The following is a 72,089-nucleotide window of genomic DNA, read 5'->3' on the forward strand; positions in this document are numbered from 1 at the left end:
TGTCTAACATGATTAGTGAGTTGAGCGCATGTGGGCACCAAAAGACTGATGAGGAGCAAGTCTCTGCAGTCCTCAGGTCACTGCCAAAGACTTGGGAGCATATGAAGATCTTCTTGACTCATGTTGATGATGTCAAGACTTTTGATCAAGCTGCCAAGCACCTTGAGCTAGAGGAGGATCGTATGTTGGCCGATGCCCCTCAAACTGAAGTACTTGCTGCTGAATCTAGCACTAGTAAGGGTGCAGGCTACAAGCGCAAGAGAGAGAAAGCTCAACCTCAGCGGTCCAAGCAAAGTAACTAGGTGGGAACAGAAACAAGAGCGGCCCCAAGCGTTTAAGGGGGACTAGAGCTAGCAAGAAGAAATCACCTTTGATTTGCTTCATGTGCCGAAAGCCTGGTCATTTTGCTCGTGATTGCACTGAGTAGGAGGTATGTACTGTGTGTTATACCTCCTCTTGCTATGTAACAAGTTCTACTATGCTTGTTGAACTAAATCCTTTGTGGATTGTTGATTCAGGTGCGACAGAACATATAACAAGGGAACGCTTGAGCTTCATAGAATATCGTCGTATTCCAAGAGAAAGCAGGAGAATAACGATGGGGAACAGCTCAAGTGTGGGGGTTCATGGCATAGGCATATGCAGATTAGTTTTGCAAGGTGGCACGATGCTGTTACTCCATGATGTGTTGTATGCTCAAGACATTCGGCGGAATCTTGTTTCTGTTATTTATCTTTTGAGACATGGTTTTAGAGTTGTATTTGAAAACAATTCTTTGGTTTTGTATCTAGGTGATACAGTTTATGGTTATGGTTTTCTTAATAATGGTTTTATTGTATTGGATACAATTGATAATTTATCTAATCCTAGTAATGCTTTTGTTTGCCAAAATACTGTGTATATTGATTCTAATTTCTGGCATGCTAGACTATAACATATTGGCTTAGATAGGATGAACAGGTTGGCAAGAGAAGGTCTTTTAGGCCAAGGTTCACTATCTGATTTGCCAACCTATGAGTCATGTCTAGCAGGAAAAGCAACTAAAAAACCATTTAAAAAGGCTTTGAGAGCCTCTCTTCCTTTAGAACTTATCCATTCAGATGTGTGTGGACCCATGAATGTGTATACTAGAAAATGACAGGCTTATTTCATCACATTCATAGATGACTACACTGTATGGTCACATTTATCTAATTTCTCATAAGTCAGAAACTCTAGAATGTTTTAGAATTCATAAGCTTAGTTGAGAATCAGTTAGATAAAAAGATTAAAACTCTTAGAACGGATAGAGGTAGAGAGTATCTCTTCGAAATGTTCAAAGGGTTGTATGATGAAAAAGGGATATCTAGACAACTTACTATTCCATGGACTCCATAGCAAAATGGGGTTCTTTGAGAGGACGAATAGAACCTTGCTAGACATGGTGAGATCCATGATGGCGTAGGCAAATCTACCCATCTCTTATTGCGGAGATGCTTTGCTGACTGCGGCTTATATCCTCAACAGAGTTCCAACCAAATCGGTTTCTTCCACACCATATGAGGTGTGGATTGAAAGGAAGCCAGATTTGAGTTACTTGCGCGCATGGGGATGTGCAGCATATGTTCACTCTACTTCTCACCAATATGGAAAGCTTGGACCCAGAGGAAGAAAGTGTATCTTTGTGAGATATTCTAAACCCTCAAAGGGCCATGTCTTTATTGGACTAGATGAGAGTGAGAGGAGAACGGAACTTGAGTCTAGGGATGCAACATTCTTGGAGAATGATTTTCCATCTTTTTCAGAAGTTAACAAAGAATCATCGAAATTCTTTGAGATACAAGATAGTGGTCTTGTCACTCAAGGATTCAGATTCTGGATAATGAACATGGGGTTCATCCAGAAGATCCTAGTGAGAGTGGAAGTGCAGATGTGATAGCTACCTCAGAGGGTGAGCAATCTGACATGCACTTGCGCCGTAGTGGGTGCAGGCTAGTTCCCCGTCGACGTTGCAACATAGAGGATGAAGCCTACATGGTAACTCCTGAAGAGATCGACTGTGAGATGACTTCAGTCGATGAGCATGAACCGAAGAGCGTGCAGGAAACTCTTGCGGGGTCAAGCTCAAAGGAATGGTTGAAAGCAATAGAGGAAGAGTTGGAGTCGATGAAAGTTAATCATGTCTGGGATTTGGTTGACTTGCCGCCGGGCCGAAAGGCAATTGGGAACAAGTGGGTTCTCAAGATAAAGAGAAAGGTGGATGGATCTATTGAGAGATTCAAGGCTCGTTTAGTGGCTAAGGGCTACACCCAAAGAGAGGGCGTTGATTATGAGGAAACTTTTTCCCTTGCGGTTAGGTTTGCCTCAATCCGCCTCATACTAGCCATTGTTGCTCAGTTGGACTTGGAGCTTTATCAGATGGATGTAAAAACGGCTTTTCTCAATGGAGAACTTGAGGAAGAGATCTATAAGGATCAACCTCAAGGCTTTGAAGCTAATGAACTTGAGCGCAAAGTGTGCAAGCTTAAGAAGTCCATATATGGCTTAAAGCAAGCATCTAGACAGTGGAATATGCGCTTCCACCAAGCTATGATGGAAAATGGTTTTTCCATGCTTGAGGAAGACCACTGTGTTTACACCAAGAGATCTGATGGTAATTATGTCATTCTGACACTGTACGTAGATGACATACTTATCGCTAGCAATAGCAAGGAGCTATTGGAAACCATTAAGAAATGGTTGTCCTCCGTATTTGATATGAAGAACATGGGTGAAGCAAGCTATATGCTTGGTGTCAAGATTGTCAGAAATAGGCAAAAGAGATTACTGGGTTTATCTCAGAAGACCTATATTGACAATGTATTGACGAGATACCAGATGCACAACTACAAACCAATTGATACTCCAGTGGAGAAGGGTTTGCATTTGAGCCTTGATATGGATCCTAAAACTCCAGAGGAGAAAACCAAGATGGAAAGAGTTCCATATTCCAGTGCAATGGGTAGCCTTATGTACGCTTGTGTACTAGGCCGGATATTTATTATGCAGTGGGTTTGGTTAGTCGGTACCAATCAAACCCGGGCATAGAGCCTTTGAAAGCGATCAAGAAGATATTGAGATATCTCAGAGGAACGAGTAACTACATGTTGTGTTACCAAGGATCGGATTTGCGGTTAGTTAGCTATAGCAATGCCGACTGGGCTGGAGACATTGATGAGCACAAATCAACCTCTGGATATGCTTTCTTGCTGAATGGCAGGGCCATTTCGTGGTGTAGCAAGAAGCAGACTTGTATATCCCTCTCGACCATGGAAGCAGAGTATGTGGCATGCTCAAGCTGCAGTTCAAGAGGTTGTTTGGTTGAGGAGATTCCTTCGACATACTGGAATTGTGATGACATCCAAAGAGGCTGCCCTTGTCTACTGTGATAGTACGACAGCTCTTAGCTATGTCAAGGACCCCAAGTATCATGGGAAGACCAATTATATACAGTTGAGATATCACTTTGTTAGAGACATTATATCATATAATGAAGAAGTTGTACTTAAGCACATATCTACTAGTCAAATGGTAACTAACCCTCTTATCAAACCTATAGCCAAGGATGGTTTTATTTCTCATGTAAAATCCTTTGGCTTGCGTAAATTGTGACTTACTTTTGTATTGAAAATTTCTTATTATTGAGTAATATAAGTTCATTCCAGCATTTATTTTTATTCACTTTCTATGTGATTGTGTTCTTTTAGCATAAAACAAGATACGTCAATAGGCAAGAGAATGGCTCACTCACATGAGCATTTGCCTCTGGCGCCTTGGAGGCGAGCAGAGATGAGACGGATTGTGAATGACTTTGTGTAGGTCAATTCATAATCATGATATCACCTTAATTTGGAATCAAGATGAGTTTCTCTATTGTGAAGAGAATCGACATGAATGTTCCCACTATTCATGTTGCCTATAGGAGCCAGTGCGAGTACTTTATGTGGCGCTAGGGTAACGACAATAAAGAAACTTGAGTTAGGCGCAAGAGGTTGCGACTATACTAAGACCTGTATGGTGTTGAGATAGACATACGTTTTATTGTATATAGAATGCTCCACCACAGCGCTTATATCATACTATGTGTGCTTAGCGATCATTGGAAATGAGAGGATGGATCCCTGCTCCTCTCATTGTGTGAGTCCTAGACTTTATGGTCCGTTAGTGTTCTTAGTGACTTTCGACGACATCATGAAACAAAGGATTGATGTAGCTACTTTGAGGTGTTACCTTATAGTTCGACCTAAAGGGGCACTACCGGGAAAGGAGTCAATCCTAAGTGTAGTGATGGTCTGGGGTGAAAGGAAAGGTTTGATTGAACTGCACACTAAAAAGTGTTTGCTGGCACCAACTGTATGTGTTACAGTAGTTTACATTTTAAGGACAAGAAGGTGATCTCTCAGAGGGATCGAGATACCTTTAGTTTGGTGAGTTTGAATAAACCTAGGACATTGTGGTATACTAATGCTTATTTGATTTGTTTTTTTTAGTGATGTGCCATTCTGACCTTTTGGGAAGGTTTCTAGTTTGGGGCTCACGCGTGCAGGTATATCACCGGTCGCACAACCCATTTTGCCAGTATAACTTGTGGATGTTAGTGTCTGGGACACAGGTGGTCTATTTATCTGGGATACATAGCGCAAAGATCAATATATATGTATATCTGGGATATACATGTGTGTCTGGGACACTAGAGGTCTATGTATCTAGGATACATAGCTTAGAGATTAAATGTGTATATCTGGGATATACATCTGTGTTTGGGACACACTGTGAAAGAGATTAACACTTGCCCTTATGCAAGTGGGAGATGTTGGGATTTTATAATTATTAATTTAATTATATGTCCAAAGGCAATATTGGAAACTCACTATTAGGGCGGTTACAAAATATAGGTTAAATGTTTTGGTAACCACCGCATAAGTGAGTGTGATTGCATTACGTAAGTTTTCTAGAAAAAAAGCGGTTCCTATCTCTCTCTCTCTCTCTCTCTCTCTCTCTCTCTCTCTCTCTCTCTCTCTCTCTCTCTCTCTCTCTCTCTCTCTCTCTCTCTCTCTCTCTCTCTCTCTCTCTCTCTCTCTCTCTCTCTCTCCTGAAACGCCCCCCCCCCCCCCCCCCCCCCCCCAGAACGCAGGAAATGAGTTCCTTGCTTTAGATCTCCTAACCATTCTTTCTACACGGCATTTGGGTTGTGGAACTTGTTCCCTTTCTAGTGATTGTGGAATCACCCCGGTGGAGCTTTGGTGGAGGAACGAGGACGTGGATCCAATTTACTTCCGCTACAAATACTCCATAATTTAGAAAAGCGAATCCAGGTAAAGATCTTTCCCATCAATTAATCGAATTGAGATATATGGAGCTATTACCTACACAATCATTAATGTCAACCAATGAATAATAAATAAATTTAACTCAGTGAATATTCCATTATGGTGTTGGTACCTTTTGTAGAAGTTCACTTCTTAGATATGTCCACCATAGGTTGAAAGTTGAGCCAATGCATACCAACCCTCCTTTGTTGTTTTGAAACAAAGTTTATGAGATGATAGTGATGATGTTTAGTGTTTCATTAATGGAAGCACATACAAAGTGACCTTCGTTTTTCCAATTTTTTCTTTTTTTGAGTAATCCATTTGTCCAATTGATATATGTTGTGTTTTGAGCAGTAGTTCCATCTGTGGTGATTGTTTGAGAAGGGACTGAAGTGGAACCATCAAAGAGCCAATTTTCTAATATTTTCATGCACAAAGGGATTATCCTCAAAAGTCTTTCAAGATCATCATTCCAAACTGTTGCAGCCCTCCCATCAGTTTGAAGGGGGGGGGGGGAGGTAGGATAAGTTAAAGCTCAACAACTTAATGGATTTATCTGTTTATTTTAAATTTAAATTTGAACTTGAGAGAACTTTAGAGTTTCCCATTTCTCTTATAGGTCGTAACTATTTCTCCTATATGTTGTAACTTGTAACTAATTCTAGACGTTGGTTGTTTTGTTTAAATGAAATTGTTGCTTAGATGTAGTTGAACAGCCTTCTATCATTCAAGATTCCTAAATGTTTTCTTTCAGAGACCATTAATAACAATGCCGCGAGAGTTAATACCCTTCAAGTACCATAGACCTTTTAACAGTAGACCATTCATCAAGAGTTGGCCTCTGTATAAACTGACACACTTTGTTGACGGCAAACCGAATGTCAGGTCTAATCATGGTAGCATACTAAAGAGCCCCTACAATACTCCAGTACCAGGTAGGATCGACCATGAGCTCCCTCAAAAATTTGCACAATTGTGTAGAAGGAGAGAAATGGTTGGTAATAAGCTTGCAATCACTCATGTTTGCTCTCTGAAAGAGATCAATAATGTACTATTGTTGAGAGAGATGAAGAACATTAGAGAATGGAGACATAGACATTCCAAGAAAGTAATGTAAAGGGACCAAGATCTTTCATAACAAACACAAACACAAAGGTAGTCATAAATTGAGTAAGTAACAACCAAAACTCCCAGTAACAATAATGCCATCCACATAGATCAAGACATATAGTGTACCAGAAATTCCATGATAAATAAAAAGCGAAGTGTTAGTCTTAGATCCAACAAACCCATACTCCAATAAAAATGAGCTAAGTCTATCAAACCAAGCTCTAGGTGCTTATTTGAGTCTATATGAAGATCTGTGAAGACGACACACATAATCAAGGTGAAGAGAATTAGCAATCCCTGACAGTTGTTTCATGTAAATTGTTTCATTCAAGAATCCACACAAAAAGGCATTTTGTATGTCCATCTAGCAAATACGCCAAAAGTTGGAGACAACAAGAGATAGAACCAATCTCATTGTAGTGAGTTTGACAACAAGACTAAAGGTTTCATTGTAATCAAGTTCTTCCTATTGATTGAACCCCTTTGCCACTAATATGGCTTCGTATCTTTCAATGGAACTATCAGCCTTCCTTTTAATTCAAAAAACCACTTGTAACCAATACCATTAGTCTCATTAGGAGGAGTAAGAGACCAAGTGTCATTCTTTAAGAGGGCATTAAATTCTTCATCTGTAGCCTTTCGCTAGTGAGGGTATTTGTTGGCAATAGTGAAAGAGGTAGGTTCAAGCTGGGTTTGAGGATCATAGGGAAGATCAAGAATAAGGTCGATGGGGTAGGTGTCGGAGAAGGAGGGGAGAAGTGGGGCCCAAGGGAGGAGGATTAGACCAGGGGTGGGTAAGGTGGTGGTGGGGTTGACGGTGAGGAGGTGGGTGAGGGTTAGGTAACATAGGGAGAGGGCCAAGAAAAGAGGCGGGCAGGAGGTTTTTGACATTGATGGGTAACCTCCTTGGGTGGTTGATGTTGAAAGGAAAACTTCCTCTCATAAAAAACAACATGGCGAGAAATTAAAAATTTGTCCATCGAGGATCAAAACAACGATATCCACAGGTGAGGTGGACTATACCCAAAAAAGACATGCATGCTAGATCAAAATTCTAGTTTATGTTTGTTATAAGGATGAAAACAAGGGTAGTAGACACAACCAAAAACTCATAAAGAGTTATAATCAGGATGGACATTGAAGAGTTTATAGTAGGGTGAAACATTGCCCAAAAGAGTAGGAATCCTATGGATAAGAAACACTACAGTTTCAAATGCACAATTCCGATATTTTCTAGTTCAAGAGGAGTAGGCTAATAGGGTAAGTCCAGTTTCAATAATATGTCTATGACGACGCTCAACAGCCCCATTTTTCTCACTCGTGTAGGGACAAGGAAGGCAATGTTCAATCCCATAAGAAGTAAGAATGGTAGAAATAGTTCTATATTCTCCTCGCCTATACTCTAAAATTGTTTAAACAAGCAAGTTTAAGTTTTGAAGAATGCCAAAAACTTCAGATTTTAAATGGGATAAATCTAAATATATTTACTAAAGTCCTGCACAAAAATCACATAACACCAAAATCCATCAACATAAGTAATTGGAGAAGACCCCCGCACATCCGAATATATCAAATCCAAAGGTCTTACAGAAACTGATTTGGAAGAGAAGAATGGAAGCTTATGACTCTTTCCCTATTGGCATGCATCACACAAAAATTTGACCCTCTCAAAAGTAAATAGTAAATTAAACTTAGAAACTAATTTAAAGGCTAGATGGCCATGTCTAGAGTACCATTAGGAGACTAAAGTCTATTCACGAAGGAGTGCTTTTGCAGAACAATCGCCAAAGTGCAACTGGTACAGACCATTTCTAGTGTTTCCTTGGAGAAGACAATTCCCTATTGCTCTCATTCACATAAGACATAAGAATAAAACTGAAATATTGCATTGTCATTACGTGTAAACTATGAGATTGATAACAAATTCTACTTAATGGTAGGGAATTGAAGTACTTTATTAAGAAAATTGGAGAGTGGAGTGTATGCATAGAGAAACAAGCCTATAACATTACCAAGTTGCACTTGATCCGAAACAGTGTAAGGATGAGCCATTTGAAGATTTTCTAGGGCATTGGTGATGTGATTTGTAGCCCCAGAATCAGGATTCCAAGTCTAATTTACAATAGAGCCACCAGAGATTTTAGAAATATTCACAGAAGGGGGAGCACTCGCCGTACCTTGAAGGGCATGATTGTAACACTGATAGCAGTTACATGCTTTATGTCTAGGACAATCACAAATCTGACAAATAATGGGAAATGAATATTGTTGTCTGTAACCAGCATTAGAGGGAGGAGGTGGTGTGGCATGAATGGGAGGATAATAACCAGTAGGTCTCCCACGATAACATCTGCCTCTGTTCCTCGATCAACCTCAAAAGGGAGGACAAGAAAATCCAGAATTACCAGTCTGAGTCAGATTAGCCATAGAAGAAGATGAGTCATAGGCTAATTCATCCTTGAGACGAATTTCTTGCGTGAGTAACATTCCTTTTAACTGAAGAAAAGTGACACAGAATCCACAAGTGGTTATAGAAGTGACAAAGGCTGAATGTTCAAGGCCCAAACCATTAAGAACTTGTAAACAAAGGTCATCATCTGAAACAGTCTTACCAGTAGCTGCAAATTGATCAATAGTGGACTTAATGCAAAGGAGGTAGCCATGAATGCTACTATTACCTTGTTGCATGTGTTGCAGTTGAAGATGAGGTTGCATAATTTTTGCCAAAGAGGGTGTTACAAATGTAGTTTCAAGGTGATGCTAGACTTCTCTAGCAGTAGAACATCCAACGACTTGAGCATGGACAAGTTCAGATAGAGAGGCAATAAGCCAGCAAATGAGAAGTTGGTCCAGATGAACTCATTTGTTATAGTCTGGATTTGGCTTGCATAAAGGAATGGAATCTTCTTCAATGGTGATAGTGGTGGATGGGCATATTGGTGAGCCATCAACAATGTCAAACAACTCATAAGTCTTCAAAAGAGGAACAAGTTGGGATCTCCACGACAAATAGTTGTTCTCCGTGAGCTTAATGTCAAGAAGATTGTTGATGGAGGGAAGAGAAGCAAAGGGGGAGAAAGAATCTAGTACTCTGAGGCCACACTAGAAACCATGGCAATGGTGAAGAGAGAGAGACGTTTGAGAGCGGGGGGGGGGGAGAGAGAGAGACCAATGTTTTCGTGGTTGGGTTGAATGCAACCTATGTCTACAGTAAAGTTTGAGATGCTTCCACTATGTTAATAAGTTGTGTACATGACTTCTTATATAAAGTTAGAGTCATTGTTCATCAGTCTTCTAGGACTCTTGTAGCTATCATCATGTAGATTCTCTATGTTACAATGTTTGTAGCATTTGATTTTACATGAAGATAAGAATTTGAGATTACATAAAATATCAAGTACGGTTTTGTAAATACAACACCCCAATCTCCATGTAAGGAGAAAGTTTATTTGATCAAGCATTGACGTTACTTAGGTAGTAAACTAAAATACATTGAGAGGATTATCCATAGACAATATGAATAAATATAATCCACCAAGAATACAATAGACCGCAGCGAAAATTATTCAAATACATATCTAAAATATTTCTATGAATTGTCTCATAGTTTCAATGAAATCCAAGTAAACATTTAAATTTCAAGAATTTCAACCAATAGAAATTCTCAAAATTAATCTATCCTAAGAAATGTAGTAGAGATGGTCTTCATCTTCATCTTCCAAATATCCATCATCCCACTGATCAAGTCCATCATCTGTAGAAGTAAGGGGTAAGTTTTTGGGAAAAACTTACCAAGTACAACCTAACACATATCAATAATTTCCTTTTCTTTTATACTTCTATTAAATTAAATAATAATCTTATACAAATAAAATTAACTGGCATGTATAAAGGGGGGGGGGAAGAAAGTCATGACATGCCCAATGATATGAATGAGAATCAATGATGCTAAGAATATATAAATAAAACCACACTCTCACTGGTCTATGGTCGACAAGATGCCCCATGTTGTTACATGGTCTGCACGCATTACAAAACCCAACATCTATCTACCCAAACCAAATATTTCCAAACTCAATGTATATTCTATGTCGTTACATAGACTGCACACATTACGCAACCCTAACATACATTCTCATTCAAAAACACAACTACCATCCCATATGCATCCATCGTCTAAGGTCGATAGGATGTTCCATGCCGTTACATCACATGTGCATGTTACACAACCCAACATCCACCTACCCTAACTGAATATTGTGAAATCAATATATATTCTATGCCATTACATGGTCTAGGCGTATTACATAGCCTTAACATACATTCTCATCTGAAACACCTACTAACTCAACATCACACATATTGCTAATATAACCATGACATACTTTGATGAATCATAATCAAACCAGATCATGTAGAAAAATGAAATTTTGATTCAGTCCATTATCAAATCGATACATAATACAACAATAAACAACCCAATAAGACCTAAACTAAAGACACATTCATGATCAAAGAACAGATCAATAAATTTATGGAAGAGATTAATTACTAGTAGATCATGATAATCTCATAAAACATAATCTAAAAGAAAAACATATTTATACTCAAAGATAAGATATGCTAATAAATCAAGATAATCTCATAAAGTATAACCTAAAATGTATCTATACTCAAGACCAAATTATTAAATAAAAAGAACGAATCAACTACTAACAAATCATGTAAATCGAACATCATTTAAAACGTATTCATAATCAAGATCAAATTATTAAATAAAATAGGGATAATTATTATTGATCCCCTTGTGCTATTGCTTAGTTACCACTTTATCCCCTACACTTTTTGAAATTATTGATCCAACCTTAGACTTTTCCTGTAATTACTAAAGCCCCATTGCCGTTAAGTTTTATTAGTTAAGTGATGATGTGACATCTTTGATTTATTTAAAAATTTAAAAATAACCCCAAGATTTACTTACTTACACTTTATATTAAATCATATTACTACTCTTAGTAATTAGGAAAAAAATTACCATAATTAAAAAACCTTATTCTCTAATCAAAATAAAGAGAGCAAGGAAGGAGGGAAAAAAAAAAGATCTGGTTTTCAAAATATAAGAAAATAAGAAATTGATGATTCCTTATATTTTACCTTTTATTTATTTACTTTTTAATTTGACGTTATCAAGTCTTAGAAAGTTCTTACTTCCAATTGATTTTTATTTATATACTTTCTAATTTAACATTATCAAATTTAGGAAGTTCTTATTATTGATTTTTTTTTTTTTTTTTTTTTTTGGTGAATGTAAAATGATAAGAATATAATGTAAAATATATTACCCAAAAAAAGTGTAAAATTGATATTTTTATGAAATATTTTCATTCCCTTATTTATACAATTTTTTTGACCTCCACGCATGAAATCCCTATATTCCAAATTAGATCTGGGTTCGGTCAAAACAATACAAAAACATCTAATAATTTATGTAACTATAGGGCACTGAACATTAGACTTCCTTCTTTATTCAAAGTTATTGTTAACTATTTGGTTAATCCTCAACTTATAATTGAATTTAGCAAATTAATTCTAATAAGTATATTAATAACATACTAGTTCGGCCTTTAAGCGTAATTATGTAATCAATACAAAAGGCCAAGATTACCATTATGCTTTAATCATGGGTGTTACGGTAGATATTGTAATCTACTTCAAACTCTGCTTTGGATCGGTTAGAATCCTTATGAGTCTCATCTATAGAAAGCATCTTGAGTTAAAGTCTTGTGAGTATTATCTGTAAAATCCACCTTAAGTGTAGTAGTATGAGTTTAATCGACTTTGGACTTCTTAGGAGCAACCCTAGCCGCACAAGCTTGAGAGGAAGTGGCGGCCAGGGTTTTGGGTATTTTGCAAGAAATATCACTAATAATAAGTAACTGATATTTCATGATTAATGTTGTGTAATAGCAGTGCTTCTATATCCTATTAAAAATCAAGATACGGACCAAAGGTGAAATCTCTATTTTTTTCTTCTTATACCTGTGAATCCATTGGGGTTTTTCTTCCCCATCTGTTGTAATTTTCACAGAGACGTTCTCCCTCTACTGCGACTGCCCTTTGCTTGATAGACTTGTGCATGGCATGCATGTTTGAATAATGGACTGTTCTTCCTTTTTCCAGATTGTTGTGGTTGAACCCATCTTCTGTAGATTGGGAGATGGAAGAGTATCCACACTTACAGTCTTTGATTTGAAACAAGTTACGATCCCATGGCGGCTTTGATGGAACAGCCCAACTTCCTTCCTAATATACTACCATAGAATTGACACTTCGAGGCCTATATATAATATTTAATGTGCATAACTCAGCTAAACGAATGGTCCACTGTCAGAGCCTACGAGAGGCTAGAATGAATCCATTTTGGGAAAAATCCACCCCATGCAGCAGCAGTTTCCTCTTAAGCCAAGCAAGTGATTCAATCCAATTATCCAAGTACCCCAAGAATTGAAATGAAGAGCAATCTTTTCTTTTGTTGGTTTCTGGAAGCACTCCAATATAGACTATACTCATTAGGCCAAGATGTGGTCGATAAAATGTCTGAAGGGTCCTAGCTAGAGGTTTTAATGGAAGGTGACCTAGGGTTTTGAATGCAAGGTGACCCATATTGGAAGCCATCCAAATTGGGCTATATATATACTTACGAAGGGACAAGATAAGCACGCCATAGAGGCTTTAATGTAGGGTGTCCAAGACAAAGGAGTGGGACTGGCAAGCTTGACTCCCACTAGCGTGCATGCATTACGCTGCTACCTTGAATTTTTAAACTGCTGATCCTCGCTGCCTAGGCGTGATAAGGATGATTTTTCATCATTTCCCTAATTTGAATTCTTTCCATATCATTTCATTCTCTCATTTGAATTCTTTCCATATCATTTCATCTTCTCATTTGAATTCTTTCTATTAATCACTCCTCTCATTTGAATTCCTTCCATTCATCATTCTTTGCATTTGAATTCTTTCCATACCATTTCATCCTTCAATTTCATCAATATCCTAATTTGGCTTTGGCTTTGGCTTGATTAGGTTTCTGTATTGAATCATTTCCATACAAACATTTTCATGTATTATATTTACATACAAACATTTCCATGTATTGTATTTATATGTTTTATATCTTTCTTTTATTGGTCATAGTGACCTAACAGCATGGGATGTATGCTACCTATATATTTGAGTTTCTCTCATATGAATTCATTCAACTATTTTTCCCATTGAGATTGTTTCTTAATAATCCACCCGCCCATCCCCCGCTCTCCTGGATGGGTGACATGTATCCTCCCGTGGTACCAAGCGGCCATGGGCGGGACATATAGAGGGGCGGAAGAATAGGCGGACAAACTGCCCTGGTGGAGATGATCTGGACTCGAATTTTTACCTAAAACCATTGTTTTGTTGCAGACAAAGAACACTTTAGTATACTGGCTCTTCATCTAAATCTAAGACAAGTGATTGTCTCCCACAAGTACATGCGAAGAACCAAATTCTTTTCCCTCTTTGATCATTTTAGGATGTTATGTGTGACTCTGGATATTTGTATCCAATTTCGAAAATGGACCCAGTTCGACCTATCTTGGTTGACAATTCGAATGATTCCTTTTGTGAGATCTATGAAGGAAGTAGAGGGCTTAAGCTGATGGATCACCTAGTTTACCCGATTCAAAATTTATGTGTACGTACCTTATATTCTCTTATAGAGACATTGTGAGATTTGTGTTTTTCTCCTCAGGATTTTGAGTTAGAAGTCATAACGCTGTTTCGGTGATTGGCTAGGTGATATACATTGAAATCTTCGCTTCCTAGTTGTTCTTTTTTGCCCCTAAATATAACATACCATGAACCACATTAAATATTTATATTATAATATATTTTTTTTATGTTTTCTATTTATGATTTATTGATGTTTATTCCAATACAAAAGAAAGAAACATGAGGGGAAGAGGATATATTTTGGATTTGGTGGGAGAGAGAGATCTTGATCCAAAGCACGGATTTATCAAAGAAGTTAGAATTCTACAGTGATATGCAATTTAATTAAAATCCACGCAAATCCTTTACGTCCTTTACGCACGCCTGTCTTGAGCGCATAAGATATGAATCCATTTAATACAAATGTTGAGGCACTATTCTAAAGAGTTTTGGGTTCGTGGTTTTGTAACCATGGGTTGAAGGGATAGAAATCCAGGAGATTTAACATTCTCCCACCCTTAAAAGAAATTTTATCCTCGAAATTGACATACCAGAGGTGCCAAAAAGGATAGGATACTTCGCTCGCTTTTCATCTTCTTTCTCCCACAAGATTTCCTGAACTGTGTGATTCTTCCACCGAATCATCACTAATGGAATGGTTAAATCTCAGTTTTGCTTGTCCTTTTGGTCCAATATCTCAATAGCCTCTTCTTCAACTCTTGAAAGTTCTTTTCACATGATTCACTCCACACGAACTTCACTCCTTTCTTTGCCAATCTTGTCATCAGGGTATATAACCTAGAGAAGTTCTTGATGAATCTTTTATAACCTGCATATCCCACGAAACTTCTAATTTCGATAATAGACTTGGGTTGGTCCCAATCGCCTTTGTCTCCGACCTTATCTGGGTCCACTTTGATTTCATCCGTATATACAACATGACCCAAGAACACCACTTGAGAAAGCTAGAACTCACAATTGGAAAAAAAAATCGCATACAACTTCTTTTCTCTTATCCATTGCATAGCAACCTCAAGTGTTCAGTATATTCCTTCTCATCCTTAGAATTGATCAAGATGTCATCAATAAAGACCATTATAAATTTATCTAAGACATCATAAAATTTCCTATTCATCAAGTCCATGAAAGCGGCGGGTGCATTAGTGAAACCGAATGCCATCACCTTGAATTTTGTAATGATCATATCAAATCCTAAAAGTTGTTTTGCACGTGTCGCTTGCTTTCACTCTTAGTTGACGGTATCCCGACCTCAAGTCAATTTTGAAAACCAAAGCTCCCTTCAGATGGTCAAACAAATCATCAATTCTCGGTAGGGGATACCTATTCTCGATGGTAAGGGTTTTTAAATCCAATTTGAAGTTTGATGGGTCCTAGAAAGGCTAAAATCACATTTTGTGGCCCATGCTCTACTGAACAAAAAAGCCTTCATTTTATTGAGAGATTTAGCCCTATCAACAAACCGTGTTTCATTTGTTTGGTTCTTAGCCTCACCACTAAGTTGCATTGGCCAACTAAACAACTTGATGTTAATAACGCATTCTGTGAAATCCCCCAAGATCCTAATCCGAAAATTCTTATTGTAGGTCCAAAAACCCAGAGTGCGGGAAGAAAGCAACTGTGGGCCATCCAGATAGAGACCATTGGGTTGGAGTCCGAACTAATGAAAATAGGTGGAGATGATGCTAAGTTGGAATTCTTGGTCGAGTTTGGAAGGAGATCTAACTTGGACATTGACAGAATTGGTAGATGGATCAAGTATTTTGTGATGACATGTGTCGGTCCCAAAAATCAAGTAAGACCCTTCTCTAGTATATAATAGGAAATAGGGTAGAGCATGGGCTTTTTGATTTTGCCCCTGGAACAAATGATTTTAGGGTTGGTTGATTGCCTTGGTCGCCCTAGGCGACTAGCCTGATTCAGTGAAAAAGGCGCAATTTTGAAATTTTGATTTTTGAAGCCTTATTTAATGTGTTTTTTTATCTAAAACATGTCATTATGATCTAAAGTCATCAAAGAAACTCAGAGCTAGTCTTAGAACACCCCCATGAAGGTGAAAAACAGTATGGAGAGCATCCGACAAAGTTTCTAAATGGTGATTTACTTTCTTAAAGGTTAGTACTCTTCTTATTCTTTCTAATTCTCTTCTATAATTCATTTCTCCTACTGTCTAGACTGAGTTGAAGGCTTCTAGTTACTATATCAATTTAATTCTTCTACCCTCTTTACTTTGGAGTGAATCCCCATTCTTTCTAGCTTATCCACGAATCTTCTAGATCAATTTTGGAGACAACTTAATATAGGATTCATTAGGTTTTTATTGCTTTTGTTTTCTTTGGTATCTAAACTATGATAGATCATGTTCTAATGTTATTTAGAATTTTTTAAATATTTTTGGAGTAGTGAACCCAATCGGGAAGCCTTTTGACGATCCGAATCAATTTTATCCATACACGTAGGCTGATTGATTGGCTAGTCGCCTTGAGCAACCACTCCTACAGTGTTGGTCTTTTGTTTCTTTTTTCAATATCAGATCTCAAGGGTTATTTCTAACTTTGAACCAACACGTTAATCAGAATTTTCTGGAAACGTGAACATACTCTTTAACTTGCTTTTCAAAGTTGCAAATCATAAACAGAGTGAGGATGTTCATGTACACATAACCATTGTTACTTTCGTAGTTGATATGAAACTTGTTTATAATAATACATGCTATTGTTTTAGGATTTAGGAATGATGTTTATGATTCTAGAATACAGAATATATGTCGTTTATTATTGATATTGATGTATGGTATCAACATGTGACATTGTAGACTTAAATTGGTTTATGAATTGAGAATTCGATTGAATCGTTTTCTACTTTGTGGAAAGTGAATTATGTTGTGATTGTTGATTGAAGATTACCTATTTGGGTGTTTCTGGCTTGGGAAATCAGTGGAGGTGGTAGGGACACAATCCTCTGATGCCCTTAGCACTTTTCACGATTACTAGATGTCATGACTAGGAAGTCTACTGGAGTTTGGTTAGGTACCTCGTTAGATCACACCTTATCGGCATGGGTACTGATGCCAAGTGACCCATGGTAGTAGTGTGGGGTGGTGGGTGCTCAAGACTAGTAACCAACCCGTGAAAAGACACGGCCACATTGTGGGCGCCATTCATTGGTAGGCACTCAAAAATAGTTGCCAACCAGTGAGAGGACATGAGAGCTTCTCGTCCATTATTTGTGGATTACCAATAGGGAAGGCATAATTCGAGTTGGTTAGAGCCATAAGATATGTTGACTCTAGTAGAGGAGGATACCAAACCAAGAATGTAAGACGCATGAGGGGAGATATCTGAACCTAGGTTGATGTGACTTAGTAGTTGACTTGCATTGGGCTAGTTATGGCCCTGCCATAGGCCAGTACTCATACCATTGGTGTGGTGAGAGAGTGGTGACCTAAACCCCAGTCATGGTGAAAGTCTGAGAAGGATGCTTGACCCCTTATTTAGAATTTAAATATCGGTAACCAACCTGTGAGAGATCAGAGTGATGAAACTTACCCAAAGGAGGTTGGGGTTCTGCCTTAATGCGTGTGTACCATATAGGAACTAGCATCCGTTAGAGTGTAGTTGCATTGTTGTATTCCACTTCATGATATGTTGCACTATATGATGTATTAATTAGACTATGATATTGGTTATTTGTTTGTGAACTCGTTGAGTTCTTTAGAGCTCACCCTTCAGGGATTTTTTGTTTTAGAATTTGTTGTAGATCCAAATATCACAGAAATTCAATATTATAAAATATCGGTGACTGATTCGTACGGTGTACAAGATTTAGGGGACTATGACTTTCATAGTGAAAAATGTCCGTGTCTGGACTGCACATACTAGAATTAGTTCAACTCATGAGCTGATTTATAACATTCATGATACGGAGATTTTCGAGTTTCGAAATTATATTTAACTTAAGGACACATACGTGATGTAACACCTATGAGTTTTGATTATAATTAACCTCTCTAGTTGATTACTATAGTTTCGCCATCACTTACGCACTCTGATTTGATTTTAAGATCCTTGTTACTTGATATATTTCTTGGTTAATATTTTTTACATTGATTTATTTTGGTTCATGATTGGAATATTGTGTGGAATGGTTCGTGATTGTTTGATACTTGATCTATTGGGCTGTGGATCACTCCTCAAGGTATTCAAGCAAATGAATACCAGTTGGCGGATGTGACATGTTCTTACATGATTCTTTGACCACATCGGTTATAATGACACAGCCACCTAGTTTAATTGATTCTTCGAGTCCTACATATGTGTGCAAGCTTCATAGATCATATATAGCCTTTGTCAAGCATTGCATGCTTGATTTGACAGATTTAGTGGCTTTCTTTTGGAGTTGGTTTTGAGTATAGCATGTTCGATAGCTTCTTATTCATATATCTGACTAATGGCACATCTTGCTTTCATTACTCTGTGTGGACGACAATGTTCTCATCAGAAATTATTTGGCTTTCATTTAGTCTTCTATTTCCTCTTTGCGAGACTTTTGTTGTGAAGGACCTTGGTACTCTTTAATTTTTTAATTTTGGGCATTGAGCTGTCTCGTACTCCTTATGGTTTGTTTCTCTCATAAACCCAACGTACCTTTGGTTTGCTCTGTTGTGTTCATATGGATCAACTTAAGCTTGTGTCCACACCTATGGTGCCTTCTACTTCTTCATCTTATAGTACACCCTATCCTGATGTGACATTGTTTCTGGGTATTGTTGGAGCTCTTCAATATCTTAGTATGGCCTGTTTTGATATTTATTTACAGTCAACATTGCTTGTCAGGCTATGCATGCCCTAATTTGGCTGATTTCTATTCAGTCAAGCGTATCCTTCACTACATTAAGGGTACCATGGATTATGGGTTACAAAATTAGAGTTCTTTTCAGTTATATGGCTCTTTTTGGTGCCGATTGGGCAAGATATCCCTCCATTCATCGGTATACAACCCGATTTTTGTACATTTCTTGGGGCGAATTGCATTTCTTGCAGTGCCAAAAAGCATCTTACCATTTCTTGATCTAGCACTAGGGCCGAGTCTAGCCATGAGTTCTACTATAGCTAGCCTACATTGTTGAGTTTTCTTCTACAAGATATTAGTGTTCCTCGGGCGAAGCCTATTAGTCTGCTTTGTGCTTTACACGTGACTGCTAATCAAGTCTTCCATGGATGAATGGAGCATATATGGATTATCACTTTGTACGAGAGAATGTGCATTGGGTCATATTCTTACTTGTTTTTGTCATGACATCAGTGGGCGGATTTGTTTACTAAGGCTCTTCCTAGACGAGAGTTTGAAGGGTTGTATTCCAAACATGGCCTTGATAGGTGGCCTTAAGTTTGAAGGGTTGTACTCACATGTGTTTTGTAGAGAACGAGTGATGTACACCTATATATAAATATATATATATATATATATATATATGATCAAATATGACATTTATCTATTACGCAATATACTATAGAACAGATATATGTTTCCCTTCATTTTAGTTCAGACTTCAAGCAATTTGGGCCAAAATAGATTTAGATTGGTGCATAGATGCACAAAAAATAAAAAATCAAAAAATCAAAATCAAAATAAGAAGTTGGAAAAATACAAATCTCCCTAGTACAAAGTAATAAGACTTAATATCTTATTAACGAACTCTAATACCATGATAAGACTTAAAAAAGACAATATTTTATTGATGAACTCAATAAGCTGAGAGCATGAGGAAGACCACAAAAGAATACATAGAAACACAAGATTATACAATAATGCAGTATACCATGGGACAGCTATATATACTACCAGGTTTCTTCACCTTAACACAAAGAGACTGACTAATTAATTAACGGCGACTAGGTGGAGGTGGAGGTGGAGGTGAAGCATTAGTGGATCCACATGATGCCCTGATCTCTCCCTCAGGTTCAAGCAGTACATTTACTGCTCCCATTTTGACTAGAGCAACTGCCAGTTGAGTATAGAAGAGCGAGTTATTGTTGGCTAGCATCTGCACGGTGGCATTAGTTCGAGTATCCAAGTCTATCTCTTGGTCAATTCCTAGAACACCTTTGTTTTCTTGAATTTGCATGAAGTAGGAGTTGTCTACAGTATTCACACTCAGCGAATTCTGATCCAGAGCAGCTATGTTGTCGTTTGTTGAGTTTTGAGGACATGTCGACTTCAGTGAGTTAAGTAGAACATGATTCATTGTTGGATCGGCCATTCCAGTGTTGTTGTAATTGTAGAGACGATCACTAAAGGAAGAACAATGTGATACCCCTACTGTGTGAGCTCCTGAGAGTCACAAATAAACCCAGTATGAGACCTATTTAACATTAGTTCCAAGGCATGAAAGTAACTGTCTAATACCATATCCATTTGTGCAGGTTTGGATATTAGTGAAGATCCTCTCCACCCAGCCTATCCTCACATGAGTGTGGGACCCACACAGCCCTGTTCTGACACAAACAAAGCATGAGTGTATGGGTCCCATACTCATGTGAGTGTTTGTAGGTGGAAGGTTAAGTTGGGTAAAAAGAATCTGAACTCATAAATATGGAAGTGTAATGTTCTTTATCTTAGAGAATGGTCTCTTTTTGCATGCAAAGGCCATCAAAAGGGTATATATGTTTTCTTTGTTTACTTACCAATGAGAGCAACCATGTCTGAAACATTCATTCCTAGATTCCCAAATGCAGTAATAGAATCACCAACCGAAATTTCTGCTGGAGGTATTAGAGCCACAGCTTCGCTTGCTATTGAAATTAGACCATCTCTTCTCCCCGTTGTTACATTAAAAGTTTGTCCGCCACCCTACATAAACTCATTTCACGACATAAATCAAGAAGTGGCAAACAGAACTCCTTGCATGTACTATGTATACTCAGCATTAGTTTTTAGGCACAAGGGTTCCGTTAAAGAATTACACCATAAGTATCTAGTTTGGAATACTGTTTCTAATTAGTATTGTAGACAATGCTAAGTTTTATAGTTAATGGATTCTCCCATAAGCCCCGTTACACTATTGGTTATAACTAAACAGTAGCATATATTCAAACATAAGTTGTGTATAACTCAAATACTTCAACATGAATGATGACATCCAAATTTCTTTCATTGAAACCTATCGATTCATAACCACCTCTGCTATTATGATAAGAAAGAAAGCATAATTTATAAACAGCGTACCAACACAACTGCTTCTCTAGCAGCCATGACGATGATATCAGCACAAGAAACAACTCCTGGGCATTTATCTTCTAGTTCGGTTTTCACTTTGTCAATGACATCATAACCTCGGATATTTAGATTTGGAGGTGCAGTCTTCTCAGTTGTGTTTCCGTCTAAAAGTATTGATGCATCACATCCCTAATCAGATAAAAATTGATATTAATATAGATAAACAAGCCTGACTGTAAGTAGCACAGACAGAGTTTCAGTTGGCACTCTTGCGAGTTTCTTACCCTGACAAAGCAATCATGGAATTGCAAGCGTAGCATTGCAGCAACTACGGTTACGTCCGATGCATACTGCGTAGAGATAACATTTTGAACGATCTCCTCAACATTTGTACCATTGTTGGGACATCTTCCATTGTAATAGCCTATCTGCAGATCTGCATAACACAAACAAGTCCAGTTCACTAAAACTACCATACCAAGCCCGAGTGCAACTGTTGCCAAGGTTTTCATCATTGTTGGAACTCGATTTATGAGTACTTGAAAACACTGAAGTCTTAAGGAGGGAGACATGCCTCTTCTAGTATTTATAGAGTTAGTTAGGACTTGGTAGTTGAACATTGATGGTGACTTCTCCAACTTGCTAGGAAACGGATTGGCTGATCCGTTCTTGATGTTCTAGAAATGCAGCGTAGACGTGCAATCACGTAAGAATGAAGCAGAAAAATAAACTGAAATCCTAGGGGAATGCACGAATTTTATTTTTAGGGGATTGACTTGAGTTTTTATTTTATTTTATTAATTTTTTCGTTGGAAGAATATTAAGAATGAAAATGTTAGAAGCAAGAACTGACTCTTAACAGAAGCTTGACAGCAATGCTACAATGAGTTCAGATCCTTTCTACCATTCCTTTCACTTTCAGAGTTGGTTTGACACAAACCTGCCCATGCTACACCCTCAGGCACATGGGAGGACTGACAATAATGCTAGGCTCCTCTATCATAAAACTCACTAAGCATGCAAGAGGTCCAATCATGGAAGAGAATTCCTCTCCACTTTAACTAGAATAATCCAGAATCGATTGGGTAGGACACCAAAAGCATTTAATATACAAATTTCTGAATTTATTTAATTTGATTTTCTTTACTAACTTTTATTACAGAATATCAAGTGGTCTTTTTTTCTGGAAGTGAGGCAAGTGGATTATTAAAACAAAAAGATGGATTATATACCCAATTCCTTATGTGAATTAAAAAGAATAAAACCAAAAATTTGACCACCCAACATCCATTGACCACATTTTTTTACCACAAGTTGCGCATCGCTATCAGTAAAGCAATCCCAACAATGGAAAATATAGGATCTTTTACAATCATGATTCTCCAATTGTAAACCATTTGGTTTCCAAAAATTTGGTTCCTTGAATAATCACCTAATTCCTTGGTTAATACAAATCATGATTTTCTGGTGACTACTGGGAATGATATTCATAACATATAATGGACAGGATACTCTCCATGTCCTCTCACAGATTGGTTACCGGTCTTGAGCTTCAAGGAACCATTGTCTATTATATGCAACCCTACTGCTCTATGATGATAGTGGGCCTGCTTGACACTCAGGACCCATCCACAAACATCACGGGTAACCAGCTTCAATACCCTTGCCAGAAGGGTAGTAATACTCATGATGTTACTTAGCCAAACACTTCTAGACACCTAGCATTGATGTACTTAGGCCGAGATGCGTACTCATGTAAGTTAACTAGGGTAATGGACGAACCTACAACCCCAGTTGGTAAATAGATATATGAGAATCTAAGTCTAAAAACTAGTCCCCCACACATTCTCATATCATCATTCAAATAATATTGAAAATGGAAGCAAACATACTTCCTTACCTTTCATTTGTGCAAATTCCCACACATTATCACAAGATAATAAATACTAAAGCAAGGCAAGATATCAAGAATGAAATTTAATTAATATAATTAAACATGCAAGATAAGGTTAAGTACATTCCTTGCCTTTCCAGTTAGTATAAGCTCTCCAAAGTTCCACAAAGTCACACTCACGAGTTGGTGATTATAATCAAAATAAACATAATCATTTAAGAAGATCAATAGACATAAATTATAAGTCAATTGGGTTTTAATAGAGTTCCCAAAATCACCCAACAAAAGCCTAATCTTCCAACTAAGTTCGAACCCGCCGTTCTCATCCTAGTTTCGAAGAAAATCAATATTTCGCCATCGATTCGAAGTCAAATCGAAATGAAACTTTTAGAATGTCTAATTGGCAGAAATAGGGTCCTAAGGGTACCTTCAATTTGATCTAATTCATTTCAGATCAAAAAGCCCTAAATTTGGCTCTCCGAATCGCCCACGGGCGGCTCAGAGAGTCAAAACGCAAAATATTTTGCAGCGATTCGCTAAACCACTTCTAGACTATAAGTAAGCATAAATATAACTAAATACAAGCATTAATTAAACATAACTTGCATCAACTACCCAAATCTATATGTTATTGTGAAGAACACCCCATAAAACCAAGCTTAAAGAAGAGGGTTTAAGGATTCTCACCTTTTCTAACGATTTCCTTTTCTAACGATTTCACTATAATTTGGGTGTCGGCATGCTTCCGAATGGTTACAATCTCTTCCTTCCCTTGGTTTCTCCTCCTCCTTTAGCCTCAGCCTTGCACTAGCATTCTAAAATGCGAGTATGAGAGAATAGGAACTCAATAGGGTTTTAAACAGTAAAAACCCAAATCTGCCCCAAACTGGGCAAGGGGGGTCAACTAGCCGTTCAAATGGCCCAATTGACTGGCCCTGGTTGAAGGGCCAACCAAGGTGTAATTCCAATGATTATTGGCTTGGTGGAAAGATCTTTCGATGATCTTCATTTGGATACCTTAATCTCGTCAATCAGACTCTCCATCGCCGGTCTACAGACGTGCCAAAATCGTCCTTTTTACACCATCGTGATTAATCTTCCCTCTTCTCTTAAACTCTAGGAGAGTTTTTGAGTCATCACAAGGATCATCCACAATCATTGGGTCCATTTTTTAACCTTCGGGCTTGACTTGAATGGCCCACAGTTGTCTTCGACTCGAGTTTTGGGCTCGCGGGTTTGTAACCATGGGTTAAAGGGTTAGAAATCCGGGAGATTTCACATTCTCCCACCCTTAAAAAGAAATTTTATCCTCAAAATTGACATACCAGAGGTGCCAAAAAGGATAGGATACTTCGCTCACATTTCATCTTCTTTCTCCCACGAGACTTCCTGAACTGTGTGATTCTTCCAACGAATCATTACTAATGGAATGGTTAAATCTCAGAGTTGCTTGTCCTTTTGGTCCAATATCTCAATAGCCTCTTCTTCAACTCTTGAAAGTTCTTTTCACATGATTCACTCCACACGAACTTCACTCCTTTCTTTGCCAATCTTGTCATCAGGGTATATAACCTAGAGAAGTTCTTGATGAACCTTCTATAACCTGCAAGTCCCACGAAACTTCTAATTTCGATAATAGACTTGGGTTGGTCCCAATCTGCCACTGTCCTGACCTTATCTAGGTCCACTTTGATTTCATCCGTACAACATGACCCAAGAACACCACTTGAGAAAGCCAGAACTCACACTTGGAAAAAAATTTCGCATACAGCTTCTTTTCTCTTATCCATTGCATAGCAAACCTCAAGTGTTCGGTATATTCCTTCTCATCCTTAGAATAGATCAAGATGTCATCAGTAAAGACCATTATAAATTTATCTAAGACATCATAAAATATCCTATTCATCAAGTCCATGAAAGCGGCGGGGGCATTAGTGAAATCGAATGCCATCACCTTGAATTTTGAAATGATCATATCAAATCCTAAAAGTTGTTTTACATGTGTCGCTTGCTTTCACTCTTAGTTGACGGTATCCCGACCTCAAGTCAATTTTGAAAATACCAGAGCTCCCTTCAGATGGTCAAACAATTCATCAATTCTCGGTAGGGGATACCTATTCTCGATGGTAAGGGTTGTTAAATCCAAGTTGAAGTTTGATGGGTCCTATAAAGGCAAAAAGCACATTTTGTGGCCCATGGCTCTACTGAACAAAAAAGCCTTCATTTTATTGAGAGATTTAGCCCTATCATCAAACCGTGTTTCATTTGTTTGGTTCTTAGCCTCACCACTAAGTTGCATTGGCCAACTAAACAACTTGATGTTAATAACGCATTCTGTGAAATCCCCCAAGATCCTAATCCGAAAATTCTTATTGTAGGTCCAAAAACCCAGAGTGCGGGAAGAAAGCAACTGTGGGCCATCCAGATAGAGACCATTGGGTTGGAGTCCGAACCAATGGAAATAGGTGGAGATGATGCTAAGTTGGGATTTCTGTCAGAGTTAGGAAGGAGATCTAACTTGAACATTGACAGAATTGGTAGATGGATCAAGTATTTTGTGATGACATGTGTCGGTCCCAAAAATCAAGTAAGACCCTTCTCTAGTATATAATAGGAAATAGGGTAGAGCATGAGCTTTTTGATTTTGCTCCTGGAACAAAAGTTTTTGGGGTTGGTTGATTGCCCTGGTCACCACAGGCGACTAGCTTGGTTTGGTGAAAAAAGCGCAATTTTGAAATTTTGATTTTTGAAGCCTTATTTAATGTGTTTTTTTTATCTTAAACATGTCATTATGATCTAAAGTCATCAAAGAAAGTCAGAGCTAGTCAGAAAACACTCCACAAAGGTGAAAGACAGTGTGGAGAGCATCCGACAAAGTTTCTAAATGGTGATTTACTTTCTTAAAGGTTAGTACTCTTCTTATTCTTTCTAATTCTCTTCTATAATTCATTTCTCCTATTGTCTAGACTGAGTTGAAGGCTTCTAGTTATAGTATCAATTTAATTCTTCTACCTTCTTTACTCTGGAGTGAATCCCCATTCCTTCTAGCTTATCCACGAAACTTCTAGATCAATTTTGGAGACGACTTAATATAGGATTCATTAGGTTTTTATTTCTTTTGTTTTGTTTGGTGTCTAAACTATGATAGATCATGTTCTAGTGTTATTTAGAATTTTTTAAATATTTTTGGAGTAGTGAACCCAATCGGGAAGCCTTTTGACAATCCGAGTCAATTTTATCCATACACGTAGGCTGACTGATTGGCTAGTTGCCTTGAGAAACCACTCCTGCAGTGTTGGTCTTTTGTTTCTTTTTTCAATATCAGATCTCTAGGGTTATTTCTAACATTGAACCAACATTTTAATCGGAATTTTTGGGAAGCGTGAACATACTCTTTAACTTGCTTTTCAAAGTTGCAAATCATAAACAGAGTGAGGATGTTCATGTACACATAACCATTGTTACTTTCGTAGTTGATATGAAACTTGTTTATAATAATACATGCTATTGTTTTAGGATTTAGGAATGATGTTTATGATTCTAGAATACAGAATATATGTCGTATATTATTGATATTGATGTATGGTATCAACATGTGACATTATGGACTTAAATTGGTTTATGAATTGAGAATGCGATTGAATCTTTTTCTACTTTGTGGAAAGTGAATTATGTTGTGATTGTTGATTGGAGATTACCTATTTGGGTGTTTTTGGCTTGGGAAATCAATGGAGGTGGTAAGGACACAATCCTCCGATGCCCTTAGCACTTTTCACGATTACTAGATGTCATGACTAGGAAGTCTAGTGGAGTTTGGTTACGTACCTCGTTAGATCACACCTTATCGGCATGGGTACTGATGCCGAGTGACCCATGGTAGTAGTGTGGGTTAGTGGGTGCTCAAGACTAGTAACCAACCAGTGAGAAGACACGGCCACATTGTGGGCGCCATTCATTGGTAAGATTGCATATAATAGGCTTAGGCTAATAGGCACTCAAAAATAGTTGCCAACCAGTGAGAGGACATGAGAGCTTCTCATCCATTATTTGTGGATTACCAATAGGGAAGGCATAATTTGAGTTGGTTAGAGCCATATGATACGTTGACTCTAGTAGAGGAGGATACCAAACCAAGAATGTAAGACGCATGAGGGGAGATATCTGAACCTAGGTTGATGTGACTTAGTAGTTGACTTGCATTGGGCTAGTTATGTCACTGCCATAGGCCATTACTCATACCATTGGTGTGGTGAGAGAGTGGTGACCTAAACTCCAGCCATGGTGAAAGTCTGAGAGGGATGCTTGACCCCTTATCTAGAATCTAAATATCGATAACCAACCTGTGATAGATCAGAGTGATGAAACTTACCCAGAGGAGGTTGGGGTTCTGTCTTAATGCGTGTACATTATGGGTTACAAAATTAGAGTTCTTTTCAGTTATATGGCTCTTTTTGGTGCCGATTGGGCAAGATATCCCTCTATTCATCGGTATACAACCGGATTTTTTTACATTTCTTGGGGCGAATTGCATTTCTTGGAGTGCCAGAAAGCATCCCACCATTTCTTGATCTAGCACTAGGGCCGAGTATAGGGCCATGAGTTCTACTATAGTAGCCTACATTGTTGAGTTTTCTTCTACAAGATATTAGTGTTCCTCGGGCGAAGCCTATTAGTCTGCTTTGTGCTTTACACGTGACTGCTAATCAAGTCTTCCATGGATGAATGGGGTATATATGGATTATCACTTTGTACAAGAGAAAGTGGCATTGGGTCATATTCTTACTTGTTTTTGTCATGACATCAGTGGGCAGATTTGTTTACTAAGGCTCTTCCTAGACAAGAGTTTGAAGGGTTGTATTCCAAACATGGCCTTGATAGGTGGCCTTAAGTTAGAGAGGGCGCGAGGGGCTGTTGCAGAAAGATCTAGTACTCACATGTGTTTTGTAGAGAACGAGTGATGTACACCTATACATACATACATATATATATATATATATATGATCGAATATGACATTTATCAATTACGCAATATACTATAGAACAGATATGTTTCCCTTCATTTTAGTTCAGACTTCAAGCAATTTGGGCCAAAATAGATATAGATTGGTGCATAGATCAAAAAATCAAAATCAAAATAAGAAGTTGGAAAAATACAAATCTCCCTAGTACCAAGTAATAAGACTTAATATCTTATTAAAAAACTCTAATACCATGATAAGACTTAAAAAAGACAATATTTTATTAATGAACTCAATAAGCTGAGAGCATGAGGAAGACCACAAAAGAATACATAGAAATACAAGATTATACAATAATCCAGTATACCATGGGACAGCTATATATACTACCAGGTTTCTTCACCTTAACACAAAGAGACTGACTAATTAATTAACGGCGACTAGGTGGAGGTGGAGGTGAAGCATTAGTGGATCCACATGATGCCCTGATCTCTCCCTCAGGTTCAAGCAGTACATTTACTGCTCCCATTTTGACTGGAGCAACTGCCAGTTGAGTATAGAAGAGCGAGTTATTGTTGGCTAGCATCTGCACGGTGGCATTAGTTCGAGTATCCAAGTCTATCTCTTGGTCAATTCCTAGAACACCTTTGTTTTCTTGAATTTGCATGAAGTAGGAGTTGTCTACAGTATTCACACTCAGCGAATTCTGATCCAGAGCAGCTATGTTGTTGTTTGTTGAGTTTTGAGGACATGTCGACTTCAGTGAGTTAAGTAGAACATGATTCATTGTTGGATTGGCCATTCCAGTGTTGTTGTAATTGTAGAGACGATCACTAAAGGAAGAACAATGTGATACCCCTACTGTGTGAGCTCCTGAGAGCCACAAATAAACCCAGTATGAGACCTATTTAACATTAGTTCCAAGGCATGAAAGTAACTGTCTAATACCATATGCATTTGTGCAGGTTTAAATATTAGTGAAGATCCTCTCCACCCAGCCTATCCTCACATGAGTGTGGGACCCACACAGCCCTGTTCTGACACAGACAAAGCGTGAGTGTATGGGTCCCATACTCATGTGAGTGTGTATAGGTGGAAGGTTAAGTTGGGTGGAAAGAATCTGAACTCATAAAATATAGAAGTGTAATGTTCTTTATCTTAGAGAATGGTCTCTTTTTGCATGCAAAGGCCATCAAAAGGGTATATATGTTTTCTTTGTTTACTTACCAATGAGTGCAACCATGTCTGTAACATTCATTCCTAGATTCCCAAATGCAGTAATAGAATCACCAACCGAAATTTCTGCTGGAGGTATTAGAGCCACAGCTTCGCTTGCTATTGAAATTAGACCATCTCTTCTCCCCGTTGTTACATTAAAAGTTTGTCCGCCACCCTACATAAACTCATTTCACGACATAAATCAAAATGTGTCAAACAGAACTCCTTGCATGTACTATGTATACTCAGCATTAGTGTTTAGGCACAAGGGTTCCGTTAAAGAATTACACCATAAGTATCTAGTTTGGAATACTGTTTCTAACTAGTATTGTTGACAATGCTAAGTTTAATAGTTAATGGACTCTCCCATAAGACCCGTTATACTATTGGTTATAACTAAACAGTAGCATACATTCAAACATAAGTTGTGTATAACTCAAATACCTCAACATGTATGATGACATCAAAAATTCTTTCATTGAAACCTATCGAAGATTCTTAACCACCTCTGCTATTATGATAAGAAAGAAAGCATAATTTATAAACACCATACCAACACAACTGCTTCTCTAGCAGCCATGACAATGATATCAGCACAAGAAACAACTCCTGGGCATTTATCTTCTAGTTCGGTTTTCACTTTGTCAATGACATCATAACCTCGGATATTTAGATTTGAGAGCCTTGTGTTTCCGTCTAAAAGTATTGATGCATCACATCCCTATTCAGATAAAATTGATATTGTTGATACGATCACTCCCGTCCTCTCCCCCCTCAACAAGACCGAGCATCACAATAATATGATCTCAACTACTCAATAGAGAATTCATGTAATTGATCACAAAAATATGAAACCCCCCCGTTACCGAGTAATATGGTAATAGAGATAAACAATAACCCCCCTTTGAGTTATTGTAGGAGAGTAACTCTTTAGAAGAGTCCTTTACCTAACTAACTCCTTCTCCAGCGGGCATGGGAGGAGTCTACCTGCACGTGGCCATCTCCTAGGGCATTTGATGCTTCTAGTTGGGTTTTCAGTTGGTCAATGACATCATGAACCTCGGACTATTTAGATTTGGAGGTGCAGCTCTCTGGATTGTGCTTCCGCCGGTTAAAAGTATTGATGCATCACATCCCCATTTTAGTCAAAAATTGATATTAATATAGATAAACAAGCCTGACTGTAAGTAGCACAGACAGATAGTTTCAGTTGGCACTCTTGCAAGTTTCTTACCCTGACAAAGCAATCATGGAATTGCAAGCGTAGCATTGCAGCAACTATGGTTACGTCCGATGCATACTGCGTAGAGATAACATTTTGGACGATCTCCTCAACATTTGTACCATTGTTGGGACATCTGCCATTGTAATAGCCTATCTGATGATCTGCATAACACAAACAAGTCCAGTTCACTAAAACTACCATACCAAGCCCGAGTGCAACTGTTGCCAAGGTTTTCATCATTGTTGGAACTCAATTTATGAGTACTTGAAAACACTGAATTCTTAAGGAGGGAGACATGCCTCTTCTAGTATTTATAGAGTTAGTTAAGACTTGGTAGTTGAACATTGATGGTGACTTCTCCAACTTTCTTGGAAACGGATTGGCTGATCCGTTCTTGATGTTCTAGAAATGCAGCGTAGACGTGCAATCACGTAAGAATGAAGCAGAAAAATAAACCGAAATCCTAGGGGAAGGCACGAATTTTTGGGGGCTTTGACATGAGTTTTCATTTTATTTTATTAATTTTTTTGTTGGAAGAATATTAAGAATGAAAATGTTAGAAGCCATAACTGACTCTTAACAGAAGCTTGACAGCAATGCTACAATGAGTTCAGATCCTTTCTACCATTCCTTTCACTTTCACAGTTGGTTTGACACAAACCTGCCCGTGCTACACTCTCAGGCACATGGGTGGACTGACAATAATGCTAGGCTCCTCTATCATAAAACTCACTAAGCATGCAACCGGTCCAATCATGGAAGAGAATTCCTCTCCAACTTTACTAGAATAATCCAGAATCGATATGGTAGGACACCAAAAGCATTTAATATACAAATTTCTGAATTTATTTAATTTGTTTTTCTTTACTAACTTTTATTACAGAATATCAACTGGTCTTTTTTTTCTGGAAGTGAGGCAAGTGGATTATTAAAACAAAAAGATGGATTATATACCCAATTCCTTTTGTGAATTAAAAAGAACAAAACCAAAAATTTGACCACCCAACATCCATTGACCACATTTTTTTACCACAAGTTGCACATCGCTATCAGTAGTGGAAAATATAGGATCTTTTACAATCATGATTCTCCAATTGTAAACCAATTGGTTTCCAAAAATTTGGTTCTTCAATAATCACCTAATTCCTTTGTTAACACAAATCATGATTTTCTGGTGACTACTGGGAATGATATTCATAACATATAATGGACATGATGCTCTCCATGTCATCTCATAGGTTGGTTACCGATCTTGAACTTCCAGGAGCCATTATCTATTTTATGCAACCTACTGCTCTATGATGATAGTGGGTCTACTTGATACTCAGGACCCAGCCACAAACATCACTGGTAACCAGCTTCAATACCCTTTCCAGAAGGGTAGTAATACTCATGAGGTTACTTAGCTAAACACTTCTAGACACCTACCATTGATGTACGTAGGCCTAGATGCATACTCATGTAAGTTAACTAGGGTAATGGGCGAAACCACAACCCCAGTTGGTAAATAGATATATGAGAATCTAAGTCTAAAAACCAGTCCCACACACATTCTCATATCATCATTCAAATAATATTGAAAATGGAAGCAAACATACTTCCTTACCTTTCATTTGTGCAAATTCCCACACATTATCACAAGATAATAAATATTAAAGCAAAGCAAGATATCAAGAATGAAATTTAATTAACATAACTAAACATGCAAGATAAGGTTAAGTATATTCCTCGCCTTTCGAGTTAGTATAAGCTCTCCAATGTTCCACAAAGTCACACTCACGAGTTGGTGATTATAATCAAAATAAACCTAATCATTTAAGAAGATCAATAGACATAAATTATAAGTCAATTGGGTTTTAATAGAGTTCCCAAAATCATCCAACAAAAACCTAATCTTCCAACTAAGTTCGAACCCGCCATTCTCATCCTAGTTTCGAAGAAAATCAATATTTCGCCATCGATTCGAAGTCAAATCGAAATGAAACTTTTAGAATGTCTAATTGGCCGAAATAGGGTCCTAAGGGTACCTTCAATTTGATCTAATTCATTTTAGATCAAAAAGCCCTAAATTTGGCTCTCCGAATCGCCCACGGGCGGCTCAGAGAGTCAAAACGCAAAATATTTTGCAACGATTCGTAAACCACTTCTAGACTATAAGTAAGCATAAATATAACTAAATACAAGCATTAATTAAACATAACTTGCATCAACTACCCAAATCTATATGTTATTGTGAAGAACACCCCATAAAACCAAGCTTAAAGAAGAGGGTTTAAGGATTCTCACCTTTTCTAACGATTTCGCTATGATTTGGGTGTCGGCATGCTTCCAAATGGTTAGAATCTATTCCTTCCCTTGGTTTCTCCACCTCCTTTAGCCTCAGCCTTGCACTAGCATTCTAAAATGCAAGTATGAGAGAATAGGAACTCAATAGGGTTTTAAACAGTAAAAACCCAAATCTGCCCCAAACTGGGCGGTCAATTAGCCGTTCAAATGGCCCAATTGACTGGCCCTGGTTGAAGGGCCAACCAAGGTCTAATTCCAATGATTTTTGGCTTGGTGGAAAGATCTTTCAATGATCTTCATTTGCATACCTTAATCTCGTCAATCAGACTCTCCATCGCCGGTCTACAGACGTGCCAAAATCGTCCTTTTTACACCATCGTGATTAATCTTCCCTCTTCTCTTAAACTCTAGGAGAGTTTTTGAGTCATCACAAGGATCATCCACAATCATTGGGTCCATTTTTTAACCTTCGGGCTTGACTTGAATGGCCCACAGTTGTCTTCGACTCGAGTTTTGGGTTCGCAGTTTTGTAACCATGGGTTAAAGGGTTAGAAATCCGGGAGATTTCACATTCTCCCACCCTTAAAAAGAAATTTTATCCTCGAAATTGACATACCAGAGGTGCCAAAAAGGATAGGATACTTCGCTCGCATTTCTTCTTCTTTCTCCCACGAGATTTCCTGAACTGTGTGATTCTTCCACCGAATCATTACTAATGGAATGGTTAAATCTCAGAGTTGCTTGTCCTTTTTGTCCAATATCTCAATAGCCTCTTCTTCAACTCTTGAAAGTTCTTTTCACATGATTCACTACACACGAACTTCACTCCTTTCTTTGCCAATCTTGTCATCAGGGTATATAACCTAGAGAAGTTCTTGATGAACCTTCTATAACCTGCAAGTCCCACGAAACTTCTAATTTCGATAATAGACTTGGGTTGGTCCCAATCTGCCACTGTCCTGACCTTATCTAGGTCCACTTTGATTTCATCCGTACAACATGACCCAAGAACACCACTTGAGAAAGCCAGAACTCACACTTGGAAAAAAAATTTCGCATACGGTTTCTTTTCTCTTATCCATTGCATAGCAAACCTCAAGTGTTCGGTATATTCCTTCTCATCCTTAGAATAGATCAAGATGTCATCAGTAAAGACCATTATAAATTTATCTAAGACATCATAAAATATCCTATTCATCAAGTCCATGAAAGCGGCGGGTGCATTAGTGAAACCGAATGCCATCACCTTGAATTATGAAATGATCATATCAAATCCTAAAAGTTGTTTTGCATGTGTCGCTTGCTTTCACTCTTAGTTGACGGTATCCCGACCTCAAGTCAATTTTGAAAATACCAAAACTCCCTTCAGATGGTCAAACAATTCATCAATTCTCGGTAGGGGATACCTATTCTCGATGGTAAATCCAAATTGAAGTTTGATGGGTCCTAGAAAGGCTAAAAGCACATTTTGTGGCCCATGGCTCTACTGAACAAAAAAAGCCTTCATTTTATTAAGAGATTTAGCCCAATCATCAAACCGTGTTTCATTTGTTTGGTTCTTAGCCTCACCACTAAGTTGCATTGGCCAACTAAACAACTTGATGTTAATAACGCATTCTGTGAAATCCCCCAAGATCCTAATCCGAAAATTCTTATTGTAGGTCCAAAAACCCAGAGTGCGGGAAGAAAGCAACTGTGGGCCATCCAGATAGAGACCATTGGGTTGGAGTCTGAACCAATGGAAATAGGTGGAGATGATGCTAAGTTGGGATTTCTGTCAGAGTTTGGAAGGAGATCTAACTTGGACATTGACAGAATTGGTAGATGGATCAAGTATTTTGTGATGACATGTGTCGGTCCCAAAAATCAAGTAAGACCCTTCTCTAGTATATAATAGGAAATAGAGTAGAGCATGGGCTTTTTGATTTTGCTCCTGGAACAAAAGTTTTTGGGATTGGTTGATTGCCCTGGTCGAGGCGACTAGCCTGGTTTGGTGAAAAAGGCGCAATTTTGAAATTTTGATTTTTGAAGCCTTATTTAATGTGTTTTTTTATCTAAAACATGTCATTATGATCTAAAGTCATCAAAGAAAGTCAGAGCTAGTCAGAAAACACCCCACGAAGGTGAAAGACAGTGTGGAGAGCATCCGACAAACTTTCTAAATGGTGATTTACTTTCTTAAAGGTTAGTACGTACTCTTCTTATTCTTTCCAATTCTCTTCTATAATTCATTTCTCCTACTATCTAGACTGAGTTGAAGGCTTCTAGTTACAGTATCAATTTAATTCTTCTACCCTCTTTACTCTGGAGTGAATCCCCATTCCTTCTAGCTTATCCACGAATCTTCTAGATCAATTTTGGAGACGACTTAATATAGGATTCATTAGGTTTTTATTTCTTTTGTTTTGTTTGGTGTCTAAACTATGATAGATCATGTTCTAGTGTTATTTAGAATTTTTTAAATATTTTTGGAGTAGTGAACCCAATCGGGAAGCCTTTTGACGATCCGAATCAATTTTATCCATACACGTAGGCTGATTGATTGGCTAGTCGCCTTGAGCAACCACTCCTACAGTGTTGGTCTTTTGTTTCTTTTTTCAATATCAGATCTCAAGGGTTATTTCTAACTTTGAACCAACACGTTAATCAGAATTTTCTGGAAACGTGAACATACTCTTTAACTTGCTTTTCAAAGTTGCAAATCATAAACAGAGTGAGGATGTTCATGTACACATAACCATTGTTACTTTCGTAGTTGATATGAAACTTGTTTATAATAATACATGCTATTGTTTTAGGATTTAGGAATGATGTTTATGATTCTAGAATACAGAATATATGTCGTTTATTATTGATATTGATGTATGGTATCAACATGTGACATTGTAGACTTAAATTGGTTTATGAATTGAGAATTCGATTGAATCGTTTTCTACTTTGTGGAAAGTGAATTATGTTGTGATTGTTGATTGGAGATTACCTATTTGGGTGTTTTTGGCTTGGGAAATCAGTGGAGGTGGTAAGGACACAATCCTCTGATGCCCTTAGCACTTTTCACGATTATTGGATGTCATGACTAGGAAGTCTAGTGGAGTTTGGTTACGTACCTCGTTAGATCACACCTTATCGGCATGGGTACTGATGCCGAGTGACCCATGGTAGTAGTGTGGGGTGGTGGGTGCTCAAGACTAGTAACCAACCCGTGAGAAGACACGGCCACATTGTGGGCGCCATTCATTGGTAAGGTTGCATAAAATAGGCTTAGGCTAATAGGCACTCAAAAATAGTTGCCAACCAGTGAGAGGACATGAGAGCTTCTCATCCATTATTTGTGGATTACCAATAGGGAAGGCATAATTCGAGTTGGTTAGAGCCATAAGATACGTTGACTCTAGTAGAGGATGATACCAAACCAAGAATGTAGGACACATGAGGGGAGATATCTGAACCTAGGTTGATGTGACTTAGTAGTTGACTTGCATTGGGCTAGTTATGTCCCTGCCATAGGCCAGTACTCATACCATTGGTGTGGTGAGAGAGTGGTGACCTAAACTCCAGCCATGGTGAAAGTCTGAGAGGGATACTTGACCCCTTATCTAGAATCTAAATATCGAAAACCAACCTGTGAGAGATCAGAGTGATGAAACTTACCCAGAGGAGGTTGGGGTTCTATCTTAATGCGTGTGTACCATATAGGGACTAGCATCCGTTAGAGTGTAGTTGCATTGTTGCATTCCACTTCATGATATGTTGCACTATATGATGTGTTAATTAGACTATGATATTGGTTATTTGTTTGTGAACTCGCTGAGTTCTTTAGAGCTCACTCTTCGTGGAATTTGATGTAGATCCAAATATCACAAAAATTCAATATTATAAAATATCGGTGACTGATTCGTACGGTGTACAAGATTTTGGGGACTATGACTTTCACAGTAAAGAATGTTCGTGTCTGGACTGCACATACCAGAATTAGTTCAACTCATGAGCTGATTTATACCATTCATGATATGGAGATTTTCGAGTTTCGAAATTATATTTTACTTAAAGACACATACGTGATGTAACACTTATGAGTTTTGATTATAATTAACCTTTCTAGTTGATTACTATAGTTTTGTCATCACTTCCGCACTCTGATTTGATTTTAAGATCCTTGTTACTTGATATATTTCTTGGTTAATATTTTTTACATTGATTTATTTTGGTTCATGATTGGACTATTGTGCGGAATGGTTTGTGATTGTTTGATACTTGATCTATTGGGCTATGGATCACTCCTCCAGGTATTCAAGCAAAAGAATACCAGTTGGCGGATGTGACATGTTCTTACATAATTCTTTGACCACGTCGGTTTTAATGACACAGCCACCTAGTTTAATTGATTCTTCGAGTCCTACATATGTGTGCAAGCTTCATAGATCATATATAGCCTTTGTCAAGCATTGCATGCTTGATTTGACCGATTTAGTGGCTTTCTTTTGGAGTTGGTTTTGAGTGTAGCATGTTCGATAGCTTCTTATTCATTATATCTGACTAATGGCACATCTTGCTTTCTTTACTCTGTGTGGACGACATTGTTCTCATTAGAAATTATTTGGCTTTCATTTAGTCTTCTATTTCCTCTTTGTGAGACTTTTGTTGTGAAGGACCTTGGTCCTCTTTAATTTTTTAATTTTGGGCATTGAGGTGTCTCGTACTCCTTATGGTTTGTTTCTCTCATAAACCCAACGTACCTTTGGTTTGCTCTGTTGTGTTCATATGGATCAACTTAAGCTTGTGTCCACACCTATGGTGCCTTCTACTTCTTCATCTTATAGTACACCCTATCCTGATGTGACATTGTTTCTGGGTATTGTTGGAGCTCTTCAATATCTTAGTATGGCCTGTTTTGATATTTATTTACAGTCAACATTGTTTGTCAGGCTATGCATGCCCGAATTTGGCTGATTTTTCTTCAGTCAAGCGTATCCTTCGCTACATTAAGGGTACCATGGATTATGGGTTACAAAATTAGAGTTCTTTTCAGTTATATGGCTCTTTTTGGTGCCGATTGTGCAAGATATCCCTCTATTCATCGTTATACAACCGGATTTTTTTACATTTCTTGGGGCGAATTGCATTTCTTGGAGTGCCAAAAAGCTTCCCACCATTTCTTGATCTAGCACTAGAGCCGAGTATAGGGCCATGAGTTCTACTATAGCTAGCCTACATTGTTGAGTTTTCTTCTACAAGATATTAGTGTTCCTCGGGCGAAGCCTATTAGTCTGCTTTGTGCTTTACACGTGACTGCATATCAAGTCTTCCATGGATGAATGGAGCATATATGGATTATCACTTTGTACGAGAGAATGTGGCATTGGGTCATATTCTTACTTGTTTATGTCATGACATCAGTGGGCGGATTTGTTTACTAAGGCTCTTCCTAGACGAGAGTTTGAAGGGTTGTATTCCAAACATGGCCTTGATAGGTGGCCTTAAGTTTGAAGGGTTGTACTCACATGTGTTTTGTAGAGAACGAGTGATGTACACCTATATATAAATATATATATATGATCAAATATGACATTTATCTATTACGCAATATACTATAGAACAGATATATGTTTCCCTTCATTTTAGTTCAGACTTCAAGCAATTTGGGCCAAAATAGATTTAGATTGGTGCATAGATGCACAAAAAAATAAAAAATCAAAAAATCAAAATCAAAATAAGAAGTTGGAAAAATACAAATCTCCCTAGTACAAAGTAATAAGACTTAATATCTTATTAACGAACTCTAATACCATGATAAGACTTAAAAAAGACAATATTTTATTGATGAACTCAATAAGCTGAGAGCATGAGGAAGACCACAAAAGAATACATAGAAACACAAGATTATACAATAATGCAGTATACCATGGGACAGCTATATATACTACCAGGTTTCTTCACCTTAACACAAAGAGACTGACTAATTAATTAACGGCGACTAGGTGGAGGTGGAGGTGGAGGTGAAGCATTAGTGGATCCACATGATGCCCTGATCTCTCCCTCAGGTTCAAGCAGTACATTTACTGCTCCCATTTTGACTAGAGCAACTGCCAGTTGAGTATAGAAGAGCGAGTTATTGTTGGCTAGCATCTGCACGGTGGCATTAGTTCGAGTATCCAAGTCTATCTCTTGGTCAATTCCTAGAACACCTTTGTTTTCTTGAATTTGCATGAAGTAGGAGTTGTCTACAGTATTCACACTCAGCGAATTCTGATCCAGAGCAGCTATGTTGTCGTTTGTTGAGTTTTGAGGACATGTCGACTTCAGTGAGTTAAGTAGAACATGATTCATTGTTGGATCGGCCATTCCAGTGTTGTTGTAATTGTAGAGACGATCACTAAAGGAAGAACAATGTGATACCCCTACTGTGTGAGCTCCTGAGAGTCACAAATAAACCCAGTATGAGACCTATTTAACATTAGTTCCAAGGCATGAAAGTAACTGTCTAATACCATATCCATTTGTGCAGGCTTAAATATTTGTGAAGATCCTCTCCACCCAGCCTATCCTCTCCACTCATCCACCTATACTCACATGAGTGTGGGACCCACACAGCCCTGTTCTGACAAAGATAAAGCATGAGTGTATGGGCATACTCATGTGAGTGTGTATAGGTGGAAGGTTAAGTTGGGTGGAAAGAATCTGAACTCATAAATATGGAAGTGTAATGTTCTTTATCTTAGAGAATGGTCTCTTTGTGCATGCAAAGGCCATCAAAAGGGTATATATGTTTTCTTTGTTTACTTACCAATGAGAGCAACCATGTCTGAAACATTCATTCCTAGATTCCCAAATGCAGTAATAGAATCACCAACCGAAATTTCTGCTGGAGGTATTAGAGCCACAGCTTCGCTTGCTATTGAAATTAGACCATCTCTTCTCCCCGTTGTTACATTAAAAGTTTGTCCGCCACCCTACATAAACTCATTTCACGACATAAATCAAGAAGTGGCAAACAGAACTCCTTGCATGTACTATGTATACTCAGCATTAGTGTTTAGGCACAAGGGTTACGTTAAAGAATTACACCATAAGTATCTAGTTTGGAATACTGTTTCTAACTAGTATTGTAGACAATGCTAAGTTTTATAGTTAATGGATTCTCCCATAAGACCCATTACACTATTGGTTATAACTAAACAGTAGCATATATTCAAACATAAGTTGTGTATAACTCAAATACCTCAACATGTATGATGACATCAAAAATTCTTTCATTGAAACCTATCAAAGATTCTTAACCACCTCTGCTATTATGATAAGAAAGAAAGCATAATTTATAAACAGCATACCAACACAACTGCTTCTCTAGCAGCCATGACGATGATATCAGCACAAGAAACAACTCCTGGGCATTTATCTTCTAGTTCGGTTTTCACTTTGTCAATGACATCATAACCTCGGATATTTAGATTTGGAGGTGCAGTCTTCTCAGTTGTGTTTCCGTCTAAAAGTATTGATGCATCACATCCCTATTCAGATAAAATTGATATTAATATAGATAAACAAGCCTGACTGTAAGTAGCACAGACAGATAGTTTCAGTTGGCACTCTTGCGAGTTTCTTACCCTGACAAAGCAATCATGGAATTGCAAGCGTAGCATTGCAGCAACTACGGTTACGTCCGATGCATACTGCGTAGAGATAACATTTTGAACGATCTCCTCAACATTTGTACCATTATTGGGACATCTTCCATTGTAATAGCCTATCTGCAGATCTGCATAACACAAACAAGTCCAGTTCACTAAAACTACCATGCCAAGCCCGAGTGCAACTGTTGCCAAGGTTTTCATCATTGTTGGAACTTGATTTATAGAGTACTTGAAAACACCGAAGTCTTAAGGAGGGAGACATGCCTCTTCTAGTATTTATAGAGTTAGTTAGGACTTGGTAGTTGAACATTGATGGTGACTTCTCCAACTTGCTTGGAAAAGGATTGGCTGATCAGTTCTTGATGTTCTAGAAATGCAGCGTAGACGTGCAATCACGTAAGAATGAAGCAGAAAAATAAACTGAAATCCTAGGGGAATGCACGAATTTTATTTTTAGGGGCTTTGACTTGAGTTTTCATTTTATTTTATTAATTTTTTTGTTGGAAGAATATTAAGAATGAAAATGTTAGAAGCAAGAACTGACTCTTAACAGAAGCTTGACAGCAATGCTACAATGAGTTCAGATCCTTTCTACCATTCCTTTCACTTTCACAGTTGGTTTGACACAAACCTGCCCGTGCTACACTCTCAGGCACATGGGAGGAGTAACAATAATGCTAGGCTCCTCTATCATAAAACTCACTAAGCATGCAACAGGTTCAATCATGGAAGAGAATTCCTCTCCAACTTTACTAGAATAATCCAGAATCGATTGGGTAGGACACCAAAAGCATTTAATATACAAATTTCTGAATTTATTTAATTTGTTTTTCTTTAGTAACTTTTATTACAGAATATCAAGTGGTTCTTTTTTCTGGAAGTGAGGCAAGTGGATTTTTAAAACAAAAAGATGGATTATATACCCATATCCTTAGGTGAATTAAAAAGAAAAAAACCAAAATTTGACCACCCAACATCCATAGGACCACATTTTTTTTACCACAAGTTGCGCATCGCTATCAGTAAAGCAATCCAAACAGTGGGAAATATAGGATCTTTTACTATCATGATTCTCCAATTGTAAAGCATTTGGTTCTTTAAATAATCACCTAATTCCGTTGTTAATACAAATCATGATTTTCTGGTGACTACTGGGAATGATATTCATAACATATAGAAGTTGGAGATACATATACATTTTATATGGCAAATCTTGTGGTATACATAAATATTTTATATTAATCCATTGTCGTCCAGTGGTTAGGATATCTGGCTTTCACCCAGGAGACCCGGGTTCAATTCCCGGCAATGGAAATAAAAGGAAAGAGTCTCTTTCTTTGGATGATCCGCAATCAAATTCAAATTTTTTGGAACAACTCTTTCTTTGGATGGTCCGCAATCAAATTCTTCTCTGTCTTTATGGATCCACATCCTCTGTAATTCCTTTCCCTACAATTCCTTGTAATTCCCGGATTGTGCCATGTGGCATTTAATTCAAATTTAGTTTAAATTGGATAACCATTGGATTACTTAAATGCTACATGGCACAATCCAATGAGGGAATTGCAGGGAATTGTAGGGAAAGGACATCCTCTGTAATTCCTTTCCCTACAATTCCTTGTAATTCCCTCATTGGAATTGGGTACTTAAATGCTACATAAATTTGAAATTTATTTAAACTCTTGTTTGTTGGATAACCATTGGATTACTTAAATGCCACATGGCACAATCCAATGAGGGAACGTGGATCAGAATTGTAGGGGAGAGGATGTGAATCACTTCTTTGGCCTTGTTGCTCCTCCACAAGAAATTTTTTGGTGTCCTGCTGTAGGTTGGGTTAAACTAAATATTGATGGGCCTTCTTTAGACAATCTTTGGATGGTCCGCAATCAAATTCGGTTTGTAGGTTGGGTTAAACTAAATATTGATGGGCCTTCTTTAGACAATCTTTGGATGGTCCGCAATCAAATCCGGTTTGAAAATTTAAACTTAAGGACTGATGAAGTGGTGAGTTTAATTTTTTCAGACTTAGTACTGTTTGGCTTTAAAATTGATGGAAGAAAAGTAACTCCTACCATTTTTTCGGATACAAGAAGACTGGGCATTCACTTCTCTGTCTTTAGTGCTGCTCCTCCACAAGAAATTTTTTGGTGTCCTCCTGCTGTAGGTTGGGTTAAACTAAATATTGATGGGCCTTCTTTAGGCAATCCAGGAAGGTCTGGCGGTGGAGGAGTATTTCGAAATGAAGTTGCTACGGTGGTTTTCAATTTTAGTATTTTTTTAGATGTTAAAACCAACTTTGAGGCTGAATTGGAAACTTTCATTCACGGATTACGTTGGGCAAGGCATTTACAAATTAAAAAGCTTTGGGTAGAAAGTGATTCAAAAGTTGTGGTGACTTTAATACAGCAGAAGAAAATACATTGGTATATCTTTCATATGTGGAGAGAGTTACAAGAATATTTGTTGACTATAGATTGGAAGATTTCACATTGCTATCGTGAAACTAATACAATAGCAAATTTTTTGGCAAATTCGGCAGTTAGGACAGGAACTTCTGATATTAACATTCCTTGGTCAACTTCAATCCTTAATGAATTTGATGTGGATGCCTCTAGACGTCCTAGATTTCGTTTTATAAGTTAGTGGTTTTCTAATCTGGAGCAGAACCAATGAGGAATAGTGAATTGGGGGCAACAGTTGTTGTTGCGGGTAAGGGAGGTTGGTTCCTTATACGGTATTAATTGATGTATTTTAATATTTCTTCTTCGCTTAATATAATGATCCTTTTAGCGGAAAAAAAAACATATAGAAGTTGGAGAAGTCAATTGTAAATGTTAAAATCAATTAATTTTTGGAAAATACATATAAAAAAAACGCAAAATTGGGAAAATAATTACAAAAATAAATTAAAAAAATCCAAAGCATAAATAATAGAATACATAAACCGGAGAGTTAGATTAAAAAAAAAAAGATGTAATTGAGATTAATTTTAAGGGTAATTTTCTCTGGACCCCCTGAGGTTTAATATATGTCCTTTTTAGTCCAAATAAATAGATACTTTGCATCTGCCACCCCTGAGGTATCCAATAAGATCAATTAAAGACAAATTGTGATTTTTATGACCACAATACCCTTTGAATATAAAATCAAACAGGATGGGTTCACTTGAAAAAAAAAAAAATATATATATATATATATATATATATATATATATATTTTACATTTAAAGATTTGAAGTTTCTTAATTTAAAAAATCAACTCCTTTCGTTCTAAACCTAGATTTTCCAATTTCAGACTAATTGGAAGAATGGATTGGATAAAGGATTAGCATCTCCAGCGCCGGACATTACCAATATGCAAGATTTAGGAGCTTCAGAGATTGCAGGTCATTAACCAAGAGCAATAACCAGTGTTCCAAAGGACCATCGATGAGAATCTCCCACCACCACCCATCCCCACCGAGTTTATGAGGAGAATCAATTGTCGGGAGAGCGAAGAGAAAGCGTAAAATCTCTCTTTTTATAGCTTCTCACCCCCCCCGTGATCAGCTTTTGATTCTTGTTCTTCTCCTTCTCCTACTTTCTTTCAACAGCTAATGTTCATTTCTTAGATTCGTTGTCTTTTCTACGGAATTTTTTTCCATTTCGAAACCCGAAGCCCCATCATCCTGCAGTGACTTTCCCCAATTTAGTCTGGTTCTTTCTTTTCCGCCAACAATGTTGTTTGGGTTTCCAGGCGGTGGCGATTTCTACAATTCTACCGGGATCGGTGGTGGATTGGCGGCGATTAACAATGCCCAAGTTAGGTATCGATCTCAACTTGGAGGAATTCTTCGGGATGGCTCTTCCTAGACGATCCTTCCTCGAAGAACTGACATGGTTGCAAAGCGACCCCTTTCAGAACTAGAGATACAGCACCACCTGCAACAACAACAATATCAGCAGCAGTTGGGAGCAGGAGCGTTTCCTCTGGAACACTGGTTGTTGCTCTTGGTTAATGAACTGCAATCTCTGAAGCTCTTGAATCTTGCAATTTCAGGAGTAGACTCTTGCATATTGGTAATGGCGGGCGGTGCTAGTCCTTTATCCAATCCGTTCTTCCAATTAATCTGAAATTAGAAACCCTAGGTTTAGAACGACACAGAGATACAATGCATTAAGGAGTTGATTTTGTAAATTAAGAAACTTCAAGTCTTTAAATGTAAAAAATCAAAATTTATTTTTTCAAGTGAACCCATACTGTTTGATTTTCACCGTTGGATTTAATTGTGAGGAAATGATGCAAATCTTACGGTAGAATAGATGTGAGGGTATTGTGGCCATAAAAATCACAATTTGTCCTTAACTGATCTTATTGGATACCTCAGGGGAGGCAGATGCAAAGTGTTTATTTATTTGGACTAAAAATGACATAACCCAAACCTCAGGGGGTCCAGATGAAAATTACCCTAATTTTAAAACCAAATTTTAAAAGATGAATTACAAACCAAAAGTGGGAAAATTAATGAAAAGTAAATAATTCAAAAGTAAAAAGTCAGAATTGAAAAATAAATTAAACATACTCTGATCATTCTTGATAACTTTGCCTAGGATCAGAATGTCACCGGGAGGAACCGTTTCTATCGAAGAGCAAGGGAATGCTACTGTGGAAGAACTAGATCAGGTTCGTTGGAGTAATGAGAAGATCAAAAGAAAAGTATATGAAGATATCCTCCAGGAGCCCTTACTGGGGAAAACATATGCCAAAACGCTAACAGGATGTCAGGTAAACAAAGATATAGATGAAATGATGGAAGAAGGCAATGGGATTGATGGCGAGGGATTCTCTATTGGGGATTCAGCTAACTGGGAAACTGATAATGAAGAGGAATCAGAGCGTAGTGAAGGGGAAGAGAGGTTATGCCCTACCATTATCTTGTCAAATGCTGAATAGGTGAGAGTTCAGGAACCCTGGAAGCAATCTTTGATCATCAAACTTGTAGGAAAGATGGTGGGATATAAGACTCGATCTATTTGGAAGAATTAATGTGCTCTGGGAACCGAGTGGATCTCTGGACCTTATTGACTTAAGGAATGCTTATTACATTGCCAAATTTGGGAGAAAGGAAGATTATTAAAGGGTTCTCACGTATGGCTCTGGTTAATCTCGGATCATTTATCTCTCTGTGAGGCATTAGGAACCATCCTTTAAACTAGATGAGGTGACTCTCAAGAAACTCATTGTTTGGGTGAGATTCCTTAGGGTGTCAATTTAATACTTCAATATCCTCTTTCTTCGGAGGCTAGGGAGTCGAGTAGGGAAGGTAATCAAGGTGGATACTATGACAATGCAAATCCCTAATCAAGGTGGATACTATGACAATGCAAACTTTGAGGGGTAAATATGCTAGGGTCTATGTTGAAGTGGATATCACCAAACCTCTGTTATCAAAATTTAGATTGAAGGGTCGGGTTCATCAAATCTTGTATGAATCCATGCATCATCTGTGCTATGCCTATGATAAATTTGGCCATCTTAAGGAGTAGTGTACGATGATTCAACGAGAAAGGCAAGAGGTACTTGCAATAATCCAAGTAGTAGGGGATGATGTACAAGTTCCACCAACATAGGAGAATGATAAAGTCAACCAAGTCTCAGAAGGCACGCATAGACCTTGGATGCAAGTTCAAAAAATGTCATACCATAAGGACCTTCATTGCACTTGGGGTGGGGACACCGGAGGAGCAACTGGAGGGGTAGCTGGAGCTTGAAATGGTGGTCAAGCTAGGGCTTTGCAAAATCCGACTCAAACTAGGGTTGGTGTGCTTGATACGAGATTGGGCTCTAGATTTGAGGTGTTAAGCTCTGCAGATCCAATTGTTGAAGAGGGAGAATCCTAGTCCAACTTTGAGGTGTCAAGGGTGCCAAAAATGGGTCAATTGCCTTCCAATCAAGAAGAGTCCAATAGGAGATGGTCTCTGAGGAACAATGAGCAAAGAGATATTCTGCGACCTGTGGGAACTAATAATGAGGTGACCAACTCGGGTGAGCAAACCTTGGTTTCACAAATTGTCATATCCCCCCAGAAGGTATCCAATTACCCGAATACCTATAGGTGTGATCCACAACCCCAATGATCAGGTCTCAGACAATCACTAACCATTCCACACAATAGTCCAATCATGAGCAAGAATAAATCAATGTATTAGTATAATTAAACAATTAAATCGAATGTTAAGGATCTTAGAAGGATCTCAAAATAGAATCAGAAGTGATGTCAAATCTAAAGTAAACAACTGGAAAGAATAATGAAAATTAAAATATCCTAAGTGTTACATTAGGTACATATCCTTCATAGTCATCCTGCAAACCGCTACAATATGAACTTAGCTCCTTTTCTTTAACTTTTGCAACTTCCAATTTTCTTAGCATGACATCCAGATTAATACTAAGACTTTGTACCTCATTCACCAATTCAAGATTTTGATGGACGAGCTCTTGATTCTCAATGGAAAGACTCTTTTGTCTCTCCAATATCTTTGCAAAAGCATTGAAAGCGACACCAACATATCTGCAACAAAAGACAAGTGATTTCAAAGAGCAGACCAAAGGATTAAAAAAGAATGAGGCAAAAGATTAGGACTTACCCCATCCATGACGATAAAGATCAGGATCAGACATGGCTGCAGTCTCTCTTTTGTCTTGAGGTAACCTGCCCTTGGTTCCGCACTCATGAGTTGAGCCCCAATTCCAGACAACCGTGTGATTTTCATTTAAGCTCCACACTGGGTGGAAATTATCCCCAGAATCTGCAATACTTTTGGTGTCATTAGCCTGAGAGGGACCAGCAAGATCAGCAGAAGCATGTCCTAAAACTTGCTGACCATGAGTGGTCAAAGCGACATCATTAGAAGCTTCCTGGTGGTCAATCACTTCTGATGCAACGTTGACTTGGGGGTCAACCCCAACTAGGACATCAAACCCTACAACTGCAGGGGCAATTCCAGAAGTTCCAGGATCATCCTCCTCTCCAAAGACTTGGTAACCAGTTATTCAATTATCTCCTGAGTTGCATGAACAGCAATATCTTTAGCAACTTATCTGATCTGAGCTTATTAGCTTCTAGACCAGCCTGAGGGTCTTCAACTCTCAAGTTCTGATCATAATTCTTTCTGGCAAGGCACGGGATTCTCTAAAAATCTCATCAAAAAGTGGAAAATTAAAAACATTAGTAGGGCTGAAAATTTCTAAATATTGCATGGTAGGAACAGGTTCTTCATTGACAGGGGGATGAACTGGGGAAGGCAGGGACGAGACTGCAGGTCTAGAGGGTGGGTTGGAAGCTGCTGCCCCCTCTGTATGCCTTACAACCCCAAATTTCTCTTTCTGAGCAAGGGATTTGGTTCGCACATGTTTACCTTTTTCTTTTGGGTGGTCAATTCCTGACCAAACGAAGGACCCATAGAGTGAAGCCTCCTCCTGGGAGCCCGATTTCTATTAGAGGTTTTTCCAACTCCGCTCTCATCAACCCTAACTCCAACAATCTCAACATCATCATCTCTTATTTCCATCTCCTTATCATTTTCCTTCCCTCCTTCAATGTCTTCTTCCTCATCATAATCATTTGTATTTCTTTTTCCTCCATCTTTCCTCTTCTCTTCTTTTCCTTCTTCCTTCTCCTATAATTCTCACTCTCCTTGTCAGAAAAATCATCTTTGTCAGAATCTTTCTCTTTCTCACTAAACTTTATTTTCTTTGAACACTGCCAGCACCTGCAGTGGTTGGGGACTTCCTTTCTTTTTTCTTCTTCCTTTTCATTAAACCAGCATCAGTTTCCTTCTCGGTATGGGCAGTCTGCTGAATGTCAGCAACACTAGGAGCATTCCAGGCATCAACTACTGAACAAAAATATATGAATATGATAACAATAAAAAAATAAAAAAACATGGCAGAAGGTGTGAATTGAATTGAGGAAGAAAAATGTACCTGGGAGAAGACCCGATTGGGCCAGTCCCTCATCTGATTTGAACTCATTAATGTTAATATATTCATAAGCATCTAGATTTGGCCTTTGGTTTGAATGAGCAAAAGTCTCCAACAACTGGAAGGCCCAGCGAGAATGATAGTTTGAAAAAGGAATTGAACAGTAAAAGTATTTCTCTCTCCAACGCTTGTTGTCATGAGGGATGGACTTCTCAACAAAAAAATGGAAAAATCAGTCCCAAGTTCAAAGCCCACACTACCTATCTTGGCAAAGTGAAGAAAGCAATGCTCTCTGGAAGCTCTCAAAGAATAATGATACAAAAACAAGTTGACAGAAGGCTTATGCCCGAGGTGTTGAACAAAAGCCCAGAAACAATTGATAATTCTCCATCTGTTTGGGGTACGTTGACAAGGGACACACTCGAGAATGATCAAGAATGGACTAAGACCAAGGATTCAGAGGAATTCTAAAACTAGCCTCTAAAGATTTGGTGTAAATGGCAATCAAGCCCAAGTCAGTCTGAAACCGCAATCATCAGACCCAAGAATCCAATCCCTAAATTCCAAAGGGAAATGAAATTCCTAGAAGAAGAAGGGAAGTCTCTCTTTCTTTATCTTTTAGGGTTACCATTTGGGACCAGCTGTCGAGTCGTGCTTTTCATCATGAGCATGGGGACATGAACCTAGTAAGAATTAGCAACAAAGCTAGAACTAAGGGCTCTACTGGGTCCAGCAATAGTGGGATCAACTAGGACCTGACTCGGAGGAACATTAGAGGTGAAGAAGGATCAAGCTCAAGGACCATGGTTTGATTAGTAGGGTCATTAGCTTGGTCCAAGAAATGATTCCAAGTTAAAAAGAAAAGAGAAAGGTCTAGTTATAGGGGATAGAAAGATGAAAGCAAGGAAAAGAAGGAAGACAAGATTGAAAACTTACTAGCAGTATCAAACTTGCAGATGAAGATTTCGAAGGTAAAAAGGATGCAATAGGATTAAAGAAGATGAAGAAAAGCGTAACTGAGTAGAAGAATAAATAAAGGAAATGAAACCACGTGAATGGAAATTTTATGAACTTGGAGGAAAGAGCACACTGTTTTGAATCAACAGTTGTGATTCAAGCAAACCAACAGTTGGGGGGTAGAGACTTTTCATCTTTTGCTCTGGAGGGAGACGTCTACCCACGTTGAACAAGTGGGTTTAGAGAAAAAGTGTAGAGTCTTGCTTCGAAGGACTTGGCATATTGGATGATCAGAACCAAGCATTTATTAGAAGCATGTGAAAACTGACAAAGAAAACCTTTGCTAGACAGCTGAAAATGATTAGGGGGCTGAGCATGTTCCCAACACAAGAAAAGATCAGGATCTGGATGATCCCGGAGCAAGATAAAAAATAATGATTGGTTCCCAATAAATATTAGGCATTAGAGGGTTAAAAGTCAGCTACATAATCCACAGAAGTTCAAAAGTGGGATTTGAGGGAATAAATCCCTTCAAAATAATTTTGATGAACTCTGTTAACTAGAGATGAACTCAGAGGAAGTTTAGCAAGAAGATGGAACAATGAGGTTTGTTTAAGTGGAATCCATAGAGGATCCGCCATACAAATCAAGAATATAATCTATGCATCCTAACCAGATTCTAAATGAAGGACAACCTGGTTAGCAGGCTTGGGAGCTCATGTTATGGGTGAACCACCCATCTACCGGTTTGTACGGGTTAGCCAGCGGTCTAAGTACAAAATAATGTTGAGCCATGCATTACACTCAGGACAAATTGTTACCACCGATTGAGAGATAAGCATCTGATGGCCTAGATGAAATTAGCACAAGGGTTGAAGCGTATAAATATGTGAAAGACGAGAGCAGGGGTATGACATTTCTAAGCCATAAAAACTAGTCTGCAACTTTCCCACCTTTTGGAATTTTTAACCTAGGGTTCCTTGGAGCTCTAGATTTTCCTCAACTCAAGCTCTACTAACTTGACTATCAGAAACAGATTTCCGATCAAGCTGATCGGCTTGGTTTCTAATGTTGTTCTTCAGATCACTTGTAGGCTAGCATATGTTCAACCAATTCAAATCAGAACGATCTAGTTTGGTTTGGTCTACCACCTCAGAAGATTTGACACCAACGATTACATATTAGTCGAACAAGGGGAGTTGAAGTCCTACTCACATGTCACAATAGGACTTGATGAAAGGAATCAATGAATAGACTGATAGGTTTTCAATAGTAATAATGAAGGTAGTATGATCAGCACCCAAACCATTTAGGGTATAGGCTACAAGATCAGAGTCGTGGACTCAATCTATTGGGATTTTATAATTATAAATTTAATTATATGCCCAAGGGCAATATTGGAAACTCATTATTAGGGCGGTTACAAAATATAGGTTATATATTTTGGTAACCACCGCATAAGTGAGTGTGATTGCATTACGTAAGTTTTCCGGAAAAGAGGCGGCTCCCATCTCTCTCTCTCCCTCTCTCCTAGAAACGCAGGAAATGAGTTCCTTGCTTTAGATCTCCTGACCATTCTTTACACACGGCATTTGGGTTGTGGAACTTGTTCCTTTTCCTAGTGATTGTGGAATCACCCCGGTGGAGCTTTGGTGGAGGAACGAGGACGTGGATCCAATTTACTTCCGCTGCAGATACTCCATAATTTAGGAAAGCGAATCCAGGTAAGGATCTTTCCCATCAATTAATCGAATTGAAATATATGGAGCTATTACCTACATTGGCATCAGAGCCATGGTTCCCACGATTCTCGGTTCCTCCCCATTGTTTATTTTCATTGTATGGATCTAATGGGAGGATCAAGGGTTTATAGAAACCCACGGAGAATCCGAGGTTTAATAGGAAACCCATGGGAGAATTGATAGGGTTCTTATAAACCCTTATGCTTTGGTTTGAATCCAAGTGGGAAGATCCTTGTGAATTTCCCTTATGAATTTTTGCATGAATTGATAATCCATGATAATTATTTTTGTTTAATATTTATTGCTGGATTTTTTTTTCATGTGTTTTTGGATGATTTTTTGGGAGAAAAAACGTGTTTTTCCATTTTTTGAAAAAAAAAATCGTTCAAGAAAAAATTGAAAGAAAAACATTGTTATTGGTCACTGTGGACCAGACGGACGTCTACTGGTCTGTCTGATCACAGTGGCCCAGACGGAATTTTTTCTGGGCAAATGTCATTCGTCTGGGCACAAAAGGCAGACGGACAACCTTCTGAGAGACGAGCAGTCCGTCTGGCAGATAGTTTTTTTTTTTGGATATTGGTCTGTCCAGTTCAAAATGTGTTTCTAACTTACTAGACACCAATGGCTCGACAATCTGTGTGATGTTTGAGCATTGAGGGCCTAATGGGGCCTAGTGGAAGCTAATGAGGTAGAAGTGTTCTACGTGAACTACCTCATAGCATTAACATGATTGCATGTTTTATTTTATTAAAATTGTTTTTAATTAAGGGTCTATTAATCATGTTTCTTGCACAGAATGAAACTAGTATATAAGTCTATGTGGGTTTGCATGAGAATTTGATTGAATGTTTGCTAGCATCTCTTTTGGTTTAAATGCTTATCACATAGGTTGACTATGCTAGTGTGATTTATTGTTGCTTGTGTTGTGTTTTAAGCTAGAATAGTTGAACTCATCCTTGTATGTAATGTCTCTAGAATAAATGGCTGCTACAAAGAGCATAGTTGTTGACCTCACTAAAGGAGATAAGATAAATGAGAGGAATTATGACCTCTAGCACCGAAAGGTGCAATATATCCTGGAAGAGCAGGATATGTTGGAAACCATAAACCAGACCATGTCCCCACATGAGGAAGGTACCACTGCACAACATCACAAGGACCTTAAGTCATATAATGCTTGGAAGAGGAAAGACCGGGTAGCCAGGATTACAATCCTGAGCTCCATGAGGGTTGACCCGATGCTTCGGTTTGAGAAGCACAGGACTGCAAAGTCTTCGTGGGAGGCTGTGAAGTTCCAGTACGGAGGGACTTCCACCACAAGAGGCTGCCAGCTCGGACTCACCTTTGACGGTTATAAAATGCACCAAGGTCACACCATGAGGCAGCATATAACCATCATGTCTAACATGATTAGTGAGTTGAGTGCATGTGGGTGCCAAAAGACTGATGAGGATCAAGTCTCTGCAGTCCTCAAGTCACTGCCAAAGACTTGGGAGCATATGAAGATCTTCTTGACTCATGTTGATGATGTCAAGACTTTTGATCAAGCTACCAAGCACCTTGAGCTAGAGGAGGATCGTATGTTGGCCGATGCCCCTCAAACTGAAGTACTTGCTGCTGAATCTAGCACTAGTAAGGGTGCAAGCTACAAGCGCAAGAGAGAGAAAGCTCAACCTCAGCGGTCCAAGCAAAGTAACTAGGTGGGAACAGAAACAAGAGTGGCCCCAAGCGTTTAAGGGGGACTAGAGCTAGCAAGAAGAAATCACCTTTGATTTGCTTCATGTGCCGAAAGCCTGGTCATTTTGCTCGTGATTGCACTGAGTAGGAGGTATGTACTGTGTGTTATACCTCATCTTGCTATGTAACAAGTTCTACTATGCTTGTTGAACTAAATCCTTTGTGGATTGTTGATTCAGGTGCGACAGAACATATAACAAGGGAACGCTTGAGCTTCGTGGAATATCGCCGTATTCCAAGAGAAAGTAAGAGAATAACGATAGGGAACAGCTCAAGTGTGGAGGTTCATGGCATAGGCATATCCAAATTAGTTTTGCAAGGTGGCACGATGCTGTTACTCCATGATGTGTTGTATGCTCAAGACATTCGGCGGAATCTTGTTTCTGTTATTTATCTTTTGAGACATGGTTTTAGAGTTGTATTTGAAAACAATTCTTTGGTTTTGTATCTAGGTGATACAGTTTATGGTTATGGTTTTCTTAATAATGGTTTTATTGTATTGGATACAATTGATAATTTATCTAATCCTAGTAATGCTTTTGTTTGCCAAAATATTGTGTGTATTGATTCTAATTTCTGGCATGCTAGACTAGAACATATTGGCTTAGATAGGATGAACAGGTTGGCAAGAGAAGGTCTTTTAGGCCAAGGTTCACTATCTGATTTGCCAACCTATGAGTCATGTCTAGCAGGAAAAGCAACTAAAAAACCATTTAAAAAGGCTTTGAGAGCCTCTCTTCCTTTAGAACTTATCCATTCAGATGTGTGTGGACCCATGAATGTGTATACTAGAAAATGACAGGCTTATTTCATCACATTCATAGATGACTACACTGTATGGTCACATTTATCTAATTTCTCATAAGTCAGAAACTCTAGAATGTTTTAGAATTCATAAGCTTAGTTGAGAATCAGTTAGATAAAAAGATTAAAACTCTTAGAACGGATAGAGGTAGAGAGTATCTCTTCGAAATGTTCAAAGGGTTGTATGATGAAAAAGGGATATCTAGACAACTTACTATTCCATGGACTCCATAGCAAAATGGGGTTGCTGAGAGGACGAATAGAACCTTGCTAGACATGGTGAGATCCATGATGGCGTAGGCAAATCTACCCATCTCTTATTGGGGAGATGCTTTGCTGACTGCGGCTTATATCCTCAACAGAGTTCCAACCAAATCGGTTTCTTCCACACCATATGAGGTGTGGACTGAAAGGAAGCCAGATTTGAGTTACTTGCGCGCATGGGGATGTGCAGCATATGTTCACTCTACTTCTCACCAATATGGAAAGCTTGGACCCAGAGGAAGAAAGTGTATCTTTGTGAGATATTCTAAACCCTCAAAGGGCCATGTCTTTATTGGACTAGATGAGAGTGAGAGGAGAACGGAACTTGAGTCTAGGGATGCAACATTCTTGGAGAATGATTTTCCATCTTTTTCAGGAGTTAACAAAGAATCATCGAAATTCTTTGAGATACAAGATAGTGGTCTTGTCACTCAAGGATTCAGATTCTGGATAATGAACATGGGGTTCATCCAGAAGATCCTAGTGAGAGTGGAAGTGCAGATGTGATAGCTACCTCAGAGGGTGAGCAATCTGACATGCACTTGCGCCGTAGTGGGTGCAGGCTAGTTCCCCGTCGACGTTGCAACATAGAGGATGAAGCCTACATGGTAACTCCTGAAGAGATCGACTGTGAGATGACTTCAGTCGATGAGCATGAACCGAAGAGCGTGCAGGAAACTCTTGCGGGGTCAAGCTCAAAGGAATGGTTGAAAGCAATAGAGGAAGAGTTGGAGTCGATGAAAGTTAATCATGTCTGGGATTTGGTTGACTTGCCGCCGGGCCGAAAGGCAATTGGGAACAAGTGGGTTCTCAAGATAAAGAGAAAGGTGGATGGATCTATTGAGAGATTCAAGGCTCGTTTAGTGGCTAAGGGCTACACCCAAAGAGAGGGCGTTGATTATGAGGAAACTTTTTCCCTTGCGGTTAGGTTTGCCTCAATCCGCCTCATACTAGCCATTGTTGCTCAGTTGGACTTGAGCTTTATCAGATGGATGTAAAAACTGCTTTTCTCAATGGAGAACTTGAGGAAGAGATCTATAAGGATCAACCTCAAGGCTTTGAAGCTAATGAACTTGAGCGCAAAGTGTGCAAGCTTAAGAAGTCCATATATGGCTTAAAGCAAGCATCTAGACAGTGGAATATGCGCTTCCACCAAGCTATGATGGAAAATGGCTTTTCCATGCTTGAGGAAGACCACTGTGTTTACACCAAGAGATCTGATGGTAATTATGTCATTCTAACACTGTACGTAGATGACATACTTATGGCTAGCAATAGCAAGGAGCTATTGGAAACCATTAAGAAATGGTTGTCCTCCGTATTTGATATGAAGGACATGGGTGAAGCAAGCTATATGCTTGGTGTCAAGATTGTCAGAAATAGGCAAAAGAGATTACTGGGTTTATCTCAGAAGACCTATATTGACAATGTATTGACGAGATACCAGATGCACAACTACAAACCAATTGATACTCCAGTGGAGAAGGGTTTGCATTTGAGCCTTGATATGGATCCTAAAACTCCAAAGGAGAAAACCAAGATGGAAAGAGTTCCATATTCCAGTGCAATGGGTAGCCTTATGTACGCTTGTGTACTAGGCCGGATATTTATTATGCAGTGGGTTTGGTTAGTCGGTACCAATCAAACCCAGGCATAGAGCACTGGAAAGCAGTCAAGAAGATATTGAGATATCTCAGAGGAACGAGTAACTACATGTTGTGTTACCAAGGATCGGATTTGCGGTTAGTTGGCTATAGCAATGTCGACTGGGCTGGAGACATTGATGAGCACAAATCAACCTCTGGATATGCTTTCTTGCTGAATGGTGGGGCCATTTCGTGGTGTAGCAAGAAGCAGACTTGTATATCCCTCTCGACCATGGAAGCAGAGTATGTGGCATGCTCAGCTGCAGTTCAAGAGGTTGTTTGGTTGAGGAGATTCCTTCGACATACTGGAATTGTGATGACATCCAAAGAGGCTGCCCTTGTCTACTGTGATAGTACGACAGCTCTTAGCTATGTCAAGGACCCCAAGTATCATGGGAAGACCAAACATATATAGATGAAATATCACTTTGTTAGAGACATTATATCATATAATGAAGAAGTTGTACTTAAGCACATATCTACTAGTCAAATGGTAACTAACCCTCTTATCAAACCTATAGCCAAGGATGGTTTTATTTCTCATGTAAAATCCTTTGGCTTGCGTAAATTGTGACTTACTTTTGTATTGAAATTTTCTTATTATTGAGTAATATAAGTTCATTCCAGCATTTATTTTTATTCACTTTCTATGTGATTGTGTTCTTTTAGCATAAAACAAGATACGTCAATAGGCAAGAGAATGGCTCACTCACACGAGCATTTGCCTCTGGCGCCTTGGAGGCGAGCAGAGATGAGACGGATTGTGAATGACTTTGTGTAGGTCAATTCATAATCATGATATCACCTTAATTTGGAATCAAGATGAGTTTCTCTATTGTGAAGAGAATCGACATGAATGTTCCCACTATTCATGTTGCCTATAGGAGCCAGTGCGAGTACTTTATGTGGCGCTAGGGTAACGACAATAAAGAAACTTGAGTTAGGCGCAAGAGGTTGCGACTAGACTAAGACCCGTATGGTGTTGAGATGGACATACGTTTTATTGTATATAGAATGCTCCACCACAGCGCTTATATCATACTATGTGTGCTTAGCGATCATTGGAAATGAGAGGATGGATCCCTGCTCCTCTCATTGTGTGAGTCCTAGACTTTATGGTCCGTTAGTGTTCTTAGTGACTTTCGACGACATCATGAAACAAAGGATTGATGTAGCTACTTTGAGGTGTTACCTTATAGTTCGACCTAAAGGGGCACTACCGGGAAAGGAGTCAATCCTAAGTGTAGTGATGGTCTGGGGTGAAAGGAAAGGTTTGATTGAACTGCACACTAAAAAGTGTTTGCTGGCACCAACTGTATGTGTTACAGTAGTTTACATTTTAAGGACAAGAAGGTGATCTCTCAGAGGGATCGAGATACCTTTAGTTTGGTGAGTTTGAATAAACCTAGGACATTGTGGTATACTAATGCTTATTTGATTTGTTTTTTTTAGTGATGTGCCATTCTGACCTTTTGGGAAGGTTTCTAGTTTGGGGCTCACGCGTGCAGGTATATCACCGGTCGCACAACCCATTTTGCCAGTATAACTTGTGGATGTTAGTGTCTGGGACACAGGTGGTCTATTTATCTGGGATACATAGCGCAAAGATCAATATATATGTATATCTGGGATATACATGTGTGTCTGGGACACTAGAGGTCTATGTATCTAGGATACATAGCTTAGAGATTAAATGTGTATATCTGGGATATACATCTGTGTTTGGGACACACTGTGAAAGAGATTAACACTTGCCCTTATGCAAGTGGGAGATGTTGGGATTTTATAATTATTAATTTAATTATATGTCCAAAGGCAATATTGGAAACTCACTATTAGGGCGGTTACAAAATATAGGTTAAATGTTTTGGTAACCACCGCATAAGTGAGTGTGATTGCATTACGTAAGTTTTCTAGAAAAAAAACGGTTCCCATCTCTCTCTCTCTCTCTCTCTCTCTCTCTCTCTCTCTCTCTCTCTCTCTCTCTCTCTCTCTCTCTCTCTCTCTCTCTCTCTCTCTCTCTCTCTCTCTCTCTCTCCCTCTCTCTCTCCTAGAAACGCAGGAAATGAGTTCCTTGCTTTAGATCTCCTAACCATTCTTTCTACACGGCATTTGGGTTGTGGAACTTGTTCCCTTTCTAGTGATTGTGGAATCACCCCGGTGGAGCTTTGGTGGAGGAACGAGGACGTGGATCCAATTTACTTCCGCTACAAATACTCCATAATTTAGGAAAGCGAATCCAGGTAAAGATCTTTCCCATCAATTAATCGAATTGAGATATATGGAGCTATTACCTACACAATCATTAATGTCAACCAATGAATAATAAATAAATTTAACTCAGTGAATATTCCATTATGGTGTTGGTACCTTTTGTAGAAGTTCACTTCTTAGATATGTCCACCATAGGTTGAAAGTTGAGCCAATGCATACCAACCCTCCTTTGTTGTTTTGAAACAAAGTTTATGAGATGATAGTGATGATGTTTAGTGTTTCATTAATGGAAGCACATACAAAGTGACCTTCGTTTTTCCAATTTTTTCTTTTTTTGAGTAATCCATTTGTCCAATTGATATATGTTGTGTTTTGAGCAGTAGTTCCATCTGTGGTGATTGTTTGAGAAGGGACTGAAGTGGAACCATCAAAGAGCCAATTTTCTAATATTTTCATGCACAAAGGGATTATCCTCAAAAGTCTTTCAAGATCATCATTCCAAACTGTTGCAGCCCTCCCATCAGTTTGAAAGGGGGGGGGGAGGTAGGATAAGTTAAAGCTCAACAACTTAATGGATTTATCTGTTTATTTTAAATTTAAATTTGAACTTGAGAGAACTTTAGAGTTTCCCATTTCTCTTATAGGTCGTAACTATTTCTCCTATATGTTGTAACTTGTAACTAATTCTAGACGTTGGTTGTTTTGTTTAAATGAAATTGTTGCTTAGATGTAGTTGAACAGCCTTCTATCATTCAAGATTCCTAAATGTTTTCTTTCGGAGACCATTAATAACAATGCCGCGAGAGTTAATACCCTTCAAGTACCATAGACCTTTTAACAGAGACCATTCATCAAGAGTTGGCCTCTGTATAAACTGACACACTTTGTTGACGGCAAACCGAATGTCAGGTCTAATCATGGTAGCATACTAAAGAGCCCCTACAATACTCCAGTACCAGGTAGGATCGACCATGAGCTCCCTCAAAAATTTGCACAATTGTGTAGAAGGAGAGAAATGGTTGGTAATAAGCTTGCAATCACTCATGTTTGCTCTCTGAAAGAGATCAATAATGTACTATTGTTGAGAGAGATGAAGAACATTAGAGAATGGAGACATAGACATTCCAAGAAAGTAATGTAAAGGGACCAAGATCTTTCATAACAAACACAAACACAAAGGTAGTCATAAATTGAGTAAGTAACAACCAAAACTCCCAGTAACAATAATGCCATCCACATAGATCAAGACATATAGTGTACCAGAAATTCCATGATAAATAAAAAGCGAAGTGTTAGTCTTAGATCCAACAAACCCATACTCCAATAAAAATGAACTGAGTCTATCAAACCAAGCTCTAAGTGCTTATTTGAGTCTATATGAAGATCTGTGAAGACGACACACATAATCAAGGTGAAGAGAATTAGCAATCCCTGACAGTTGTTTCATGTAAATTGTTTCATTCAAGAATCCACACAAAAAGGCATTTTGTATGTCCATCTAGCAAATACGCCAAAAGTTGGAGACAACAAGAGATAGAACCAATCTCATTGTAGTGAGTTTGACAAGACTAAAGGTTTCATTGTAATCAAGTTCTTCCTATTGATTGAACCCCTTTGCCACTAATATGGCTTCGTATCTTTCAATGGAACTATCAGCCTTCCTTTTAATTCAAAAAACCACTTGTAACCAATACCATTAGTCTCATTAGGAGGAGTAAGAGACCAAGTGTCATTCTTTAAGAGGGCATTAAATTCTTCATCTGTAGCCTTTCGCTAGTGAGGGTATTTGTTGGCAATAGTGAAAGAGGTAGGTTCAAGCTGGGTTTGAGGATCATAGGGAAGATCAAGAATAAGGTCGATGGGGTAGGTGTCGGAGAAGGAGGGGAGAAGTGGGGCCCAAGGGAGGAGGATTAGACCAGGGGTGGGTAAGGTGGTGGTGGGGTTGACGGTGAGGAGGTGGGTGAGGGTTAGGTAACATAGGGAGAGGGCCAAGAAAAGAGGCCGGGCAGAGGTTTTTGACATTGATGGGTAACCTCCTTGGGTGGTTGATGTTGAAAGGAAAACTTCCTCTCATAAAAAACAACATGGCGAGAAATTAAAAATTTGTCCATCTGAGGATCAAAACAAACATATCCACAGTGACGTGGACTATACCCAAAAAAGACATGCATGCTAGATCAAAATTCTAGTTTATGTTTGTTATAAGGATGAAAACAAGGGTAGTAGACACAACCAAAAACTCATAAAGAGTTATAATCAGGATGGACATTGAAGAGTTTATAGTAGGGTGAAACATTGCCCAAAAGAGTAGGAATCCTATGGATAAGAAACACTACAGTTTCAAATGCACAATTCCGATATTTTCTAGTTCAAGAGGAGTAGGCTAATAGGGTAAGTCCAGTTTCAATAATATGTCTATGACGACGCTCAACAGCCCCATTTTTCTCACTCGTGTAGGGACAAGGAAGGCAATGTTCAATCCCATAAGAAGTAAGAATGGTAGAAATAGTTCTATATTCTCCTCGCCTATACTCTAAAATTGTTTAAACAAGCAAGTTTAAGTTTTGAAGAATGCCAAAAACTTCAGATTTTAAATGGGATAAATCTAAATATATTTACTAAAGTCCTGCACAAAAATCACATAACACCAAAATCCATCAACATAAGTAATTGGAGAAGACCCCCGCACATCCGAATATATCAAATCCAAAGGTCTTACAGAAACTGATTTGGAAGAGAAGAATGGAAGCTTATGACTCTTTCCCTATTGGCATGCATCACACAAAAATTTGACCCTCTCAAAAGTAAATAGTAAATTAAACTTAACAAGGTAGAAACTAATTTAAAGGCTAGATGGCCATGTCTAGAGTACCATTAGGAGACTAAAGTCTTTTCACGAAGGAGTGCTTTTGCAGAACAATCGCCAAAGTGCAACTGGTACAGACCATTTCTAGTGTTTCCTTGGAGAAGACAATTCCCTATTGCTCTCATTCACATAAGACATAAGAATAAAACTGAAATATTGCATTGTCATTACGTGTAAACTATGAGATTGATAACAAATTCTACTTAATGGTAGGGAATTGAAGTACTTTATTAAGAAAATTGGAGAGTGGAGTGTATGCATAGAGAAACAAGCCTATAACATTACCAAGTTGCACTTGATCCGAAACAGTGTAAGGATGAGCCATTTGAAGATTTTCTAGGGCATTGGTGATGTGATTTGTAGCCCCAGAATCAGGATTCCAAGTCTAATTTACAATAGAGCCACCAGAGATTTTAGAAATATTCACAGAAGGGGGAGCACTCGCCGTACCTTGAAGGGCATGATTGTAACACTGATAGCAGTTACATGCTTTATGTCTAGGACAATCACAAATCTGACAAATAATGGGAAATGAATATTGTTGTCTGTAACCAGCATTAGAGGGAGGAGGTGGTGTGGCATGAATGGGAGGATAATAACCAGTAGGTCTCCCACGATAACATCTGCCTCTGTTCCTCGATCAACCTCAAAAGGGAGGACAAGAAAATCCAGAATTACCAGTCCGAGTCGGATTAGCCATAGAAGAAGATGAGTCATAGGCTAATTCATCCTTGAGACGAATTTCTTGCGTGAGTAACATTCCTTTTAACTGAAGAAAAGTGACACAGAATCCACAAGTGGTTATAGAAGTGACAAAGGCTGAATGTTCAAGGCCCAAACCATTAAGAACTTGTAAACAAAGGTCATCATCTGAAACAGTCTTACCAGTAGCTGCAAATTGATCTATAGTGGACTTAATGCAAAGGAGGTAGCCATGAATGCTACTATTACCTTGTTGCATGTGTTGCAGTTGAAGATGAGGTTGCATAATTTTTGCCAAAGAGGGTGTTACAAATGTAGTTTCAAGGTGATGCTAGACTTCTCTAGCAGTAGAACATCCAACGACTTGAGCATGGACAAGTTCGGATAGAGAGGCAATAAGCCAAAGCAAATGAGAAGTTGGTCCAGATGAACTCATTTGTTATAGTCTGGATTTGGCTTGCATAAAGGAATGGAATCTTCTTCAATGGTGATAGTGGTGGATGGGCATATTGGTGAGCCATCCACAATGTCAAACAACTCATAAGTCTTCAAAAGAGGAACAAGTTGGGATCTCCACGAAAAATAGTTGTTCTCCGTGAGCTTAATGTCAAGAAGATTGTTGATGGAGGGAAGAGAAGCAAAGGGGGAGAAAGAATCTAGTACTCTGAGGCCACACTAGAAACCATGGCAATGGTGAAAGAGAGAGAGACGTTTGAGAGGGGGGGGAGAGAGAGAGACCAATGTTTTCGTGGTTGGGTTGAATGCAACCTATGTCTACGTTAAAGTTTGAGATGCTTCCACTATGTTAATAAGTTGTGTACATGACTTCTTATATAAAGTTAGAGTCATTGTTCATCAATCTTCTAGGACTCTTGTAGCTATCATCATGTAGATTCTCTATGTTACAATGTTTGTAGCATTTGATTTTACATGAAGATAAGAATTTGAGATTACATAAAATATCAAGTACGGTTTTGTAAATACAACACCCCAATCTCCATGTAAGGAGAAAGTTTATTTGATCAAGCATTGACGTTACTTAGGTAGTAAACTAAAATACATTGAGAGGATTGTCCATAGTCCACCAAGAATACAATAGACCACAGCGAAAATTATTCAAATATATATCTAAAATATTTCTATGAATTGTCTCATAGTTTCAATGAAATCCAAGTAAACATTTAAATTTCAAGAATTTCAACCAATAGAAATTCTCAAAATTAATCTATCCTAAGAAATGTAGTAGAGATGGTCTTCATCTTCATCTTCCAAATATCCATCATCCCACTGATCAAGTCCATCATCTGTAGAAGTAAGGGGTAAGTTTTTGGGAAAAACTTACCAAGTACAACCTAACACATATCAATAATTTCCTTTTCTTTTATACTTCTATTAAATTAAATAATAATCTTATACAAATAAAATTAAGCTGGCATGTATAAAGGGGGGGGAAGAAAGTCATGACATGCCCAATGATATGAATGAGAATCAATGATGCTAAGAATATATAAATAAAACCACACTCTCACTTGGTCTATGGTCGACAAGATGCCCCATGTTGTTACATGGTCTGCACGCATTACAAAACCCAACATCTATCTACCCAAACCAAATATTTCCAAACTCAATGTATATTCTATGTCGTTACATAGACTGCACACATTACGCAACCCTAACATACATTCTCATTCAAAAACACAACTACCATCCCATATGCATCCATCGTCTAAGGTCGATAGGATGTTCCATGCCGTTACATCACATGTGCATGTTACACAACCCAACATCCACCTACCCTAACTGAATATTGTGAAATCAATATATATTCTATGCCATTACATGGTCTAGGCGTATTACATAGCCTTAACATACATTCTCATCTGAAACACCTACTAACTCAACATCACACATATTGCTAATATAACCATGACATACTTTGATGAATCATAATCAAACCAGATCATGTAGAAAAATGAAATTTTGATTCAGTCCATTATCAAATCGATACATAATACAACAATAAACAACCCAATAAGACCTAAACTAAAGACACATTCATGATCAAAGAACAGATCAATAAATTTATGGAAGAGATTAATTACTAGTAGATCATGATAATCTCATAAAACATAATCTAAAAGAAAAACATATTTATACTCAAAGATAAGATATGCTAATAAATCAAGATAATCTCATAAAGTATAACCTAAAATGTATCTATACTCAAGACTAAATTATTAAATAAAAAGAACGAATCAACTACTAACAAATCATGTAAATCGAACATCATTTAAAATGTATTCATAATCAAGATCAAATTATTAAATAAAATAGGGATAATTATTATTGATCCCCTTGTGCTATTGCTTAGTTACCACTTTATCCCCTACACTTTTTGAAATTATTGATCCAACCTTAGACTTTTCCCCTGTAATTACTGAAGCCCCATTGCCGTTAAGTTTTATTAGTTAAGTGATGATGTGACATCTTTGATTTATTTAAAAATTTAAAAATAACCCCAAGATTTACTTACTTACACTTTATATTAAATCATATTACTACTCTTAGTAATTAGGAAAAAAATTACCATAATTAAAAAACCTTATTCTCTAATCAAAATAAAGAGAGCAAGGAAGGAGGGAAAAAAAAAAGATCTGGTTTTCAAAATATAAGAAAATAAGAAATTGATGATTCCTTATATTTTACCTTTTATTTATTTACTTTTTAATTTGACGTTATCAAGTCTTAGAAAGTTCTTACTTCCAATTGATTTTTATTTATATACTTTCTAATTTAACATTATCAAATTTAGGAAGTTCTTATTATTGATTTTTTTTTTTTTTTTTTTTTGGTGAATGTAAAATGATAAGAATATAATGTAAAATATATTACCCAAAAAAAGTGTAAAATTGATATTTTTATGAAATATTTTCATTCCCTTATTTATACAATTTTTTTGACCTCCACGCATGAAATCCCTATATTCCAAATTAGATCTGGGTTCGGTCAAAACAATACAAAAACATCTAATAATTTATGTAACTATAGGGCACTGAACATTAGACTTCCTTCTTTATTCAAAGTTATTGTTAACTATTTGGTTAATCCTCAACTTATAATTGAATTTAGCAAATTAATTCTAATAAGTATATTAATAACATACTAGTTCGGCCTTTAAGCGTAATTATGTAATCAATACAAAAGGCCAAGATTACCATTATGCTTTAATCATGGGTGTTACGGTAGATATTGTAATCTACTTCAAACTCTGCTTTGGATCGGTTAGAATCCTTATGAGTCTCATCTATAGAAAGCATCTTGAGTTAAAGTTTTGTGAGTATTATCTGTAAAATCCACCTTAAGTGTAGTAGTATGAGTTTAATCGACTTTGGACTTCTTAGGAGCAACCCTAGCCGCACAAGCTTGAGAGGAAGTGGCGGCCAGGGTTTTGGGTATTTTGCAAGAAATATCACTAATAATAAGTAACTGATATTTCATGATTAATGTTGTGTAATAGCAGTGCTTCTATATCCTATTAAAAATCAAGATACGGACCAAAGGTGAAATCTCTATTTTTTTCTTCTTATACCTGTGAATCCATTGGGGTTTTTCTTCCCCATCTGTTGTAATTTTCACAGAGACGTTCTCCCTCTACTGCGACTGCCCTTTGCTTGATAGACTTGTGCATGGCATGCATGTTTGAATAATGGACTGTTCTTCCTTTTTCCAGATTGTTGTGGTTGAACCCATCTTCTGTAGATTGGGAGATGGAAGAGTATCCACACTTACAGTCTTTGATTTGAAACAAGTTACGATCCCATGGCGGCTTTGATGGAACAGCCCAACTTCCTTCCTAATATACTACCATAGAATTGACACTTCGAGGCCTATATATAATATTTAATGTGCATAACTCAGCTAAACGAATGGTCCACTGTCAGAGCCTACGAGAGGCTAGAATGAATCCATTTTGGGAAAAATCCACCCCATGCAGCAGCAGTTTCCTCTTAAGCCAAGCAAGTGATTCAATCCAATTATCCAAGTACCCCAAGAATTGAAATGAAGAGCAATCTTTTCTTTTGTTGGTTTCTGGAAGCACTCCAATATAGACTATACTCATTAGGCCAAGATGTGGTCGATAAAATGTCTGAAGGGTCCTAGCTAGAGGTTTTAATGGAAGGTGACCTAGGGTTTTGAATGCAAGGTGACCCATATTGGAAGCCATCCAAATTGGGCTATATATATACTTACGAAGGGACAAGATAAGCACGCCATAGAGGCTTTAATGTAGGGTGTCCAAGACAAAGGAGTGGGACTGGCAAGCTTGACTCCCACTAGCGTGCATGCATTACGCTGCTACCTTGAATTTTTAAACTGCTGATCCTCGCTGCCTAGGTGTGATAAGGATGATTTTTCATCATTTCCCTAATTTGAATTCTTTCCATATCATTTCATTCTCTCATTTGAATTCTTTCCATATCATTTCATCTTCTCATTTGAATTCTTTCTATTAATCACTCCTCTCATTTGAATTCCTTCCATTCATCATTCTTTGCATTTGAATTCTTTCCATACCATCTCATCCTTCAATTTCATCAATATCCTAATTTGGCTTTGGCTTTGGCTTGATTAGGTTTCTGTATTGAATCATTTCCATACAAACATTTTCATGTATTATATTTACATACAAACATTTCCATGTATTGTATTTATATGTTTTATATCTTTCTTTTATTGGTTATAGTGACCTAACAGCATGGGATGTATGCTGCCTATATATTTGAGTTTCTCTCATATGAATTCATTCAACTATTTTTCTCATTGAGATTGTTTCTTAATAATCCACCCGCCCATCCCCCGCTCTCCTGGATGGGTGACATGTATCCTCCCGTGGTACCAAGCGGCCATGGGCGGGACATATAGAGGGGCGGAAGAATAGGCGGACAAACTGCCCTGGTGGAGATGATCTGGACTCGAATTTTTACCTAAAACCATTGTTTTGTTGCAGACAAAGAACACTTTAGTATACTGGCTCTTCATCTAAATCTAAGACAAGTGATTGTCTCCCACAAGTACATGCGAAGAACCAAATTCTTTTCCCTCTTTGATCATTTTAGGATGTTATGTGTGACTCTGGATATTTGTATCCAATTTCGAAAATGGACCCAGTTCAACCTATCTTGGTTGACAATTCGAATGATTCCTTTTGTGAGATCTAAGAAGGAAGTAGAGGGCTTAAGCTGATGGATCACCTAGTTTACCCGATTCAAAATTTATGTGTACGTACCTTATATTCTCTTATAGAGACATTGTGAGATTTGTGTTTTTCTCCTCAGGATTTTGAGTTAGAAGTCATAACGCTGTTTCGGTGATGGCTAGGTGATATACATTGAAATCTTCGCTTCCTAGTTGTTCTTTTTTGCCCCTAAATATAGCATACCATGAACCACATTAAATATCTATATTATAATAAAAATTTTTATGTTTTCTATTTATGATTTATTGATGTTTATTCCAATACAAAAGAAAGAAACACGAGGGGAAGAGGATATATTTGGGATTTGGTGGGAGAGAGAGATCTTGATCCAAAGCACGGATTTATCAAAGAAGTTAGAATTTTACAGTGATATGCAATTTTATATCCACGCAAATCATTTACGTCCTTTACGCACGCCCTGTCTGAGCGCATAAGATATGAATCCATTTAATACAAATGTTGAGGCACTATTCTAAAGGAACCGAATATTACCTGTGTGCATGGAAGCGTGGCAAGTGCACACTGTGCAGTCCTCTAAAGAAAACGACCATTGCATATCTGGAAGCTTGGTAAGTTAGGGTTGGCCATGCAGAAACAGTACTCATTTAAACCAAACAACTCCGTCAAAATTAAAGTTTCCAAGAAACAACAAAAAAAAATAATAAAGAAACTTACTCATCTAATCCATCACAAACCGACTTTCTTCCTAATTCCAGTTTGTTCTAGTTGATGACTGATGACCCACTCTCCTGGAGAAGGATCCATTCTCTTATCACTACCACTGGGCTCTAATCAATGTGTTGAATGCAATTAAATATGTTACTTGCAACAACAACAACACCATTACTTACATGTTAGAGTGTAAACAGATCGGAGAGTGACATTATCAATATTCATATTCATATTCAAATACACGAATGGATAACCAATTGGCTAGATAGATGGATTATCTATCTCTAAAAATAGATTTTTATTTTAGATTTATCATTTATGATGAATAAGTATAAAGATAACCCTATTCTTTACAATCAAGGATAGAACTCCAAATCAAAACTAATGCTCAAAATATCTTCTACAGAGGATCAATAGTATACGTCTTTGTCCTCTAGATAACTCTTCTGACTTTAAAATCACCTCTACCACAAACATAAGTCACCTAATATTTATAGGAGAAGGAAATGTTAGCATGGTCGATTTGCTTTGACTTGAGAGTAACCCAAAAAGGAAATAAAAGAAAATGGCAGAGAGGTGGGAAGGAGCTAAAGCCTTGAAGGGTTGAAGTCATGACAGAGAGCATGATGGATCTGAATGTTGAAATCTTTGTGATTAAGATGGCTGCCAAGAGCTTCTTCATCAATTATGAACTTAGCACATTGAAGGAATTGAAAAACAGGTCTATTGGCTTAATGAGAGGTCTCTTGAAAGTTGAAACACCTTGTGTGCTAAGATAACTCGCTTCTAGTGGAAAAGATACATACATGGGCCAGTGCTACTAAATCTCCCAATATCAACTTCTACCAATTGGCAGACTTACGAATATAATGATTTGTATCAGGGTTTTTGTTATGGAAACAGTTTCTGCAAAAAATTCCATAGATTTCACTTGTGTGAAAAGTAACATTGATGCTGCTAGGGCGGATGATTGTAGTATCAATGTAGCATTCAGGTTAAGAAACATGAAAGAAAGGAAAATTTTTCGATATGCCTTAGCTTGAATATTTTAGCTTTCAGTTGGATAGAAAGACAATATATATATATATATGTTGAATGATTGTGTCCATCTAACCTGGTCGATTGAATTTTTTTTATTAAAAAATTATCTGTTTGGCTTTATATTATCATCTGCAATATAAATTTTTTGAGCGTAATGTCTGCAAGTAAAATCTTAGAATGATAGTCATGTCTAGGGTTTGGGTTTGACACCCATATCATATTGTCATTCATTGGATACACCTAGTCATGGTGAAGAGTGTGCCGATACTGGTACAAACATGTGTCTGTAAAAGGTCTGACACTATATATGTGTATGGGATAAACATGTCACCTTGACCCCATATTTGGGAGGGCTTTGTCAATGTAAAGTGGGAACATATTCTATGCTTCACTAATGAAGTTTTTATAAAACTTGCTATCTAGAAAAAAAAAAAAAAAAAAAAAAAAAAAAAAAAAAAAAAAGAGTTTTTTATTTGTCACCCACTATAATAGGGTGAAACTCAGGGTTCTCCACTTTAATGGCAAAAAATAGATGGCACCCACTTGAATTATTACAAGCTATCTACAATTACTTGATTCGTCATTCAAAATTTAAATGTGAATGACCATAATGCCCTTAAGGATAGTGTAGTGACCAGATTACCCCATACTCAACCTTTAGGTTCTCTCTTCACGTACCCATCTTCTTGCAAGACCTCACCAAAAACTGTCTACCACCTCTACAAACCACACACCCCCACCCCCTACCACCGACCATCACGCCCGCCTTCCCTCCTTTCTCTACCGAAATCGCTCACCACCACCGGTTCAAAACCCTACAATTTTAAATCCGACTCTAATTTTGTGGCTTTTGATAGATGAAATTAGATCTGGTGACACATCAAGATGATACTTTCTACTTAGCTTCTTATAAGCTTTTTTAATTACTGAAGTGGAACCATTCTTCAACGACTAATAAAAATGATTACCAAAAAAAAAACCACTAATAAAAATTAACTTGCAAACTCGAAGCAAAGAACCCATCATTAATGGCAATTAACGTTGGTTCTAAAGGGATCCAGATTTTTTTATTTTTTTTTTTATCGAAAAACATAGTTTGGGTTGCTGGGTATTGAAGAAAACACACCAAATCTTCCCCATTCAATTTCTGGAAAAAGAGTAGGGTGTTGCATGTAGAGATTAAAGCCAACTTCCCTCCCTGAAATCAACCTAGAGTTTATTCTAGATTTCGTTTGTTCTCAATGGAAGATGAGAAGTTGAAGGTAAAATTTAGATGAAGTTAAAGAAGACAACAAGAGTAAAACAAATCTGCAAATCTTGAATGAACAACAGACACACACAATTTCTGATGCTCGATTGACAAGTTGCAATAGAAGCAGGGAAGGGTCTTTGTATTTATAGGGATTTAGGAAATATCCAAAAGAAAAGCTTAACGTAAAAGGTCAGGTAATGTATCACATTTCCATATTTTTCTCCAAATGGATTCATCAATAGCTTCCCAACTTTTAACACTTGAGGAAAAGGGTGGTGCTGCTTTATCTAACTCCATTTTTTCTTGTCGTAATTTGTATGCAGCTTTAACTAAAAATTTCTCATCCTTGCTGCTTCCCCAAATTAAGGTATCCTTCGTGGGAAATAAGAAGAGTTTCATGGTCAAGATCACTTCAGTATATTTAGGTGAAAACCATTGTTGAATAATCTCCTTCTTCCACTCCCGAGACCCTTCATCAATGATGTCCGAAACCCAACTGATATTACATTGAAAAGATTTCTTTGATGAGACTTCGAATTTTGTAAAAAGAACACCCAGGGATCCTTCCACAAGTTAATCTTCCTTCCATGTCTTTTTTTTCCAGGTAAGCCCCTTTATCAACACATCTCTTCCCTCGAGTATGTTGCGCCAAGCCCAGGATGGGCTATTACCCTTCTTTGATTCAAGAAAATTCCCCTTAGAATAGTAGATTTGCTTCAAAAATCTAACCCAATCAGCCTTTGGTTTTGAGAAATTTTCCACACAACTTTACATAATATAGCCCTGTTATGTAGAAGGGGGTCATTAAGGCCAAGTCCACCTTTTTTTATGTTGCACCAACTTCTTCCAATAAACCTAATGGATAGCTGTTTTCCCTTCCTTTCTCCCCCAAAAATCTTGGTAGCCTTTGATCTTACTTGTTTATGTACGGTAGATGGTATTTTGAAATGGGATGCAATAAAATTTGAAGTCGACAAAGCTACTGACTTCAACAATACTTCTCTTCCCGCATGGTTCGGCAGTCAGCCATCTCTCACATTTGGTTGCTAACTTATCCCTTATTGAGTGAAGGATATCTACTTTGGAGACCCCAAAATCAATGGGCAAACCCAAGTATTTTGTTGGACCTTCTCCACACTTGAACTTTGAAATTTTTTGAAAACCACCTTTGGATTCCTTGTATTGTGTTATGACTTAAACAAAGGGTACATTTCTTGACATTGACAGCTTGTCCTGACACTTTGCAGTAAGCTTCTACACAATCCTTCAAACCAAACACACTTTGGAGTCGCACTTCGAACATAAGATAACATCATCCACAAACATGAGACTAATAAGTGGTTGTGTCCTCCCCTTAATTTTGACCCCTCTAATTATCCCTTCGTTTTCCTTTTTTGCAATTAAGTTTGATAAGACTTGAGAGCAAATTACAAACAAAGCAAGGGAAAGGATGACCCTGTCTAATTCCTCTTTTAGGTACTATAGAGAGTCTTTCCACTCCATTAACAATAAAAGAATACCGAACTGAAGATAGAACATTCAAGATTAGATCTACCAAGCTCACCTGAAATCCCAGCTTTGACAATAAGCATCAATAAACTTCCATTCTAGCCGGTTATAAGCATGTTTCATATTCTCCTTGAGTGCAAGTATGGCTTTCTTCCCTTTCTTCTTTTTCTTCTTCAAGTAATAAGAGGCCCCATGTGCTTAAAAGATATTATCAGATATTTCCCTACTCTTCACAAAGGCTGATTGTTCCACTAGTACAATGGACGAAAGGATCAGATACAGCATTGTTGCCAATACTTTGGTAGCTACTTTCACTATAACAGAACATAATTAAACTTATTGGTCTGAAGTCCTCAACTTGCTCTGGACACTTTTTCTTTGGGACAAGGCATACTAATGCATCATTGGTGCACATGAGTCAATTCTCAAAAGTGCTGGAAAAAACACGGTGGAGAGGGTGGAAACTGTCAATACCAGGGCTCTCTAGAGGTCTCACATCAAAGAGGCATGTCTTTACTTCCTCCTCTGATGGTACAGCAAGAAGCTCATCATTTGCATTTCTCTAGAACAAGAGGTTGGCAGCAGTATTGTACTTGAGCTGGTTCCTATATTGTAAATGTTAGTAAGTTGCCTCTTGGTATGTAATATCTAATTATGGAAAGAGTTTTCTCGAACTCGTAAAGTACAATTTTACGAGTAACTAATTTAATTTAACTAATAGTAGGAGAAAAGTAATTATTGTGACTTAATTCGTAATCAATTAGCTCATTATATTTTCTTTATTTATTTTTATTATTATATTATTATTATTATTATTATATTTT

The 72,089-nt window shown here is 37.9% G+C and overlaps 3 protein-coding genes and 1 non-coding gene across 4 annotated transcripts; 1 reads left to right on the forward strand and 3 right to left on the reverse strand.

Moving 5' to 3' along the window:
* Positions 1-20,088: 20,088 nt before the first annotated feature.
* On the reverse strand, positions 20,089-21,963 carry LOC149002524 (peroxidase 28-like). Its single transcript, XM_089138729.1, has 4 exons — positions 21,707-21,963; positions 21,432-21,611; positions 20,891-21,056; positions 20,089-20,537 (listed from the first exon to the last, which is right to left on the reverse strand). Exons 1-4 carry the CDS (start codon positions 21,935-21,937, stop codon positions 20,089-20,091), a joined length of 1,026 nt encoding a protein of 341 aa, XP_088994855.1. The 5' UTR covers positions 21,938-21,963.
* Positions 21,964-28,704: 6,741 nt separating this feature from the next.
* LOC149002525 (peroxidase 28-like) lies at positions 28,705-30,954 on the reverse strand. The gene is made up of 4 exons (XM_089138730.1): positions 30,727-30,954; positions 30,046-30,213; positions 29,502-29,667; positions 28,705-29,147 (listed from the first exon to the last, which is right to left on the reverse strand). Exons 1-4 carry the CDS (start codon positions 30,952-30,954, stop codon positions 28,705-28,707), a joined length of 1,005 nt encoding a protein of 334 aa, XP_088994856.1.
* A 7,910-nt stretch (positions 30,955-38,864) lies between these two features.
* Positions 38,865-40,860, reverse strand: LOC149002526 (peroxidase 28-like). The gene is made up of 4 exons (XM_089138881.1): positions 40,608-40,860; positions 40,332-40,511; positions 39,788-39,953; positions 38,865-39,416 (listed from the first exon to the last, which is right to left on the reverse strand). Exons 1-4 carry the CDS (start codon positions 40,836-40,838, stop codon positions 38,968-38,970), a joined length of 1,026 nt encoding a protein of 341 aa, XP_088995007.1. The 5' UTR covers positions 40,839-40,860; the 3' UTR covers positions 38,865-38,967.
* A 1,016-nt stretch (positions 40,861-41,876) lies between these two features.
* TRNAE-UUC (transfer RNA glutamic acid (anticodon UUC)) lies at positions 41,877-41,948 on the forward strand. Its single transcript has one exon. It is a non-coding gene; the product is annotated as a tRNA-Glu (tRNA).
* The last annotated feature ends 30,141 nt before the right edge of the window (positions 41,949-72,089 follow it).

The sequence above is a fragment of the Hakea prostrata genome, chromosome 10, assembly GCF_041222555.1.
Source record: "Hakea prostrata isolate BN-2017 chromosome 10, UWA_Hpros_2, whole genome shotgun sequence".
Lineage (NCBI taxonomy): Eukaryota > Viridiplantae > Streptophyta > Magnoliopsida > Proteales > Proteaceae > Hakea > Hakea prostrata.

Bases quoted from the DNA above. Each gene is read 5' to 3' on its own strand.
- LOC149002524 (XM_089138729.1), bottom strand. From the start codon at position 21,937: ATGATGAAAACCTTGGCAACAGTTGCACTCGGGCTTGGTATGGTAGTT. The intron at 21,057-21,431 runs GTACGCTGTTTA...GAGTTTATGTAG, and splicing joins CTAGAGAAGCAGTTGTGTTG to GGTGGCGGACAAACTTTTAA. The intron at 20,538-20,890 runs GTAAGTAAACAA...TGTGACTCTCAG, and splicing joins AGACATGGTTGCTCTCATTG to GAGCTCACACAGTAGGGGTA.
- LOC149002526 (XM_089138881.1), bottom strand. From the start codon at position 40,838: ATGATGAAAACCTTGGCAACAGTTGCACTCGGGCTTGGCATGGTAGTT. The intron at 40,512-40,607 runs GTAAGAAACTCG...TTATCTGAATAG, and splicing joins TCCATGATTGCTTTGTCAGG to GGATGTGATGCATCAATACT. The intron at 39,417-39,787 runs GTAAGTAAACAA...TGTGACTCTCAG, and splicing joins AGACATGGTTGCTCTCATTG to GAGCTCACACAGTAGGGGTA.
- LOC149002525 (XM_089138730.1), bottom strand. From the start codon at position 30,954: ATGAAAACCTTGGCAACAGTTGCACTCGGGCTTGGTATGGTAGTTTTA. The intron at 30,214-30,726 runs GTAAGAAACTTG...TTATCTGAATAG, and splicing joins TCCATGATTGCTTTGTCAGG to GGATGTGATGCATCAATACT. The intron at 29,668-30,045 runs GTATGGTGTTTA...GAGTTTATGTAG, and splicing joins CTAGAGAAGCAGTTGTGTTG to GGTGGCGGACAAACTTTTAA.